Genomic DNA, 70,170 nt, shown 5'->3' on the forward strand with positions numbered 1-70,170 from the left:
TTTTCCTCCAAATATAAAGATGGTCATTATGGCCAAACAGTTCTACTTTTGTTTCATCAGACCAGAGGACATTTCTCCAAAAAGTACGATCTTTGTCCCCATGTGCAGTTGCAAACCGTAGTCTGGCTTTTTTATGGCGGTTTTGGAGCAGTGGCTTCTTCCTTGCTGAGCGGCCTTTCAGGTTATGTCGATATAGGACTCGTTTTACTGTGGATATAGATACTTTTGTACCTGTTTCCACCAGCATCTTCACAAGGTCCTTTGCTGTTGTTCTGGGATTGATTTGCACTTTTCGCACCAAAGTATGTTCATCTCTAGGAGACAGAACGCGTCTCCTTCCTGAGCGGTATGACAGCTGCGTGGTCCCATGGTGTTTATACTTGCGTACTATTGTTTGTACAGATGAACGTGGTACCTTCAGGCGTTTGGAAATTGCTCCCAATGATGAACCAGACTTGTGGAGGTCTACAAATTTTTTCTGAGGTCTTGGCTGATTTCTTTTGATTTTCCCATGATGTCAAGCAAAGAGGCACTGAGTTTGAAGGTAGGCCTTGAAATACATCCACAGGTACACCTCCAATTGACTCAAATTATGTCAATTAGCCTATTAGAAGCTTCTAAAGCCATGACATCATTTTCTGGAATTTTTCAAGCTGTTTAAAGGCACAGTTAACTTAGTGTATGTAAACTTCTGACCCACTGGAATTGTGATACAGTGAATTATAAGTGAAATAATCTGTCTGTAAACAATTGTTGGAAAAATTACTTGTGTCATGCACAAAGTAGATGTCCTAACCGACTTGCCAAAACTATAGTTTGTTAACAAGAAAATGGTGGAGTTGTTGAAAAACAAGTTTTAATGACTCCAACCTAAGTGTATGTAAACTTCCGACTTCAACTGTACTCTTTGCCAGAGTTCAGCCAGCGTTCACAAGACCATAAAATATGCAAATATGTCCCCTTTTGTGTTTTACACCTCCAGCATAAGAATAACATTTCTGAGTGCATGATATTCAGTTTCACTGGCATATAGTACGTCCTATGAGTGGTCTTAACCTGAGGTCATTTATGTCTGAGATTATATGAACATGACTGGGCATGCTAACATATCTGTATCCATTCATCATCATCAATAGCGTCTCCCAGGACTTCCTCACATTTTTGTTTTACAGGTTTGTTTAGAGGTTTGTCAGACTGCCTTAAAATAGTTAACATATTTGAAGCTTCTTGCTTGTCCAGTGTTTGCTGCACAGAGAGAATAAAGTGTTGTATCGGCAAAGTTCACCTCTGCGCTGTCACAGACTGGCTTCCCTGGCTGCCTGACCCTGATGAGACCCCTGTCACCATCTGATCCTGCTCAGATGAGGCATGACAAATAATTACCTTGGTGTACATTTATACATTATATTATCCATGGATAGAATCAATGGTTCAATAATTGAAATGACCATTATTCCCATATCCCAGACTGTAGCCTACCCATCAACTCAAGATGGAACTTTGTATCAATTCACTGATTGTTATAATATACTGCAAAATTCACCTGAGCTCCGTAGACTGGTCTTCCATGGCTGTCTGACCCTGCAGGGACACCTGTCACCATCTGATCCTGTTAAGACATGATGAGCATAGTGTTGTGTACTGACTGTGCACCATGACAGTAAAGCCAGTAGAGCTGTTTATATCAGTGTGAAAAGTAAGGAATTAGCTAGGGAAACTGACAGATCAATAATTTTACATTGCCATACTGACTAATAAAAACGTCAGAATATTGGTCTTCAATTGTTTGGCAGCTGGTTTCATCGTTTGATTCAGGTCTAGTGTGGTTGAGGCAAAAATAATATCTAAAGTTAGTGATCTAGCTAGCTAATGTTAGCCAACGTTTGGCTAGCTCTAGCTAATGGTGCAATGCAGTGGAACATCATCAAATTTACTTCTGTTGAAATAGGACAAAACATTTCCATACACACGAGCTGTTAGATACTGCTACCTGACAGATAGCTAAAGGCTAGCTAGAGCTGAACTGGCTGTGGCAGCTACTAGCTAGCTAACTAGCTGCTAGTAGCTAGTTCAATCACTTCAGTCGAGAGGGGATGAAACATTAGCTAACGTAACATGTTAGTTACACGACTAACTCACCACTGGGAAGAAAATATTTGTTTTTGTCAAACAGCAGTTACCTTGCCAGCTAGATCAGTCAACTAAAGAGTAGCCAGTTTCTGCTCTGCTTGCTTTTACAACTCAGAGAAAAAGTGCAACAAAGACAGCAACTGCCTATGTTCATCTCTCCCGTGCTGGTTCTATATGCCAGACTTTCAGAAGCTTTGCCATGACACAGCCTGTCCTCAGGCTCTGTGTGGTCCTAAATTCTGCCAGCTCAAACCGGAAAACAGCCTACCCACTCTCAGGCGTCCGCATGGTCCTAAAGCACCCTGGTGCTTTTGCAATGATAAAACTGGGAGGACAAATATGCAATTTAAGAATGTGGGGGTGTCATGCCCCCCCGTCCCCAGTGAAAGTTGCGCCCCTGGTAGAAGCAAAGATGAGGGGAATGACCCTTTTTTGTTGCAGCTCGGAAATTAAAACTTCATGTCCCAGAAATCTTAGCGCAACCATTAAAAACCTGCCTGGCTACACCGTGTTGTATAAGGAAGGACACACGTAAATCGGCATTCCCGTGCAAGAAGGCGTAACAGCTAGCTAGCTAAGTATGTTACATAAGGATTATTTGCACTAGTGTGTTGTTCAATATCTTCTCTACGGAATGTTTCATTGTGCTCTGCTCTTAAATAATTCAGTACGAGTGATCTTGACATACAGTATTACAAGCTCATATTTTTCTAATATATAGCTATGTATGTTATCTAGCTAACGTTAGCTGACAGGCTAACAAGCCTCCTTGACATGTTCGCTCATTTCCAAACCAGCGACCATTCATTCACTGGTTGATTAGATGGTTTTGGTTCTAGCAGATGGCTAATGTTAGTTAGCTAACTATGGTTTTACAAGTTGACTTTCAACGTGATATTAAGTTACCTATAATGTAGCACAAGCGAAGTGACATCAGCTATAGGAAAGTGTAATGTGTTTGTCTTGAGTTAAATAACTACCTACAATCACAATGTTGCCATCAATTTAGGAAACTAGCAAATATATTGAAAAATGTCACTTTGAAACACATGTAGCAGAGTATCTCCTCGTGTAAAGTTGACTCATATTTTTTGCCTTCATTTTCACTCTGCGTTCAATGATGGTCCGTTCTATTCGGGACCCTTGGGACGTCCCTACCCAATTTCAAGTTGACATTTAAAATGGTTAAGGTTAGATAAGGGTAGGGAAGTTCCAAGGATACCGGATAACATTGACCGTTTTGTGACGATGCCATGCAGCTAATCGCTTTCGCTTTATTTTACAGTCTGAAAAATGTCCTCCATGTCTGCTGCCAGCGTCGAGCCACTGAGGGCCATTGAGGGCACAGAGAAGAAACCACTGAAACCCTGTTGTGCGTGCCCTGAGACGAAGAAAGTCAGGGATGTTTGGTAGGCGTACATGTCTTTGAACTTGAATTGCATTATACTTATAAAGTGAACGTGTCTTGTGGACTGTCTTCTCTGGAGTATGTAGTTCAGTGGCGGTCAATGCCGTTTATGATGAGGGAGGACAGTTTTTTTCATGAGCATGGCCTTATTTCTATTACAGCATGTTGGATGACTCATTCATATTCCATTCACCCAGTTCAATGTAACATTGATAGGTTTAGGCTACTACATGATACTCTAATTTTCCCTATACCCATCATGAGGTTGCTACAACCTAGCCTATGAATGAAAGTTTACAACGTACGTGCACACAGGTCGAGATACATTTGAGATGACGGACAGTGACACATGGACAGACAGTGACACATTCAATACGGCCTTGCACACTCTTGCCTATAGCTTATCTAGGGTGTAATCATTAGTCCAACAGTTGCAAACAAGAGTTTCTATTGGACAAATTCAGGTATTTTTATCCCTGTTTTATTTGCTTCTGTTTAAGAAACGTTTTTCAACAGAATCGGTGGAAAGAATACACCCCTGATCACACATAAACACAGTTCACTTTCATAGCAGCCACGTTGTATTCATTCTAGCCTCTATGCACTCTACTCCTCTCACCTTTTCCCTTCGTTTGTGGACTTCAATGAACAACACATCAGCTGTATGTGACCAGGCGAGAACTTTTCCAAGCCAAACCATGTCATAACCGCTACACACAGCCTACATCGTTGTCCCCATATTAGCTAAAGTAACATCCTAGTCAACATAGATAATAGAACTAATGCATTAGTAAACCTGCTACAATCATGCAGTAATGTTGGTGTATAGTCAGTAAGCAATTACACTGGCGGGCCCCGATGGCAATACATTTATAAAAGCTTACCTTGACTTGGAAGAGTTCCAGTGTTGTGTTGGATAGTCATAGCCAGCTAGCTAACGGGTGTTTGAGTAACTAAACTAGCCAGCTGCATTTGCTAGCTAAGTAAGTGAAAAAAGTATCTCTCTCTCTTGCGTCTCCTTCATTTTTGAAGAAATTAATTTGTTGAAAACTGTTCAACTATTGTCTTTCTTTCTCTTTGAGTCAACTACATTTACATTTTAGTCATTTAGCAGACGCTCTTATCCAGAGCGACTTACAGTTAGTGCATACATTCTTTTTTTATTTTTCATACTGTCCCCCAGTGGGAGTCGAACCCACAACCCTGGCGTTGCAAACGCCATGCTCTACCAACTGAGCTACATCCCTGCCACCCCATGGGTCTCCCGGTCCCGGCCGGCAACGACAGAGCTACTCACCACATTTTATGGACTGCAGTGCTAGTTAGCTGTAGCTTATGCTTTCAGTACTAGATCCATTCTCTGATCCTTTGATTGGGTGAACAACATGTCAGTTCATAAAATGTAATGCTGCAAGAGCTCTGATAGGTTGGAGGACGTCCTCCAGAAGTTGTCATAATGACTGTGTAAGTCTATGGAAGGCAGTGAGAACCACGAGCCTCCTAGATTTTGTATTGAAGTCAATGTACCAAGAGGAGGACGGAAGCTAGCTGTCCTCCGGCTACACCATGGTGCTACCCTACAGAGTGCTGTTGAGGCTACTGTAGACCTTCATTGCAAAACAGTGTTTTAATCAATTATTTGGTGACGTGAATATATTTAGTATAGTTGTATCTAAAAAGGATAACTTTTTTAAATGTTTCACTATTTTTATGAAATTCACTCAGGAGGATGGTCCTCCCCTTCCTCCTCTGAGGAGCCTCCACTGATGTAGTTGCTGATGACAATTTCCTCTGTTTCAGCATCATTGAGAAGGGTGAAGAAAGTTGCACAGATCTCATCGAGTTACATAAGGATTGTATGAGGGCGCTTGGATTCAAGATTTAATGTAACTCTATATAATAAGTGGTTGGTGAGTGTGAATTATGTCTATATATCTTGCATGTCATGGAGCACAGCTCGAGTATTAATTCAGCCTTACTTGTAGTGTTGTGAAAATAACATTCTGTCCAAGATGTGGCTCAATGGGCGGGGCACTAGAAGAAGGCATGCATTGAATGTGCTTGTCGCATGCATTGAATGTGCTTGTCTTGCTTATCATGGATTGTGCTTGAGCCCATGTGGTCCTCCAGTGTTTTTTTGACCTGGGCCCGTATCCTCAAAATGTCTCAAATGTCCTAGAAATCCTGTTAAAGCCTGTTTTTAAGACAAGAAAAACTCTGAGTAGGTTTTAGGATGATGTTAAGACACTGCTCAGACAAACTCTGTGCCAGGAGTAAAATCAACTCCTAAAAGTTTCTCAGCTGATAATCACAAAAGTTTGAGTGAGGTACCACAAAGGAAAGATGGTGACGCTCATTAACCAAGTTGCAAATGATGGGGAATAACCAATGATGTACAGTGCCTTCGGAAAGTATTCAGACGCCTTTACTTTTTCAACATTTTGTTACGTTACGGCCTTATTCTAAAATGGATTCTAAAATAAAATCCTCAGCAATCTACACACAATACCACATAGTGACAAAGCGAAAACAGTTTTTGAGAGATTTTAGCAAAATTATTAAACATTAACAGATACCTTATTTACATAAGTATTCAGACCCTTTGCTATGAGACTGGAAATTTAGCTCAGGTGCATCCTGTTTCCATTGATCATCCTTGAGATGTTTCTACAACTTGATTGTTCAAGTATAATTTAAAATGAAGACTTCTCGAATTTGCCTACTTTCAGCACCATGAGCTGTCCATTTCCGATTGATTGTGCCACGGCTGCTGCTTAAAGTTTCAGCACCGCAATGTATGTTACTCGAATCTGGCTTATTGTGAGGTCAATAACTCTGATAAATACATAATGGGCAAGAAATATATTGTTTAAAATAAAATAAATGATCGCTTGCTACAACTATCAAAGTTGACCTCGGGTCCTCCTTCTCATCTTGGTGATCCCCTTCTCAAACGGAACTGAATAGGCTACTCCTCCCGCAAGATATTTCATTTTTTGGACTAGGCCTAATAATATACTTAGACTCTCCTCCTGAACTGCCACTGTAAGCCTGCACAGTATTGGTTAGGCAGCACACAGGTTTTGATCAGCCAGAGGAGGCCGGGCTCAGGGTTGGAATATCCGTTGCGGTGTGTAGCGCAGACTAGTTTTATTTACACCATCCCAGCAGCTATCTTAGAAATATAACTTTGTTCTGTGCTTCTCCGAGCATGCACTTCGTAGCCTATAGGCAATGTATCAGTTGATTTAGACCACACTAAATAGCCTATAGGCGCACTTGATATTGCGTGCCCAGTGGAGAATCAGAGATGAGGGGTGGCATTGGGCACACATCGATAGACAGTATATTTATCTAATCTTCTAATAAGCAACTCATTCTAAAACACTGAGAAATAGAAATTTCATCAATGACGAATTACACTTTGACAAAACAAGTGTGGAGAATCGTTGTACCATCTAAACCGCTTTGAAATATATTTTCAATAACCACAAATATTGTATTTTCAGCTGTTTTGAAGCTGGTGTACAAAACCGAAAGTAAAAGACTCAAACTTTACTACGAGAAACATAGAAATTGCGCTCATAGAACAGATGTACCGCTTCTTAGACCTGCTTTCAACGAGTATGATAGATCTATAACTAACACATTTTCTACTCTGAGATGCTTTGTGGATACGGCCCCTAACTTCTGCATGTTTTGCAGTGTCCTCTGTAAGGTCAAGTTACAATTTTCTGCCTTTTTTTTGCTCAAGTTGATCAAGCTGCTGATGTCAAGAACAGCTGTAGTGTAACCTTTGGTGGTGCAGGGCTTGTTTTTTCTATGGGATTGATTTAAAGGAGATCAATTGGATTGAATATTATTAATTAAATTATTCTTGCAGCAGTGATGGGGACAAGCTTGTATATTGGAGTATTCATAACCTTCTCTGTCACATTGTATGTACAACATTTCAGAAGGTCTGACTGCTATATGAAATGGTTTATATGTGCTAAAGTTGACACTCCTCTGTTCTCCTTTTGCAGTGTGTCGTTGGTGGCCGGCTGTCTGGAAGGGGACCTGGGATATTCCTCTTGTTTGTATTTATACCGCAACCTGAATGGAAGATGTGATCGCTGCAAGGATGATGATGATGATGTTCCACTGAGTGACGTGTTGGCTTAATGCTCTGATTTTCGGAATTATGTGAATCTTGTTCAGCTGATTGGAATTAAATACATTTCCTATGCAACATGACACAATTATTTGTTTTTATATAGCAGGATGAACCACAATTAAATTAATTGTATAGGGAGAGAGTGTTAAAGGGGCAATCTGCAGTGGTTACATCCATTTTTGTACTTATAAATGAATCATATGTACCCATTGATTCTTGAAGAGTATAACTTATAAATGCCCCATGAGCTTAGTTAAAATGTTGTACCCAATCAGAACCCAAAATATAATCTTGTTTTTATTCCAATGTTTGTAAACAACGTAAAGGTAAACCCTATATAGCTTCAAAATGGTTAAAACTAATTTTTATATTGTGGATGGTCAGTCCTTGCATCCATAGTTCTAACTATACATTTAAGAGTGATTACATTTTTCCAGCCCCATCCCTCTGCTTTTTACCAAAATGGGGGTGGGAGAAAAGCTTTATTGTTTCAACTGCAGATTGCCGTTTTAAGGATGCAATACTGTCTTAATTTCATGCTGAACCATACCGACACCATAACTATACACACATAGGCAGACTATACTTCCTGTCACACTGAAAAAAACGTCCTGGTTTGAACGTCCTTTGAGACTCTCCTTCCTGTTTGAGGCTGGCTTGTGACAGCTGCTCTCTCTGGTATGCACTTTGGCTTAAAATAACTTCTGCTCCAGTCAACACTTAGCATATCTGAATTCTTCTCACAACAAGGGCTGTGTTTACACAGAGCCCAATTGTGATATTTTGCCCAATTATAGGCAAAAGAGCTGATCTGATTGGTCAAAAGAACAGTTAGTGAACTAATATATATCAGAATTGGGCTCCCTGTGTAAATGCAGCCCCAGGTGCCACTGTTCTGTGAAGTGGCGAGTACCTTGCAGTTTAAAAGCCTGCTTGCTAGAAATGGACCTGAAGTTGTAAGACCTGATGCTTGCTAAGTATGCGAACAAAATGAGCAGTGAGATGGAGGTCATTCAATGGCCTATGCTCTGTAAAGGAGCCAAGTGCTTAATGGAAATGTAATGAGCATTGCCAGTGTCCCAAATTCTGCAAATAGATTGACGTAGGTATTTTTGGCAGTTAACACAACCAGGAATGTACCAACTGTAGAAATCTTCCCAGTGCAATTTGTTTCTTGGTCGTTTATTACAAGTATCTGTGATAAATCTTATTTGTGTGTCCTGCAGAAGAATGTCATTGTAATATACTAGTAGTGAGAACACCGAGGTGTCTCTGCATTGGCACCCTTTCCCTGGCCCAGTGCCTTGTATGGACGTCATACCATGCCAGGGAACCAGCCCTACACTGTGACCTTTCCCAATTATCTGCTGCTGCAGAGAGCGGGGACTGCCATGTGAACAGCCGTTGCGTGACTGATGTCTTTGATACACACAAGTGAAGGAGATAATATGTGTACGAGAAAGACGTGAGTGGGGGCATAGCCTACATGCCTTGTATAGAATCATTAGATAAGCCTATATGATTCAAAGCACTTGTGCTTTTGAAGCAAATGTAACTTTCAGTCCAAATTGTTTATGAATATGTTAGACAACACACACACACACACACACACCAGAATCATGTGTGGTTTTGAATCTCGATATCACTAGTGGCATGATATCAAAGCCACTCACTTCACCCTGACCCCTATTCCAGTGACACAGTCCTCTGAGAACAGTGTCTCTGACTGGTGGGGCATGGTATGTAATATATGGGGGAAGGGGGTTAATTTTTGAAACCCGACCTACACTGTAATTCTACTATTTCAGTATTTCTTAATACGCACCCAGCAGAGCCACTCTCTTGGCACCACATTGAACCAGAGGTCTAGGGGCCAAATAATGATTATGTTAAAACATGGTTTCCCTTTTGGCAGAAGGGAGAGATTTTATTGGTGTGATTTACCTGGATGCATGACCACAACATCTCTCTCAATTCAATTCAAGGGTCTCTCTCTCTCTCTTTCTCTTTTTCTCTCTCTCTCTGTCACTTGTTATCATCTCACACCTCCCTCTCTCTTTTATGTCTCTCTCCCCAGCAGTGTTATGATAAGTAGTTGGTCTGCTTTCTGTCTGTGGCTCTCTACTCCTTGGGTTTCAATTCCAAACATGGTTATCCTACTAGGGGTCTCTCTCTCCCCCTCTCCCTCCCTCTCTCTCCCTCTCGCTCTCTTTGCTGCCAACTGTGAGCTCTCCAGAGCAAGCAAATGGGTGAGGGAAATAGAGAGAAAATCAAGAGACACACACAGCAAACATAGAGGGGGAAAAGAAGGGACGAGAGGGCGGGAGAGTGAAAGACGCACAATGTGAGGAGAAATCCATTCCAATCGTGTTTATGGTATAATAACCAAAGCAGGACGAGGAAATCTGTAGTCTAGCCGTACGTAAGAGGGCAACAGAGCAACTTTTGACAATTAATACCATTTTTGCAACGTTTTCTCTGTTTTAACAATACCTTGATTGAACTTTTAAGAAATAGACCAACTCCAGTGACAACTTTTCAGTCTCACTGATAAAGCAACAACAACAACTTGAGGCTTGAGTGGAGGACAAACTTTTTCTACCAGCTTTGACCTCTGGTAGCGTAGTAAACTTTGGAATATTCTGAGTGTAACAGTTTTTTTGGAACTTATTGAACTAGATAGTTTGGTTTGGAAAAACAGCCTCCCTCCACCATGAGTGCAGACAACTCCACCCTGTTGGAGACAGTTCTCTACGGCCATCCACCATGCGATGGCTGGACCAAGAACACAGAGGGGGCCTTCTACCACCTGGGCAACACAGTCTTGTTCCTGGGGTACATGGGGGGCAGCAGCACCTACGGCTGCCTGTTCATCTTTGGTTTCATGACGCCTGCCTTCACCTGCCTGGCCCTGTGGGGCTGGATGACCATGTGTGGGGTGGATGTGTTCACCTGGAACCTGCTGCTGCTGGTGGCCTGCGTGCTCCAGATCTGCCACCTCATATACAGGCTGCAACAGGATGGCCTGGCCAACGAGGAGCTGTCGGCCCTCTACTCAGCCGTCTACCTGCCTCTGGACGTGCCCATACAGGTGTTCAAAGACATTGTGGGTGCCTGTGAGAACAAGGTGCTGGCCCTAAGGGTAGAGGAGACGTACGCAGTGGAGGGCAAGACGCCCATCAACCAGCTGTCCTTTCTGCTGTCTGGGAGGTGAGTGAGAGGAGGGTGTAAGTTCTAATGTCTGTAGCATACCATTTAGAATGCATGATCAATAGTACATTACTTAATTCATTCTTGGTAGTATGTTACTGGAGATATTGGAACAGACCCGAGTCTTGTTTTAGTTGAGTTGCTGGAGTAACATAGTCAATTGCAGTTTAGTTACATTGCTGTAGGCAGATTGCAATTGTCAAGTAGTAGAGTTATTGTTCCTAGTGAATGTTCTTCTCTTAGCATTTATCTCTTGATCTATCTGTCCAACAAAGACAATGGCTTAGACTAGGGCTCATGGAAACCTGAGCGACATATATCACTTACCAACAATATAATTAAACACAGAACACTTTCAAGAGGTCATGTGTCCTCATCAATGTTGGGGAAGCTACTCTGAAAATATAGTTTACCAAGCTACTAATTATTTTACATTTTAGTAATTTAGCAGATGCTCTTATCCAGAGCGACTTACAGTTAGTTAGTGCATACATTTTCATACTGGTCCCCCGTGGGAATCGAACCCACAACCCTGGTGTTGCAAGCGCCATGCTCTACCAACTGAGCTACACTGGAAGAAGTTAAGCTACATTACTTCACACTGGAAGAAGTTAAGCTACACTAAAGCTACCCTCAAGAAAAATATATCTTACTTAACTGAAGTTAGTTAGAAAAAGTAGTACACTACATCCAAACTACTTCGTGAAAAATTATCATATCTAAATCTGAAATGTCATAGACTACAAATTGCAAGAAAAGATCACTCTGGAGTCAGATGTTAACAGAATGTATAATTTAGCCTATTAAACACAAAAAGTGAGAATTAGGCACACAAAGTGTTTCAAGTGAGACTTAGTCAGGTCTGATGATAAAAAAGAAAGGACATTTTTGCCTACTTCACCCATATTTTATTTTATTTTAACAAAAAAAAGTAGTGTGCAGTTCCAGTAGTTAGCTACACCACTACATGGCAAAAAAGTAATTAACTACTGAAAACACTACCAAGATTTGAATTTAGTTCAATTACCACCAAGCTACTGCAAAATGTAATGCAATTAGTAGTTGAACTTAATGTAGTTCACTACTTCCCAACACTGGTCCTCAGCAGTGACTCCATCACTTCTCTGTTTTTTGGCTAAGATCATCATCTATATTTTTCATAGCTGTCTATTTACCACCACAAACCAATGCTGGCATTAAGATTGCACTCAATGAGCTGTATAAGGCCATAACTAAACAGGAAATCGCTCATCCAGAGGCAGCGCTCCTAGTGGCCGGGGACTTTAATGCAGGGAAACTTAAATCTGTTCTACCTAATTTCTACCAGCATGTTAAACGTGCAACCAGAGGAAAATAACCTCTAGACCACCTTTACTCCACACACAGAGACGCATACAAAGCTCTCCCTCGCCCTCCATTTGGCAAATCTGACTATAACTCTAGCCTCCTGATTCCTGCTTATAAGCACCAGTGACTCGGTTAATAAAAAAGTGGTCAGATGACGCAGATGCTAAGCTACAGGACTGTTTTGCTAGCACAGACTGGAACATGTTCCGGGATTCTTTGGAGAGCATTGAGGAGTACACCACATCAGTCACTGGCTTCATCAATAAGTGCATCTATGAAGTCGTCCCCACAGTGACCGTACGTACATACCCCAACCAGAAGCCATGGATTACAGGCAACATCCGCACTGAGCTAAAGGGTAGAGCTGCCGCTTTCATGGAGCGGGACTCTAACCCGGACGATTATAAGAAATCCCGCTATGCCCTCCGACGAACCATCAAACAGGCAAAGAGTCAATACAGGACTAAGATTGAATCGTACTACACCGGCTCTGACGCTCGTCGGATGTGGCAGGGCTTGAAAACTATTACAGACTACAAAGGGAAGCACAGCCACGAGCTGCCCAGTGACACAAGCCTACCAGACGAGCTAAACCACTTCTATGCTCGCTTCAAGGCAAGCAACACTGAAGCATGCATGAGAGCACCAGCTGTTCCGGATGACTATGTGATCACGCTCTCCGTAGCCGATGTGAGTAAGACTTTTAAGCAGGTCAACATTCACAAGGCCGCAGGGCCAGACGGATTACCAGGACGTGTACTCCGAGCATGTGCTGACCAACTGGCAAGTGTCTTCACCGACATTTTCAACATGTCCCTGACTGAGTCTGTAATACCAACATGTTTCAAGCAGACCACCATAGTCCCTGTGCCCAAGGACACTAAGATAACCTGCCTAAATGACTACTGACACGTAGCACTGATGTCTGTAGCCATGAAGTGCTTTGAAAGGCTGGTCATGGCTCACATCAGCACCATTATCCCAGAAACCCTAGACCCACTCCAATTTGCATACCGCCCCAACAGATCCACAGATGATGCAATCTCTATTGCACTCCACACTGCCCTTCCCCACCTGGACAAGAGGAACACCTACGTGAGAATGCTATTCATTGACTACAGCTCAGCGTTCAACACCATAGTGCCCTCAAAGCTCATCACTAAGCTAAGGATCCTGGGACTAAACACCTCCCTCTGCAACTGGATCCTGGACTTCTTGACGGGCCGCCCCCAGGTGGTAAGGGTAGGTAACAACACATCTGCCACGCTGATCCTCAACATGGGGGACCCTCAGGGGTGCGTGCTCAGTCCCCTCCTGTACTCCCTGTTCACCCATGACTGCATGGCCAGGCACGACTCCAACACCATCATTAAGTTTGCCGACGACACAACAGTGGTAGGCCTGATCACCGACAACGATGAGACAGCCTATAGGGAGGAGGTCAGAGACCTGGCCGTGTGGTGCCAGGATAACAACCTCTCCCTCAACGTGACCAAGACAAAGGAGATTATTGTGGACTACAGGAAAAAAAAGAGGACTGAGCACGCCCCCATTCTCATCGACAGGGCTGTATTGGAACAGGTTCAGAGCTTCAAGTTCCTTGGTGTCCACATCACCAACGAACTTTCATGGTCCAAACACACCAAGACAGTCGTGAAGAGGGCACGACAAAGCCTATTCCCCCTCAGGGGACTGAAAAGATTTGGCATGGGTCCTCAGATCCTCAAAAAGTTATACAGCTGCACCATCGAGAGCATCCTGACTGGTTGCATCACTGCCTGGTATGGCAACTGCTCGGCCTACGACCACAAGGCACTACAGAGGGTAGTGCGTACGGCCCAGTACATCACTGGGGCCAAGCTTCCTGCCATCCAGGACCTCTATACCAGGCGGTGTCAGAGGAAGGCCCACATAATTGTCAAAGATTCCAGCCACCCTAGTCATAGACTGTTCTCTCTGCTACCGCACGGCAAGCGGTACCGGAGCGCCAAGTCTAGGTCCAAAAGGCTTCTCAACAGCTTCTACCCCCAAGCCGTAAGACTCCTGAACAGCTAATCATGGCTACCCGGACTATTTGCACTGCCACCCCACCCCCACCCCATCTTTTTACGCTGCTGCTACTCTGTTAATTATTTATGCATAGTCACTTTAGCTCTACCCACATGTACATATTACCTCAACTACCTCAACTACCTCAACTAGCCAGTGCCCCCGCACATTGACTCTGCACCGATAACCCCCTGTATATAGCCTCCCTACTGTAATTTTATTTTACTTCTGCACTTTCTTTCTCAACACTTTTTTGTTATTGTTGTTTTTATTAAGAAATAAATGCATTTAGTTGGTTAAGGGCTGTAAGTAAGCATTTCACGGTAACGTCTACACCTGCTGTATTTGGCGCATGTGGCAAATAAAATATGATTTGATTTGTTGCTAAAGAGTTTTATATTTCTTTGCTCTCCTGAGGTTGTGTACCAACACAGTTAACTAACTCCTCCTATACGGCCTCTAAAATTAATGGTTCATTGAATATACTGACAGCTACGTGTCAAGTTTATAACTCCGGGAAAGCTAATTATTATCGTATGCAAATAACATCTGTTTATGACAACTAATTCATTTACATTTACATTTACGTCATTTAGCAGACGCTCTTATCCAGAGCGACTTACAAATTGGTGCATTCACCTTATAGCCAGTGGGATAACCACTTTCCAATATGTTTTTTTTTTAAATGTTTTTTTTGGGGGTGGGGTAAGGGGGGGTAGAAGGATTACTTTATCCTATCCCAGGTATTCCTTAAAGAGGTGGGGTTTCAAGTGTTTCCGGAAGGTGGTGAGTGACTCCGCCGTCCTGGCGTCGTGAGGGAGCTTGTTCCACCATTGGGGTGCCAGAGCAGCGAACAGTTTTGACTGGGCTTAGCGGGAACTGTGCTTCCGCAGAGGTAGGGGGGCCAGCAGGCCAGAGGTGGATGAACGCAATGCCCTCGTTTGGGTGTAGGGACTGATCAGAGCCTGAAGGTACGGAGGTGCCGTTCCCCTCACAGCTCCGTAGGCAAGCACCATGGTCTTGTAGCAGATGCGAGCTTCAACTGGAAGCCAGTGGAGTGTGCGGAGGAGCGGGGTGACGTGAGAGAACTTGGGAAGGTTGAACACCAGACGGGCTGCGGCATTCTGGGTGAGTTGTAGGGGTTTAATGGCACAGGCAGGGAGCCCAGCCAACAGCGAGTTGCAGTAATCCAGACGGGAGATGACAAGTGCCTGGATTAGGACCTGTGCCGCTTCCTGTGTAAGGCAGGGTCGTACTCTCCAAATGTTGTATAGCATGAACCTACAGGATCGGGTCACCGCCTTGATGTTAGTGGAGAACAACAGGGTGTTGTCCAGGGTCACGCCAAGGCGAGATCATGGAACGGGCAGTCCTTCCCCGGGAGGAAGAGCAGCTCCGTCTTGCCGAGGTTCAGCTTGAGGTGGTGATCCGTCATCCACACTGATATGTCTGCCAGACATGCAGAGATGCGATTCGCCACCTGGTTATCAGAAGGGGGAAAGGAGAAGATTAGTTTGTCGGAGGAGAAGGTGGCAAAAAGCTTCCTAGGGTTAGAGGCAGATGCTTGCAATTCCTAGTTTCACTTGATTCAAACGAATTCCATCAACATGAATCATAAATGAAAGAGCACTGTTGGACTGTCTATGATTTATAAACCAAGAATATATGTTTTCCTCTGTCTATGTTTAACTTGGATCACTTCCCTGAGTTTTGAGGTTAAGGAGATAGATATTCATGTTAACTTGTTTCAAGGTTTTGGATTAAGCCTAGTGATGTGTGTATTTTCTCTCATTATCACCTATCCATGCTTTTCCCCCTCTCCTTCTCTCTTACTAACCTTGTCCTTTCCTGCTCTCCCTGGTAGGATCCGTGTGTCTCTAGAAGGACAGTTCCTCCATTACATCTTCCCCCACCAGTTCCTGGACTCACCTGAGTGGGAGTCTCTCAGACCCAACGAAGAGGGGAACTTTCAGGTACTGGACGGATTCTCATCATTCATTCATTCATTCACGCATTAATTCATTGATTTCTGAACCTTTAGCCTTTTCCTTCACTCTTACCCCTGACTTTTGACATTCCTGACCCCCAGGTGACCCTGACGGCAGAGACGGACTGCCGCTACATCTCGTGGCACCGGCGCCGCCTTTACATGCTGCTGTCCAAGGAGCGCTACATCACCCGCCTCTTCTCTGTCATGCTGGGCAGCGACATTGCCAACAAGCTCTACTCACTCAATGATAAGCTCTTCGCCAAGAGCGGCGTGCGCCTCGACATCCGCCTGCCCAGTCTCTACCATGTCCTGGCCCCCCCACCCCCGGGCAGCGAGGGTGAGGTCTGTAGCGGCAGTGGTAGTGCCAGGGACCAGGTAGCCCCAGTGGAGCAGCAGGAGGCAGCAGTGGTGGATGTGGACCCGGTGCCAGCCTACCAGAAGTCAGAGCCTACAACACCCCCGACCCCACGGCTGCAGATCCAAGAGAAGTCCCCCACCCCATCAACGGCAACCCCCCACCAACCCCGGGGCCCACCCTCCCAGCGTCAGCCCTGGCCCTCAGACATGGAGATGCCCTCTGGTGAGGACTCCACCAGCCTGGTCCTGGAGGATTTTGCTGATATGACCGGGTCCTTAATGGATTATGGGAGTGAGAGGGATTATTTGAGGTAGAGGGCAGGTTGCTGGAGCTAACACACTGGGCCACTACTTAAGCTACATGTAAGTACACCTGTGTGCAGTGAGAGGGTGTGCTGGGCGGGGGGTTGCGTGTTTTGCTTGCTGTGTCCACACTCTCACTAATCCAGCTTTAAAATGGCAATGCCCTGTGGTAAAGAACATCATTTCAACTTTGCAATGATTTAAGTGATTTTCTGTTTGTTTGTTTTTGCACATATCTTATGCGGAGGCTATACACTGCTTGCTCTTTCACTTTTGAAAATGATATGAACGTTTAGAGAGTGAGTTAGTCAAATCAATAAATGTTTTGGTCAAAATCAATGAGCCTGAGAGAAAGAACATTAGATTGACCAAAGAGTTGGCTGAACTGGGACACCTCGCCTCTTGGGTACCCACCCAACCCCAAAGGTCTCTCTGTCTCTGAGGATTGTTGTTCTAAAGTTTACCTACACTCCATCTCAGGATCTCCACCCCAAAAACTCTTATTATACTGTATATGTACACTACCGGTCAAAAGTTTTAGAACACCTACTCATTCAAGAGTTTTTCTTTATTTTTACTATTTTCTGCATTGTAGAATAATAGTGAAGACATCAAAACAATGAAATAACACATATGGAATCATGTAGTAACCAAAAAAGTGTTAAACAAATCAAAATATATGTTATATTTGAGATTCTTCAAATAGGCACCCTTTGCTTTGATGACAGCTTTGCACACTCTTGGCATTCTCTCAACCAGCTTCATGAGGTAGTCACCTGGAATGCATTTCAATTAACAGGTGTGCCTTCTTAAAAGTTAATTTGTGGAATTTCTTTCCTTCTTAATGCGTTTGTGCCAATCAGTTGTGTTGTGACAAGGTGGGGTGTTTCTTAATGTGCAGTCGCAAAAACCATCCAGCTCTATGATGAAACTGGCTCTCATGAGGACCGCCACAGGAAAGGAAGACCCAGAGTTACCTCTGCTGCAGAGGATAAGTTCATTAGAGTTACCAGCCTCAGAAATTGCAGCCCAAATAAATGCTTCACAGAGTTCAAGTAACAGACACAACTCAACATCAATTGTTCAGAGGATCAAGCCTTCATGGTCGAATTGCTGCAAAGAAACCACTACTAAAGGACACCAATAAGAAGAAGAGACTTGCTTGGGCCAAGAAACACGAGCAATGGACATTAGACCGGTGGAAATGTGTCCTTTGGTCTGGAGTCCAAATTGGAGATTTTTGGTTCCAACCGCCGTGTCTTTGTGAGACGCGGTGTGGGTGAACAGATGATCTCTGCATGTGTATTTCCCAACGTAAAGCATGGAGGAGGAGGTGTTATGGTAAGGGGGTGCTTTGCTGGTGACACTGTCTGTGATTTATTTAAAATTCAAGGCACACTTAACCAGCATGGCTACCACAGCATTCTGCAGCAATACGCCATCCCATCTGGTTTGGGCTTAGTGGGACTATCATTTGTTTTTCAACAGGACAATGACCCAACACACCTCCAGGCCGTAAGGGCTATTTAACCAAGAAGGAGAGTGATGGAGTGCTGCATCAGATGACCTGGCCTCCACAATCCCCCGACCTCAACCAAATTGAGATGGTTTGGGATGAGTCAGACCGCAAAGTGAAGGAAAAGCAGCCAACAAGTGCTCAGCATATGTGGGAACTCCTTCAAGACTGTAGGAAAAGCATTCCAGGTGAAGCTGGTTGAGAGAATGCCAAGAGTGTGCAAAGCTGTCATCAAAGCAAAGGGTGGCTAATTGAAGAATCTCAAATATAAAATATATTTTGATTTGTTTAACACTTTTTTGGATACTACATGATTCCCCATGTGTCATTTCATAGTTTTGATGTCTTCACTATTATTCTACAATGTAGAAAATAGTAAAAAATAAAGAAAAACCCTTGAATGAGTAAGTGTTCTACAACCTTTGACCAGTAGTGTATGTACAGTATATTACAGCCTCTCCCCCACTCCTCTCCCGGTATGTGGCATGCCCTCTTGGTAGCTGGGTGTAGAGTGTATATGGAGAGTGTGTTTGTTTAGCTAGGTTAGTTAGACTGTCCTTTCTGGCTGGATTCCAAGGCTTGGCCAGATGAAAAACAGTGTTGAGCTACAGTTTATGAAAGTTTACAAAACAGTTTACCGCAGAGTGACCCTGGTAGCTCATGTTGGTTCAAACAGATGGGGGTACCATCTGTATGTATGTTGGAGGTTTGTAGTTTGGAACAGGATGGGGAGACAGCAGGGTTGTGGTGGGGGGCTGGCAGTCAACTGTGTGTTTTCTCTGACGGAGACAATGATTAGAGCCTGCTGGAAACTGGGGATATCCTGGCAGTCAGAGATCCAGTGCCATGCCATTAATCCACATGCCTACCCACTCCCCCTCCCTTTTCCCCGCTATCCCAAAATCCTCCCTGACCCAATTGGGGTCAGATCGTGTTTCGGGCGGCGGGGGAGAGGAGGGAGAGGGGAGCAAGAGGGGGGTTGGATTCCAGGACAGCTGCCGGGTGCTTGGTGGAGGGCTCTGGCTCTGCTGTCATTGTAATGGCTGCTGCTGACCTTCAGGTACAGGCTATGGTCAGTTAGACAGTGGCTACGGCAAGCTGGTGAATGACAGGGGTGAGGGATGAGAGAAGGGCGAGGGATGTGGGTCATGTGAAAGCAGAGACCAGCCAGGCTCAGAGAACAGCCCATCACTCCAATGTCATTGTGACATCACAGGTCAGTAGTTCCCCCATCTCTCACTGTTAACCAGTTCAGGTGTCAGGAATGTGAGGACTATGCTGGTGTAATTCGACCAATGTGAGCATTCGTTGTGAGATCATGTTGCAACCCTACACTATCCTGTATGTTAAGCTGTAAGGCATGGTACATAGCATTTAGGTGAAAATGAAATACTCTCTGTACTGCCTGCCTGCCATAAGGAAGGTTGTCGTAGGAACAGTTCTGCTTGTGTTTTTTGACAGATTTCTCTGTTGATTCCACAGGAGGGGAAACCACTGGGACTCTACCAATGCGATACCAAAGAGGGAGAGCTCCTCTGGCCCCCACGGACACCCCTAAACTGTGATAGTTTTACCCAAAGTGCAAACAGTTCCAGGTTGTCTTTATTACAGTCATGCTGTGCAGATTATAACACTATCACAAAATGTTTATACATAGCTATAGCATTTTCCTGAGATGACCAGTGGAACTGCAGGAAAGACAACCTGGGATATAACTATCACCACTGTCCTGGGTGGAATCAGGCCCACCCAACACCACATCCTAGTCTCTCACCTAACATTATCTCACTCCTGTGATGTCATCTGTGCGTGACAATAAAGGAGAGAGAGAGACTCTGGACACTGAACAGAATTATGTTATAAAACTGAATTTATTAGTTAATGTCACAGAAATGACGGTATACTCTTTTTATTATGTCACTCACATCTCCCATTCATCTGGATGGAAAGCCTTTTGACTTAGAGATTGTGTTAGATAGGATTATGATATTGTGATTCCACATTAAACTAATCATGTGTATTAGATTTTTTAACATCCGGGGTTGGGTTGGCTAGCTAGGGGCACGTTTAATCTTGTTTGTTTGTGCAGACATAATCTGAGAGAATAATGTTTGACTGAGAGCATGCTAAAATGGTTTTCTCTTCATACATACATATTTTCAAATCATGATTCCAAATTGAACAGGCAGACACACACTTCTGCATTGTGTGTATGTGCTTGAGAACGTGAGATGTCTCACACATTGTAAATTTAGTCTGAAAAACATAGAACAGGAGTATTTTGTTTGTGTTGTTTTCCCCCAAAAATGTGGGCCTACATATATACATAATGTGATAAAAATTTATTTTCATGGGGCCAATCTTTCTCCATAAAGCTCTTGGTGAAAATGCATTGACTGTCATTTTTTCATCTATGTCTCCTCTCTCCTCCATCCTCAGTCAGAATAAGATTGAGTCTTGAAGTTTATCATGATGAGTTATTCAAACTCATCACAGTTTCACATTGAACACATTGCTCACCCCTGCTTCTCAGAACTGTTTTGCTTCAACAGAATATCTTAATTAAGTAACATTTAGCTGCATTGGAATGATTATGTACAGCAATACTAATGATGTTAGAAAATACAAAAGAAATGTAACAATAAGAAAATTGTAGCATAGTCTGGCTGTAGGTGGTCCAACAGTAACATATGAATGTGTATGTGTGTGTGTTTGTATGTATATTTGCAATATACTTGGCTGCATGTGTGTGTTTCTGTGTGAGCTGGAAACAGGCTGCGTCCCAATAAAACTAATCATTTCCTTTCCCTCATGCCTAATGATAAGGACAGCATAGGCTTCCTCCTTACTGCTTAGACCTATCAAAGCCTTCCACATCATTGATGACAAAGGAAAGGAGATGAGGATAGGATTCTGTTTCAGAACTATCGGGATGTTGACAGAGAGAAAGAAACAGATGTTGGTTCATAGGCTGTGTGTGTGTTTAGTACATAAGGGTTCTCAATAACTCCCACACAGCTGCACAAAATCATGGTTCCACGGAGATCCTCGTCTTATGTCAATCTTCTTCACACACAATGACAACACTTCTCTGAAAGGGAAACAGATGAGAAACAGTGTCATATGCACACACATGTACACTCACACATACTGCATGCTGCTGTGTGGTGTATGTGTGTGAGAGAGTGTGAGAGAGCATGTGTTAAATAGATGAAAGGACATATACCCGACAGAGGGGAACTCTGATATGCAGACAGACATAAAGTGGATGTCTCCCTGTCTGTAGAAGCGTGCTCCAGTGTTCTTCAGCTGTATGGAGTCTATCTTACACAGTGGCACCGGGTGGGCTATCACCCTCCTGTAAACGGTACCGTCTGTCTCTCTGGAATACACACACGCACACAGCATGCCTGTTACTGAGAATATAATCCATGTTTACGTATCATAAAGTGAACAGCTGTGATTCATGCTGCTGTCTAAATCATTTTGTGTCTCTAACAGTGAGGTTAGAGGTTGTTATACCTACAGCCTGAGTCTATGCTCTGTTTCAGGAAGTCCCCTAGTTCTCAGGGTCACCTGCACTTCAGCAGACTTGTCCAGGGGGGACACCTCCAGCTGCACTAGGATGTGATGGGCTGAGGGGTGAGGGTGGCGGAGGGGGACGGAAAATAAGTTTATCATCATCACTTCAAATATTGCTTTATTTAACCATTCAACTGTGGGGTGAAAGTAGTGGGGATGTGTCATGAAATTTCAAAAAATTTCTGCTGGACAGTCAGTCTGAGATCACTAGAGGTAGGCTAGATATAGCTGCTCACCACAGAAAGGAGGTGCAGAGGTTGTCAGGAGGAAAAGCTTCTCTTGTTGAGGAAGAGGAGAGACTGTTATACCACTGTTCTCCAATAACCCTGAAACACACAAGGACACATGCACGTACAAAAGACAGAGAGTGAGATGTAAAGTAGCCCTTCCTATTGCATCTATGACAGATGAAAGAGCTCCAGAGTACATTAACTGGTTTATCTGTATAAGTCTGTCACTGTATCTGCAGTGCCAGTGTGCCACAGTGATACTGTAAATGGACGCCAGACCAGACGTGACACTAGCTAGGTCAGACAGAAGCCCTATCTCTCATTGAGTGAAACCTGATTAAGGTGAAAATGGAAAGTGTGCTGGGAACTTTGAATATGATTAGGCCTATTCAAAATATCCTCTCTAAACACATTTGAACATGATCAAAATCGTTTACATATAGTCTACTATACATGTATGAAGTGGCTATATATTATTTTTACATTTGCATGATCAAAGTACTCACAGACAGCAGGTTGGTATAATTTTCAGGAAAGTTTGTCATGTTGATAACCCTACCTATTTGTGGACATGTGCCATTGAAGGCACCTTGGCAGCCTAAACAGCGGCCCTTGAGGAAGTCCTCATAGCTGGAACAAGGGATGCCAGTCAGTGGGCAGGGCCCGTTCAGTGCGCTTATGTAGACGTGGAGCGCCCTCATGTGGTCACAGATCACGTACCCATACACTGGAAAGTAGACAAGAACTGACAACAAACGAAGAGGCTCAGGTAGCCATCAGCTTACCACCAAATATATCTTCTTGCTAGTAGTGAATGTTAGTACTTAGTTGACAATGATATGTCTGATGTTTATGTAGGCCTATAGTACTATCATACACAGGCCCAGGGGCATTATGGAAGTTGTAGAATATAACATTTTTCAAACACCTGAAACAGCTTTTTCCTGCAATTTAGAGCCATAATTATTATGATTGATTCTATATAAAAAATATATGTATATTGTTCTGCATATCTAAGCATACCTCTTGAGGTGTCTGTATCCATCTGACTGGTGGTTCTTATTTCTTAAGAAACTAAATATACTTCTCTGTAAAAATCTGGGTAAAAGATTGAAAGGAATGTGAGTCTTATTCAGTATATTTAGTAATTGCTTGCTTTTCTAAAGTCTACCAACCTTGCCAGCAGGCATGCCAGCTAAGATAGTTAGACAAGCTAGCTACTCAAACTTGACTGATAGCCTGAAATGGCTTCTTGATAGCTAGTTATCAGGTTGGGAGATTGGGAACCTATCTGGGCTAGCTAAAGCCAACTTCATAAAATTGCTATCTGGGCTAGTAGTATTACAGAGAAACAACAAAAAATGTAAAAAATTCAATTAAAATAAAGGACAAATCTGAGGGAACATGTGCCCCTGTGCCCCCTATGGGCATGACGCCTCTGCACAGGGGTCTATGCCAATTGTAGTAGGATGTCCTCCTCAATTTAGATAATATTACACCAATTAAACATTTTGGCGGAAAAAGCACACACTTACTTGACTCAAACCTTGAGCGTGCACAACCTGCCTGGTCCATCCCGCCATTAAGGAAGAAGTCAGCATGGCCAACAGGGATGGAGATGCCGAAGTCTGAGAGAAAATGTAGACAAATGGCTGATATCAGGAGATTGTCAGGTAAGCAGTGTTGCTGGGGTGCCGCCAACATGTGTGTAGTGAATAAGACAGAATTTCCAAGGAACTAGACCTACAACAAAACAGAACACACTAGCATCCAAACATTATTTGTGTGTATTCTCTTACAGTCAGAGTCTGTGTGGATGGCCTCCACAAACAATGCGTCTGAGGGGTCAAGACGGTCAAATGTGTCGGCTCCTTTAAACATGGGTCCAGCTGGGTCCAGACCTACAGGAGGAGATTCAGACAGACCAGTGAATGACTGAGGTGAGTGAGTGATAGGCTACAGCAGCAATGGGCAACTTTGATGGGGGTGTGGTTCACAAAAAATGCATCATGAGGGGCCGCAGTGGCCCGTGGGTCTGCGTACCAACATCCATATAGAGCAGTGCGGGTAAAACATTTAAGCGGCCCCTCAAAATCTGTTTTAGAGTTCATTTCCTGCAATTCTACACATTTTACCACGGGGCGTAGAGAAAATGTTGCAGTTTTAAAGCAAGTTTGCTGCAATTGTACAGATGTTGCCATGGGGCGGAGAGAAGATTTTGCCATTTTATAACTAATTTCATGCAATTCTACTCATTTTGCCATGGGGCAGTTTTACAGCAAAAAGAGGGGGCATATGGCACACACACACACACACACACACTCACACACACACACACACAAACACACACACACACACACACACACACACACACATACGGCTGTGAATTACTGCACCTAAACATTCAGACTACTTCACATCACAGGGCTGAATGCCTCTACTCAGACAAAAACACCAGAGATAGTGTGCAGACAGACAATTGTATGCATTGTGCCATTGTGTGTACTCAGAAGGGTAACGTCTCCCTCTTTCACAAATTCAGAGCGGCGCTTTTCAATGTCTGCCACTGTTGTTTTCTGGAGCGCGCTCTCTCTTTCACAAAGCCTCATTCAGTCCAATTGGCAGAGATGAAAGGGTGAGTGACTGCCCTGCTTTGTGGTGACCAGTCGTTGTCTGGCCCTGTAGAGCCTTGTTCTGCAGACAGGAAAGGCCCTGTGGAACTGTTAATGGGTCAGACACAGATGGAGCTCACCTGTGATTCTCCCTATCTCACCCTTGAACAGGGTCCCCACGAATGCAGAGACGTGTGCCCCGAGACTAACCCCAATGAAGTGAAATGACTCCAGTTTGCATCCATGGTTCTGTGAGACAGACATCAGTTCTACATTATTTTCATTTCTTTTAACTTAATTTGCTGTCTGTCAGTGAACATTGAGATTGCATTTATCAGTATGTAAACATAAACAAATGAGTAGGCCCTGACCTGGAGCTGGTTGATGAGGACAGAGATCTGGACGGCCACCTCCTTGTAGTTCTCCACCACCAGGTTGTAGGCGAAGGAAGCCCCGTAGACCCAGTCCACCACCACCACGTTGGCATCCTGCGCCCGCAGCAGAGCCTGGGCCAGGTCCTTTACCCAGGACGGCTTACTGCCCCAAGCCCTGGGAGGGAGGGAGGGAGATAGCTTGTACGTTTTATATGTAGATCCCCTCGCACTTCATATGTGCCCACCTCCTCAAAGAGAGTGTGAATATACTGTGTCAAGTGTTTGACCACCCTCCCTTTCTCCTCACCTGTATCCATGGACAATGATCTTGGTGGGTAAGGAGGAGTTGAAGTAGGAGGTGTTGTTGCTGAGGCACTCCTGACTGAAGAGGCTGGCACAGTCTGTATTCTTGCGTGTCAGGAGCAGGTATTGCACCTGTAGCTTGCTGCCCTGCTGACGGTACTCCAGCCAGGTCGTGTTGTTGAAGTCAGCACATTCTGATCTGGGCTCCTCATCCTCCCCTGCTGGTTCAGAGGAGAAATGTCCATAAAGAACCTTGAAGACAACAACAACACCACCAACAACAACGACAAAAAAATCATGTTTCACAACAGAGTTCTTTACATACAGTGAAGTGGCATATGCTATAATAAATACGCTTAGAGCAAGGATAGGGTTTATTCATTACATAAAAATGGATTAGGAAGATGCTTCTGCAATAGAGATGAGTGGTACTTACCTACTGTGGACGTGATGTAGAAAGCTAAAATACTGAGAAAAGTTTCCGCTGTTTTCAGTTTCCAGCCCATTCTCTTGAAAGAAGAATGTCACAAATGGTAACTTGGTCCGTAGCTTTACCGCTTAGGTTGGTGAACTGTGCCTCAGATCCTTAGCTTTGGAAAACCTATTTTCCCTCCCAACAGTGCTTGAAGTTACTATTTAATAATACTGTAGTTCACTTTGGCTCTGGAAATGCTATTTCAATCCTCTACTGGTCAACAGTAACCACAAACAGGGCAGGAATCTCCTTAAGAGAATTAAGTCACACAAAATACGTTATTTCACAATGCCTGGCATTGAAATACTAAGTTACGACATCTGATTACAGTACAGAGATGGGGGGCTGGGGGAATTTACTTCCCTGCTTTCTCGAAAGCTCAGCTGGCACAGTAAACTAGGCTTATGAAAACATACCCACATACCCATGTACCCCTCCTGCTCCAGTCGTAGGTCGGTGTTTTGTTTAGGACCCAGTGCTTGGTCTAGTGCTTAGTCTGTATGGGGAGGGGGGGGGGGGGGTACTGGCTGTGGATCCATGACCTCACTGGTGATCAATGCCTGTTTGTTTTCATGCTGGACTCTGGCCATCTGGGGGTGACACTCACTGTGTTACATGGTGATAAGCTACATTTCAGCAATGTATTACCAATTCTACCTTTATACTAGTACATGTCAATTTAGAGATGGACCTGCAACTGCAATCTGACTGTAGTAGTTTATATTGAGACAGGCAGCTATTACATATAACAGTCCTCCTCACTAGAGAATTAGGTCAAGGGCATGTATTGTTTCTGGGATTGAGAATACATTCTGTCTCCTCTTCTCTTGTTAATTAACAATGTTATCAACTGGATTAGGCAGAGTGGTTGTAAATGGGAACAGACCAGGAAAGGAAAACCCAGACATTTGATTTGTAATCACACAACTTTAATATACACGTTTATAGACCACTGTAATAATGATTATAAGCATCGACCAGGGGATGGTCAGCTATAGGAACAGTCTTACAGGCAGGGCCTGGGGCAATTATTTAGCCTTTATTCGCTTTCTTTCTTTGGGTAACTGGGAAGCCACCCAATCGATGGTCCGCTTACGTGCCTCCTCCCAGCTGTACCGGGGGGCGTACCCCATGTCCCTCTGAGCCCGCCGATTGGAGAAGCTAAAGGGCATGTTCAGCATGTTGAGGAGCTTCCGGTTTATGGGCGGGGACCTGAAGCCCAGTGGCGACAACACAACATGGTTGAAGTCAGAGTAGCTGACGGGTGGCGTGTCGTCTGAGATGAGAAGTTCCCTCCAATGGCGGCTCTCCACTGGGGGTATCACAGGGTGGGCGCGGGCGACCTGGAGGTGGGCCAGGGCTGCGTTTCCCACGTACACAGGGTTCACATGGGCCTCCGGGTGGGAGGTACGGTACAACACGTCCCCATTTCGAATCCCGTCGCTCATGTGGCCCAGCAGGAATCGTCAGCCCCCTCCGTAGATGTACATGGGTCTGAGGGTGCAGGTGGCCAGCCAGCCCCCGTTCTGGAACACCTCGCCCTGGGCTTGCAGGGTGACCCGCTCAGCTTCTTTCTTGGTCCTGCAGTAGGGGATCTTTATGGAGCACGTGTAGGGGGTGTTCTTGTCACCGTTGATGATGGGGTCTCGGTTGGTTTTGGGGCCGGCCACCTCAACCTGGTGTAGATGAAGGACACCACATTCTTCTGGACGTACGTCTCCAGAAGCCAGAAGGAGCTGGGTTCCTGAGGAAGAAATTAGATGAATGAGTATATTAGCAGGTTCAATTCAGTTTTCAAGCGCAGCTCAAGTATTTGAAAGTATTGGACATGCGTATTTCACTCAGGTCTGCTGCCAATCCCAACCCAAAGCTTCAGTGAAACCCAACCATACCTTTGACGTTGACTCCGTGGAGCTCGCTGTAGTCCAACTTCCCGGTGACGTCTATGAGGGACGCGGTGTGGAAGACTAGTGATGCTCCCTTACACGCTCTCCTCAGCAGCTCACTGTCCCTGATGTCCCCCTCAAACACACTCACCACAGTGTCACCTCTGACCTCTAACAACAAACAGAGAAGAGAAAAACAGATCAGAGAAGAAACAAACCAAAGAAAACAAGTTGTAAAACTTTACCCCAACCCTGGTATGGACAGAGAAAAAAAGGAGAGCTGGTACAGTATTTACCTTCCAGAGACTGTATGCGTTGTGGTCAGACATGTTTGTCCAGCAGATGGATCTCTGAGAGTTTCCCTTCCTCCAGCAGCAGCCGGACCAGCCTCTCCCCCAGGAACCCACAGGCTCCTGTCACCACACACATATTGCCTTGTAGCGCATGGCCCAGTCCACACGCTGAACGTACTACCCCTCTCAGAAAACTCCATTTTCTAGCCACTGGGAATGACCAATGCTTCGGACTTGGTCCCCACTCGAAACCTATCACCCCACTCTATTATCCCCCTCTGTGACAACCCCTTTCTCTGGCCTGAGGGAATGTGCTAGAAGTGATGGTAACTCTGCCACTCTGGGGCGAGAAGTGAGGCAAGTTCTAGAGGCGGACAGATGCAAGAGAGGGAGGGAGGTCAGGGACATTTTATTCCCCAGTATCTGCCAATGATGGCCACCAAGGCTACTGGCCCCAGACCAGCCAAGGAAAACAGTTTGCAATGACTTGGAAGTCAAACCGACGTCTGCCAGATGACTAACGATTCGCTTTGCTCTCCCATTGACACAGTGATGAACTGATTCTGGTCAGGGTAGAGTCAATACGCTGCATATTTAGTGTCCGGTTTACTTTGACAGGCTTGGCCACTGATTCTCAACATGGTTTGTAAAGCATCTACAGTATATTCACCCTAACAGTGTCATTTATTACATATCTGAAACCTAATCTTGGATCTGCATGTTGACATTAGGATCAGCTTCGTCATGAGTAGCATATGTTGAAGTGCTTTCATCCTCTCAGAAACTGCCAAATGTATGTGATTGCAGGTGGTTTGGAACATACTAAGATTCTAGGGTTACACACGTCTTTGTCACACCCTGATCTGTTTCACCTGTCTTGTGCTTGTCTCCACCCCCCACCAGGTGTCTCCCATGTTTCCCCATTATCTGTATTTATACCTGCGTTTTCTGTTTGTCTGTTGCCAGTTCGTCTTGTCTTCTCAGGTCGTACCAGCGTATTTTTTCCAGTTTTCTTGTTTCTCTAGTTTTTGTTTTTAGTCTTCCCAGTTCTGACCCTTTTGCCTGTCCTGACCTTGAGCCTGCCTGCCGTCCTGTACCTGCCTGACTCTACCTGCCCTTTGCCTGCCGTCTGTGTTAAAATAAATATATCTGAGATACAAACTATCCGCCTCCTGTGTCTGTCACCGCCTTGGTGTTAGCGGAGAACGACAGGGTGTTGTCCAGGGTCACGCCAAGGCTCTTTGCACTCTGGGAGGAGGACACAACGGAGTTGTCAACCGTGATGGCGAGATCATGGAACAGGCAGTCCTTCCCCGGGAGGAAGAGCAGCTCCGTCTTGCCGAGGTTCAGCTTGAGGCGGTGATCCGTCATCCACAATGATATGTCTGCCAGACATGCAGAGATGCGATTTGCCACCTGGTTATCAGAAGGGGGAAAGGAGAAGATTAGTTGTGTGTCGTCTGCGTAGCAATGATAGGAGAGGCCATGTGAGGATATGACAGAGCCAAGTGACTTGGTGTATAGTGAGAATAGGAGAGGGCCTAGAACTGAGCCCTGGGGGACACCAGTGGTGAGAGCACGTGGTGCGGAGACAGATTCTCGCCACCCCACTTGGTAGGAGCGACCTGTCAGGTAGGATGCAATCCAAGAGTTAGCCGCGCCGGAGATGCCCAACTCCAGGCTCTGTCGTAGCCGGCCGCGACCGGGAGACCCATGGGGCGGCGCACAATTTGTCCAGGGTAGGGGAGGGAATGGCCGGCAGCGATGCAGCTCAGTTGGTAGAGCATGGCGTTTGCAACGCCAGGGTTGTGGGTTTGATTCCCACGGGGGGCCAGTATAAAAAAAAAAAAAAAAATGTATATGTATGCACTCACTAACTGTTAGTCGCTCTGGATAAGAGCGTCTGCTAAATGACGTAAATGTAAATGTAAATGTAAATGTAACTCGGAGAGGGTGGAGAGGAGGATCTGATGGTTCACAGTATCAAAGGCAGCAGACAGGTCTAGAAGGACGAGAGCAGAGGAGAGAGAGTTAGCTTTAGCAGTGTGGAGAGCCTCCGTGACACAGAGAAGAGCAGTCTCAATTAATGACCAGTCTTGAAACCTGACTGGTTTGGATCAAGAAGGTCATTCTGATAGAGATAGCAAGAGAGTTGGCTAAAGACGGCACGCTCAAGAGTTTTGGAGAGAAAAGAAAGAAGGGATACGGGTCTGTAGTTGTTGACATCGGAGGGATCGAGTGTAGATTTTTTGAGAAGGGGTGCAACTCTCGTTCTCTTGAAGACGGAAGGGACATAGCCAGCGGTCAAGGATGAGTTGATGAGCGAGGTGAGGTAAGGGAAAAGGTCTCCGGAAATGGTCTGGAGAAGAGAGGAGGGGATAGGGTCAAGCGGGCAGGTTGTTGGGCGGCCAGCCGTCACAAGTCGCAAGATTTCATCTGGAGAGAGAGGGGAGAAAGAAGTCAAAGTATAGGGTAGGGCAGTGTGAGAAGGACCAGCGGTGTCATTTGACTTAACAAACGAGGATCGGATGTCGTCAACCTTCTTTTCAAAATGGTTGACGAAGTCATCCACAGAGAGGGATGGGGGGATTCAGCAGGGAGGAGAAGGTGGCAAAGAGCTTCCTAGGGTTAGAGGCATATGCTTGGAATTTAGAGTGGTAGAAAGTGGCTTTAGCAGCAGAAACAGAGGAAGAAAATGTAGAGAGGAGGGAGTGAAAAGATGCCAGGTCTCCATTTCCATTTCAAACGTTGCTAACACCAGCTAGCTAGCCATTTAATATAACTTAAAGGGCTGCAGTCCAAACTCAAGGTAGACAGCCCTCGGCCCTAAACCCTCAGCCCTTGAATTACATTTTACATCGTCACATCCGAGTGTACCTTATCAAATGTCCCTTGCATAAGCGATGATCGAAGAGGCAACATCCTTGGTGGAAATCTTGAAGTTGAGTTAAAAAACAACCAACCATAAGCTATTAATGTACCTAGCAAGCTAACGTAGCTAGCTACAGTTACCCATAGCTGGCTAGCTAGTTTTATAGTTTGGTCATTTATTCCAATAAATGTCATAATTCCCCAAAATATGTTTATGAAGTTATGTTTTATAGGATCCTCACTATGAGACTAAGTCAATTTGCCAACTCTAAAAATCTATGTAATCTATATCTTTTAGCAAGCTAGCATCATAATTTTAACTGACATGCCGAAAATGCAGCCCTGTTGATTAAATTGGACACTTCGCGGCCATCGGAGTTTGACACATTACTACAGTTTGCATTGAATTGTGGGTAATATCAACCACACAAGTGATCAAAGGCTGCAGTCCAAACATGTTATTTTTACCCCCTCAGCCCTTGCGCTAGCCACTTTCCCTTGGGGGAATCCCTGTTGAAACCGGCTGCAGTTTGATTGCCATTTTAAGTGGAGATCCAATTCCCATATGTTGCCCCCTCGGCCCTCGATTTAGCTTGAGGGAGCGAATGAAGAACTTGGGTCACTTGTGTGGTTGATATGACCCACAATTCAATGCAAACTGTAGTCACATGTCAAACTCTGGTGGCCGCGAAGTGTCAAATTTAATCAACAGGGCTACATTTTTGGTATGTCCGAAAAAATTATGAAGCTGGCTTGCTAAAAAAATATATATAGACGACACTGATTTTAGCGTTGGCAAATTGGCTTAGTCTCGTAGTAAGGAGCTTATAAAATGTAGCTAGATTGATAAACATATTTTTTGGAATTCTGAAATGTATTGGAATAAAATACCAAACTATAAAACTAGCTAGCCAGCTATGGGTAACTGTAGCTAGCTACCTGACAGGAGTGCTAGCTATCTACGTTACCTTACTAGGTACATTAATAGCTTTAGGTTGGTTGTTTTTAAGCTCAACCCAGAACGTTGTCTCCGATCATCACTCTCCCTCTCTTGGGCAAGGGACATTTAAGGTACACTCGGATGTGACGATGTAAAACGTCATTCAAGGGCTGAGGGTTTAGGGCCGAGGTCTGTCTACTTTGAGTTTGAAACGCAGCCAAAGTTCTTCACTCGCTCCCTCGAGCTAAATCGAGGGGACAACGTTTGTGAATTGGACCTCCACTTAAGATGGTAATCAAACTGCATCCGGTATCGATGGGGATTCCCCTGAGGGAAAGTAGCTAGCGCGAGGGCTGAGGGGGTAGAAAATAATGTGTCTGGACTGCAGCCCTTGTTTTCTCAAAATGTGTTAGCTAGCTAAGTTAGCAATGTTATGAATACCTCTCCCATCTGCTGTAGACATCAGGATGCGATTTGAGAGCACTAGTTAGCTCCAAAAGTGGTTATAGCTTTGACTGCCTGCTGACAGTGAATTCAGAGCCATTCAGTGTAAGATCTTAATTTGAGCCAGTTTGCTACAGCAGGAAAATTATCCTGTTGCAACAGGAAATGTGAATTATTATGTGAATTATAATTAATGGACATTTTTTGTTGGGGTTGATTCATTTTTTGTTAGGGCAAATCAAGTCTGACATTTTAAAGTGGAAATTACAAACTTTAAAAGCCTTTTTAAACCTTGAATACACTACAAGTTTGCATTTGCTGCTGTACAGTAAAATGATCAGCAATAAAAGAGTGATCAAATTAAGATCCAACACCGGTTGCTATATTCCAAACAAAATTTGACCAGGTTCCTGTAAAGCATTTGTAATGACAGTCCACCACAACATACCCAAGAGTTTCCTAATTAGCAAGGGGTAGTCTGTGTTTAATTCCATTGTGTATTAGAAACACAGTGTGAGATCGTTGTAAGGGAATTTTGCCAATGGTTGAATGGGGAATTGGGCTTCTCGGGAAAAGGTTGTCTGAGGTTGCAACAGTAACCAAGGAGGGCGGGGCTTAGCGAATGGTCAATTAAGCCCCTAGACTAGTTAGTGGGCTGACTTGTTAGATTGTGTGGTGTCTGGTTTGCTTTGAAAAGTATGATGATTAATAGTATGCATTTTATTTTCATTTAAGTACACTAGTCATTCATATACAATACAAAATATTGTTTTATCAATAAAACATAATTTAAGTCATCACTTATAGTTAGAAAAACATATTCTCCATGAAAACGAGCTTTTTGAGAAATGTTTCACATTAAAGAGCAAAGCAGAAGTCATTCAGATACTAAAATAATTCCAACACAAAAGACTGAATGATTAGAAACGATCAGTCAACGAAATGTACGGACCTATTACAGAAATGCTCATGTTCGACGTTCCACTTCTCCCACAGTTAAAACTTGCAAAAAGGTCACATTTTTCAGCATCACAAACACAGAGAGGCTAAAGCCATATGTCCTTGCTCTCAGCTCTTAGTTCTTGGCGGTGTCTAGCGGGCACTCATGCATCTGTCCGTCGTCCACGGCACCCTCAGGCAGGTGCACAGTCATGGTGCAGGCCCGGATCCCGCCCAGGGGTTCCAGCACGTTGAACACCCGGTCCCACTCGTCCTTCTCTGGGTCGTAGCGCTGCACAATGTCCACCATGCAGCGGGTGTTCCAGGAATAGCCCCCTACTACGTAGATCTGGCCCTGGAACACGGCCACCCCCACGTCACTCTGGCCCCATGGCATGGCTGCCACCACCGTCCACTGGTCCACCTGGGGGAAGATATAAAACACAGGTCTTTTGTTTTGGGACAACAACATGATAAGGTCTGAGCTCTGATTGGCTAGCTGCCTCACAGAATTCTGCTTTTCTCCTAATTTAATTGGTTCCTTGTTTGGTTGCCATTTTTGCCCAACCCAGAAAGTTCATAAAACTTCCAGACATGTGACCATCAAAGTCAAGACTTAGTTAAGTAACAGTTAGGATAAGGGTAAGGTATCGGCAAAGTGGTCAAATTGCTTATCATATTGTTGGACAAAAACTAAGGCCTGTGCCATGCCTTACCTCGGGGCTGTAGAACTCACAGTCCAGTACGTCATCGTAGTCGCTGCTGCCCCGGAAGTGGTTCCCTCCCATCACGTAGAGCCGGTCGCCCACCGTGCACATGCAGTGGAGGCCACGCAGTTCCATCATGTCGGCACGATGACTCCATGTGTCAGTCTCAGGGTTATAACACGACAGCTCCTTCTGGAATGTGTCCCGTGTGATGCCACCTGTTGAATCAGTGGGTTCACATTGGTTTTATTAGATAGATACCATGAAAACATGTTTACTAAAATACAGTTTTATGTCTACAAACTAATATACTATGGCTTTAATAAGACAAACATTTAAATCCATCCGTGCGATTTTCATCTGACTTGGAATATACCATAGTCAGAGAGAGTTCAAGGGGAGGGCAGTGTAACTTTGGAAGCATATGTAAAGGATGGACATTGAGAAGAAAAGAGTGATGGTGTAGGGGGCTGAACGGTGAGGCAGTGGTCAGGTGCTCTTCTACCCACATCGTCAACCACCAGCGTAGAGTGGGACAGGAGCAGTAGGGCCCTACTTTGAAAAACAGACATGTTTGAGTCAGGAAGGATGTGGTCTGATGCTGTGAGCTGCAGAGAGCTGTGCCCATTACTCCATTACACCATCCTCTACATGTCCCCATGCCTCCGATGACATTTTCTGCATAGACTTTTTAACTTCTGTTCTCAACACGAGAAACTGGTTTCTACTCCAAGGTTGCTAGGAGACCATCATAGAAATCGACCAAGATGAGAATGATAACGGTCCAGAACTACTATGTTATGTTAAAGTCTATCAAAACTGTTAAGCGGCGAGAGTGGATTAAAACAGGTCAACAACACAGCCTTTGTTTGCCTGAATTCATTAACTGAAAACCTCTCTGGTCTGACTGAGCTGATTGCATCAGGACAACAATCACAGTCAATTCAAGCCTTCACATTGTAGGTTTTAACTGTTTGGTAAGTTTGTATTCTAACTGTCAGTGGTTTGAGAAACTCACCTGAGACATACATCAGGTCACCATGGACTGTCCCAGCATGCCCGTAGTGGGGGTCGATCATGGGTGACACGAACGTCCACTCGTTCTTTCTGAGGTTGTAGCACTCCACGGTGTCTGAAAGAGTAAAACAAACGTAAATTCACTCGATATGCACCTTAAAGATCACTATTTCTGTGTAACAGATTGCAGTAAAAATATCTCCAGTACACTAGTGCCTCACCGATCTCTCCTGAGGTGTTCCTGCCCCCAACAGCATACAGCTTCCCCTTCAGCGCGCTCAGGTGGAAGAAGGTTCTCTTCTCGTTGAGCGAGGCCACCTGCAGCCACCGGTCGAAGCGTGGGTCATAGCGGTAGACGCTGTCCACCGCCGTCTTGCCCTTTGTGTCGTAGGTGCTCTGGCCGCCCACGATGTAGAGGAAGCCCCCGAGCACAGCCACACCGTGCTGGTAGCGGGGAACCTCCATGGGCCTCAGCGCCCTCCAGTGGCTGCTCTCCTCATCGTACAGCCTCAGCTCCCTGCTCACCACCAGCTGTTGCCGCATCACCCCGCCCAGCGCCAGCAGGTGTGTGGCGTCGGACCGGATGCGCGTGCGATCTGTCTGTAAGCAAGGCTGGAGGAAGGGCATCATCTGGTAGTTGCTGGCCTCTAGCAGGAGGTTTACGCAGGCCGTGTCCGAGCGCATCATGGCCGCCCTGCCGTCGTCGTACCCCTCGTCCTCCTGGGAGATCTCGAGCAGCTCCATGGGGGTCATGAGGGGGAAGCGGACGTGCCGCATCAGGGAATAGACGGCGGTGCAGCGGGTGGGGGGGTCGTGGTCCAGCCAGGAGCGGGCGATGCGGTACAGCTCCATCTCAGAGAAGCCCTTGAGGCTGTCGCTGGCCAGGGCGTTGGCCAGGCTGGGCTCAGAAAGCTGCAGGTAGCGGCCAGACTGCAGCAGCGCTGACAGATTCTGACACACAAACTTCCCAATGTGGGCCTGCACTTCCTCCAGGAGCAAGTCCCCAGCGATGCGCTCCACCTCCACACAGTTATCAATGGTGATCTACCACAAACACAGGAAACCAGACAAGACTGGATGAACATGTGACAGGTCGCCTGTCTTTACATTGGCCATGCTTTTCACTGACTCTTCAATCCACCCATCCCGCCCATCCACCTGTTAATTGTTTCAGTACCAGTAAGTAACCTGATCCACTCACCTCAGTGCTGAGAAGCTCGTTGCAGAAGCCAAGGACGGGGAGGACCTGTAAGAAGTTGGCAGCCTCTAGAGTGTCCTGCAAGTTGGCCATGTTCAGACTCAGCCGGGATGTGTAGATGAACTCTATGATGTTCTTCAGACCTGTCTTGCTCACACCATGGAGCTTAATCGCCCTCATCTCCTGCTCTCTCATACCCCCTAGAGAGAGGGAAAGAGGGAAAGGGAGAGATATAGAGGGTGAATGCTGTTACAGTTAATGGTGCAAGAGTGCAAGTATTTTCAAACATAGTTTGAAAATGGTCTGAGTGGACGTGATGAGAGCAAATACAGTAAGAGAGAGCCTTTTCATAGGTTCAGCCCTAAAAATATTACTTACTTACTTACTTAGGCCCATCGCTCCTTTGGGAGCATAGGCCATTGATGACTGCTCTCCATCACACATTGTGAAACAATCACCAGTTAAATATATTGACATATTGAAATATATTAACATATTGCACATAATTGAAAAACCTAATTGAATGTTATTTATCACAGACTAACCAGTGAACATGGCTTTGAAGTAGTCGCAGGCGGAGGCCATAATGACTCTGTGTACTGGGAAGGTGTCACTGCTGTCCCCAGGCACCAGGATGACATCACACATAGTCTCATCACCTCTGAACAACTGAAACCCCTGAAAGGAAGAACAACATTAATCTTCCATGAATGGTCTGGATCCCCTCCAATGTCTAATGGTGAAAGCCACCATACATATTTTTCATTCATAATATATATATATATTTTTCACTCCAGATACAAAATTATACATAAGTACAACAACATACAGACACATACAAACAATGACTACATCTTATCTGCCCAGACGCGCATACTCACACCCCCATCCCCATCCCTAGTTATTGTTTGCCACTTGGCCTAAAATTGTACCAATTTGTTTTTCTCAGTCGCCCATGCTACTTCAATAATTCAGTAATAAATCACTAGATTTTTCCATTGTGTTAATGATGCCGGATTGATTTCCAAGTTTTTAGTATATGTTTTTTCAAGATGAGTGATGAGAAGAGAATCGTCCAGCCCATTGGGTATCTCACTACACCCCCATATGCCATGTCTTGAAATATGCAGACAGAGAGTTTCAAAGTACGTTTACATTGTAATACTTCTGACAGCCAACTTTCTAGCTCTGCCCACAACTTCTGGACTTTATAACATTCCCAGAAAGCATGGATTATTGAGTCATTATTAGTTTTACACTTATGACATGACTGCTGTTGTGCTGTAGAATTTGTGAATTTAGTTTCTTGTATAATAAATTCTACACATTAGTTTATACTGGATTAAGCATACATTTTAGTTAATTGTAATTTCGTTACTTATGCTCCAACTTTCCCTCCATCTTGTGCCAACATCCATTCTTCTTAAATCTTGGTTCCAATAGATTGTATTTTTTTCTACGAGATTGTAGTTGGATGTGCTCCCTGCAAGGTTTTGTATATCTTCCCTATCATATAAACATCCTTTTCTGATTCAACTAAGATTCCCTCCAGGTTGCTCTGATGTCCAAAAGATTTCAAATCTGATATGTAACTTTTAAGTTCCATGTATTTGAAACTATCTACATTGGTCAGTCCAAAATTACTTTTTAATTCTGTCATGAAAATAAATGTGTTTCCTATTACCAAGTCATTTACGGTTTCAATGCCTTTAGTTTTCCATGTGGACCAATTTATCGGCGAATTCTGAAAAGCTATCCAAGGATTGTTCCATAAGGTTGTGTTTTTAGGGAGTGGCATTGGTTCTTGTAGAATAGGTTTCATTTTCTTCCATATTGTTATAGTGTTCTTAACTATGAAGTTGTTAATGTTCTTAGCTTTATCCTTTGAAAATAGATACGTAAAAAGATTCTGGGGATGAACATGCGCATCTTCAATATGTACCACTTGTTCCTCTTTAGTGCATTTTACTATATGTCGCAAGTAGCAAGTTGGGTAGCAAGTTGATACAATTCCAAGTCTGGAAGGTTAAAACCACCCTCAGACTTTATTCTATTCATTTTACTTGCCCATATAAAGTCTGTTATGACTGAGTGTACTTTTTTAAAGAATGTCTTCGGTGGGGTAATTGGTATTACCGAAAATAAAAACAAAGACTTTGGCAGCCATGCCATTCTAAAGAGGTTTATTCTACCTGTAAGATTTCTGGGAAGTTTATTCAATTAAATTAGATCTGCTTTCATATTGTTGAGTAATGGGATAAAGTTATCTTTATGCATGTTGTTTGTTGTCACTTATTAAGCATTCTAAATACAAAAAAAAAAAATGTGTGGTCCACTTAAAGAATAGCTGTAGATCTTAAGTTATTATTTTTCCTATGACCATTATTTAGTTTTTTTCCACGTATATTTTAAATCCTGAGATTTCTGAGTAGTCTGAAAATATTTTTAGCAAAGGGGGCATTGAGTTTTCAATATTGGTCAGGTATATCAGGAGATCATATGCAAATAAGTTTAGTTTATATTAATTTATATCTACCAATACTGATACCTGTTACATTTGGGTACTGTCTTTCTGCAAGCGGTTCAAATGCCAGTGCAAACAGGAAGGGGACATTTCATAGTTTTGATGTCTTCACTATTATTCTACAATGTAGAAAATAGTAAAAATAAAGAAAAAACCTTGAATGAGTAGGTGTGTCCAAACATTTGACTGGTACTGTACATTTGAAGAAAGACTGCCACTTAAGTACTGTGGTTGGTTTGTATTACGTTATAAATTCAATATAAGTATAGTGGTTGGTGGGGGTCCACTTGGGGTGAGTGGGTCCTCCGAGAGACTGAAATGGGATGCGTGGAGGCCCTACGCACACCTCAGAGAAGTGTCTGAGCGTGTCCCAGTCACCCCATCCCAATGCTCTGGATATGGCCCCTCCATTCTCACCAATAACCACCATTAAATCTTAGTTGTAATTACAAACAAGGAATAATAATGATTCGACATCCTTTCCTAATCTGTCCAGAACACTTATTCATTTTACAATGGGTTACAAGTCATAAAACCCCCAAATACAATGACATTGTAGTATAATTAAGTCCTTTCTTCTCTTTCTCCCAAACCAGATCCATCCCTCTCTACCACCCCCTCCCTGTTCTCCCACCTTTACCCCACCCAAGCCAAACGTATCTCCACCGCTCATATTTACTCCCCCTTGCCCCCCCAAGCCAAGCTTGTACCACCCTCCCATCCTTACCCATCCTTGCCCCCTCCACCCAACCACCTCCCCTCCTTGCCCTCCCTTACCCACCCAGGCTAAGTTTATCCCAACCGCCGTCTTTTCCCCCCTCCCTTCTTCTCAAACACGTTTACACCCCTCTATTTATCTGCTTACTCATCCATTCTCATTCATTCACACACAACATATACCCGATGCCGCCGCACACCCATCCTTCCTACACATATTCATATTCACCCTCCATCACTCTCCCATTCATATTCACAGACACCAGTGGAGGCTGCTGAGGGGAGGACGGCTCATAATAATGTCTGGAATGGAGTATAATGGATGGAATGGAGTGAATGGAATGGAATGGTATCAAACACATGAAAAACATGTTTTGATACATTTCGAGCAAATCTACTTTTTTTGGGGGGGGGGTGAGCATTGAGAGCATTTTAGCTATGTTTTCCTGGATATCCGTCAGCTGTTCGTTGCGCTCATTTGCATCTCCAAGTTGTTCTTTGTCTTTTCCTCTAAGGGAAGCCATGGCTTGTTGGGTTTGAGTCTCAGCGTCACTTTACTCACAGATTGGTTCGCTGTTGTGTATTACTAACCGCTCACTTTCTCCCGTTTGCTTGGGATATATTGATCTATCATTTTAAAGGCTTAATTTAAACTATGTTGTCTGGCTTCTACATATAATCACAGTTTTTACGGTACAAAACGGAATGACTATCTCCCAATGTGTCCTATTGATATGTGCATGTGTTGGCCACCATTCAGATAGATAACGAAAATAATCGTCCTAGGATCCTAATACAGTGGCTTGCGAAAGTATTCACCCCCTTGGCATTTTTCCTATTTTGTTGCCTTACAACCTGGAATTAAAATAGATTTTTGGGGGGGTTTGTATCATTTGATTTACACAACATGCCTACCACTTTGAAGATGCAAAATACTTTTTTTGAGAAACAAACAAGAAATAAGACAAAAAAACTGAAAACTTGAGCGTGCATGACTATTTACAATACTTTGTAGATCCACCTTTTGCAGCAATTACAGCTGCAAGTCTCTTGGGGTATGTCTCTATAAGCTTGGCACATCTAGCCACTGGGATTTTGCCCATTCTTCAAGGCAAAACTGCTCCAGCTCCTTCAAGTTGGATGGGTTCCGCTGATGTACAGCAATCTTTAAGTCAAACCACAGATTCTCAATTGGATTGAGGTCTGGGCTTTGACAAGGTCATTCCAATACATTTAAATGCTGGAAGGTGAACCTCCGTCCCAGTCTCAAATCTCTGGAAGACTGAAACAGGTTTCCCTCAAGAATTTCCCTGTATTTAGCGCCATCTATCATTCCTTCAATTCTGACCAGTTTCCCAGTCACTGCCGATGAAAAACATCCCCACAGCATGATGCTGCCACCACCATGCTTCACTGTGGGGATGGTGTTCTCGGGGTGATGAGAGGTGTTGGGTTTGCGCCAGACATAGCGTTTTCCTTGATGGCCAAAAAGCTCAATTTTAGTCTCATCTGACCAGAGTACCTTCTTCCATATGTTTGGGGAGTCTCCCACATGCCTTTTGGCGAACACCAAAGGTGTTTGCTTATTTGTTTCTTTAAGCAATGGCTTTTTTCTGGCCACTGTTCCGTAAAGCCCAGCTCTGTGGAGTGTACGGCTTAAAGTGGTCCTATGGACAGATACTCCAATCTCCGCTGTGGAGCTTTGCAGCTCCTTCAGGGTTATCTTTGGTCTCTTTGTTGCCTCTCTGATTAATGCCCTCCTTGCCTGGTCCGTGAGTTTTGGTGGGCAGCCCTCTCTTGGCAGGTTTGTTGTGGTGCCATATTCTTTCCATTTTTTAATAATAGATTTAATAGCGTTCCGTGGGATGTTCAAAGTTTCAGATATTTTTTTATAACCCAACCCTGATCTGTACTTCTCCACAACTTTGTCCCTGACCTGTTTGGAGAGCTCCTTGGTCTTCATGGTGCCACTTGCTTGGTGGTGCCCCTTGCTTAGTGGTGTTGCAGACTCTGGGGCCTTTCAGAACAGGTGTATATATACTGAGATCATGTGACACTTAGATTGCACACAGGTGGACTTTATTTAACTAATTATGTGACTTCTGAAGGTAATTGGTTGCACCAGATCTTATTTAGGGGCTTCATAGCAAAGGGGGTGAATACATATGCACGCACCACTTTTCAGTTATTTATGTTTTTGAATTTTTTGAAACAAGTTATTTTTTTCATTTCACTTCACCAATTTGGAATATTTTGTGTATGTCCATTACATGAAATCCAAATAAAAGTCTATTTAAATTACAGGTTGTAAAGCAACAAAATAGGAAAAACGCCAAGGGGGATGAATGCTTTTGCAAGGCACTGTACATCTTGACAACATTCACAGCTAAGTAATAACCCCGATAACCTTTAAATAACTCTGTCTGGTGTATGAGGGGTGAGGCTGGGTTGTACCTGTAGGACTGCAGTGCCGTGCTCATTGCTGCTGAACACCCTGGTTAGAGGCCTTGGAGGGAGGCTTGGCTTCAGGTTGATATCAGGGGGTTTCGGGGGAAGCTCCAATGGTTTAGGTGCTGGGGCTGGAGGGGTTGGAGGGTTCGGTGCTGGGGGAGTGGGAGTGGGTCTGTCAACTGGGGCCGGAGCTGGGGCTGGGGCCGGAGATGGTGCTGGGGGTTGGACAGGTTGGGGTGGAGGTCTGGGGGCCTCTCTAAGAGAGCCTCTGCTCCCCAGACGAGATAGTCTCCTGTGAAGCTTCCCCTGCCCTCTCTCCTTCTCCTCACCACTGCCCCTGGAACACAAAACAACTGGGGTCCTTGTGCTGCTGTAACATCTTCAGCTACTGTATTAGTTTAGTCCACTGCTGGCAGTTCACATTGCAGATTACAGAAGCAAGTACATTCTAATATTGATCGTTATGGAATGTACAGTATTTAGTCACTATAATCTACAATTAAATTACCTAAAGATGACCCATAAAATTGGATTAGCCTACCCCATATCAGTTGATGTGTTGCTGGATTTCCTGTTGCACAATAATTTGCTGTTTTCTTTTTCAGAGCCTCTTCACTCTGAACAAGCTACAAAATGGGAAATGAAACTGTTGAGTATGTCTTTGTTTTATGTGTAATTTGTTTGGTAGGCAGTATGACTCCCTTAATCAACAGGCCCAGGGCACATATGCAGATGTGGGGCTTTCCTGATAACATTGTTACTATACTATGTGTATTCGCTGTAAATGTTAATACATTGAACTCCTGTAACTTCATTCATTAACTTCTCTATTTTAATATTGTTGTCCTCAACTTGATTATGTTGCAGTATCTCATATTTCTTAATTTCTTAATTTAATTTTGTATTGTTAAGTATACTGCACTGTTGGAGCTAGAAACATAAGCATTTTTCTGCACCTGTGATAACATTTGCAAAAGATGTGTACGAGACCAATAAAATGTTATTTGATTTATCGTGCTGTGGTGTTGTTTCAATACTTCCACATTGGTTGATGTTTCATGTGGATAACAGTAGTGTTTATTAGATCTAACTCAGTAGCCTCTGAACTCTGAGCTTTCGCCTCACTACGTATTCATTATTTGTATTTATATTCTTTATTTTGGGTCATGGCAGTTAGTTTCTGTGCAAGACTTTGTACTCTTTATCAAGTGTACAAACTTTACACCTGCATTAACAGAAATGATAGGAAAGGAAGGAACCTACCTTGAAGCTATTCTTTCAACAGGCTCTCCTTAACCAAAAGGCCTTCTTCTGACATATAACCAACGTACAGCAATCTATTAAATGCTTTACAGATCACTAAATGTCTCCCTGCAGCAGCTGGATGCAGAGTGAAACCGTTATGTAGAGTGGGGTAAGCAGCAACACAGTCATTCTCTCACAGCTAACCAAGACCTTAGCCACTTCCTGTGTCAGTTCTCTTTCTCTCTCTTTTTGTCCTAGCCTTCCCCACTCTTATTTTTACACATTAGTTGTTGTAAAGACAGATGCATACAATGACTTCCCACTGGGCACATACGTCAATTCAATGTCTATTCCACGTTGGTCCAACGTAATTTCATTGAAATGACATGGAAACAACTTTGATTCAACCAGTGTGTGCCTAGTGGGTTGTTGCTCATCCTTTCAGTCCCTAGAGACTCCTATACTTCTCCAGTGTCAAATGTGGCACTACAGTTTCTTACAATCATTTTTTTGAATCCCATTATTATCTCATGTTTTAAAGATGTCATATCTAAAGAAATGTGAATTAAATTGTAAGAGGAGACAAATAACAAACACCATCAAATATTGTAGCATCAAACAAAACTAAATGAAAGACAGGAGGCAGAAAGTATTTTAAAATATATTTTATTCTCAAAGTGGTTTTACAGTAGTTCTCATCTCATTGTGTCTCCAGGGTTCTGAATCAAATCACGCTGTTGTTCTCAGAGGATTAGGAACTGGAATGCCAAACAGCCCCGTTACATCACTCTTTCAACCAACCAACCACACTCCTCTCGCTGCTGTATTCACAACCTTATTCCACCTCACCAGCCAGAACAGTTATTACAATCAAACCAGAAGGGATCAATCATTTCACCCTCTAAATTGTTTTGACTGATGGATCCCTGATCTAAAAGCAAATTCACCTTCACAATTCACTTACAGTGCCTTCAGAAAGTATTCACACCCCTTGACATTTTCCACATTTTGTTGCGTTACAGCCGGAATTTAAAATGGATTAATTTCAGATGTTTTTGTAATTGGCCTACACACAATACCCCATAATATCAAAGTGGAATCATATTTTTAGATTTTTTAAAACAAATTAAGCATGGTGAAGTTATTAATTACACTTTGGATGTTCTTTCAATACACTCAGTCACGACAAAGATACAGGCGTCCTTCCGAGGAAGGATACTGCTCAGGGATTTCACCATGAGGCCAATGGTGACTTTAAAACAGTTTAATGGCTGTGATGGGAGAAAACTGAGGATGGATCAACAACACTGTAGTTACTCCACAATTGACAGAGTGAAAAGAAGGAAGGCTGTACAGAATAAAATATTCTAAAACATGCATCCTGTTTGCAACAAGGTACTGAAGTAATACTGCAAAACATGTGGCAAAGCAATTAACTTTTTGTCATGAATACTATGTGTTATGTTTGGGGAAAATCCAATACAACACATTGAGTACCACTCTCCATATTTTCAAGCACAGTGGTGGCAGCATCATGTTATGGGTATGCTTCTAATCATTAAGGACTTGGGAGTTTTTCAGGATAAAACATTCACGGAATGGAGCTAAGCAAAGGCAAAATCCTAGAGGAAAACCTGGTTCAGTCTGCTTTCCACCACACTGGAATATTAATTCATCTTTCAGCAGGACAATAACCTAAAACACAAGGCCAAATCTACACTGGAGTTGCTTAACAAGAAGACAGTGAATGTTCCTGAGTGGCCAAGTTACAGTTCTGACTTAAATCTGCATGAAAATCTATGGCAAGACTTGAAAATGGTTGTCTAGCAACAACCAATTTGACAGAGCTTGAGGAATTTTGAAAATAATAATGGGTAAATAATGGGTGTGCAAAACTCTTACAGAATTACCCAGAAAGACTCACAGCTGTAATCGCTGCCAAAGGTGATTCAGGGGTGTGAATACTTACTGTATGTAAATTAGATATTTCTTTGTTTCATCTTCAATACATTTGCAGAAAAAAATCGAAAAACATGTTTTCACTTTGTCTTTATTGTGTAGATGGGTGGGATAAAAAATATATAACACAACAAAATGTGGAATAAGTCAAGGGGTATGAATATTTTCCGAAGGCACTGTTCTTTAGTCACCATATTCTCTGCCAACCCTGTTCATCAGAGACACAATATCAGGCCTCTCTCATTCATAGATGGGTTGACAGGGGGCCGGCAGCCATTGAGAGTTAGGAACAGCTGAGTGAAAAACATATTTTGTTGGTTATATCATATGGAAGCTGCTTATTGAAATATGTCTGGTTATTTTTCCACAAGAACTAAGGCAGCCACATTGGATGAAACTATTCAAATCTAGGATTTATTAGATTGATGTCAGATTCAGTTTCAGTTCATTATGATTCATATGAGAGGTTTCATTTTGTTGTCCCAAATTCTGGTTTAATTGGAAGTTCTACTGATTGAATGGATAGCGCTGTATTGCTGCCGTCTTTATTCGTCAGGCTGGTTCTGGCGACCCCTGCTGTTAAGTCACAGTTTGGAGAACTGGATGAGGTTCCTGTTGATCTCAGCCACGTTCCTGCACCCTAAGGGAGGAAAGATAAACAAAACATTGGTGTTGCATTGTTATGAGGTTGAGGTAATAATAGCTAAGCAAGGGGTTTTAATCTCAGACTGGAAAAAATATGATTATGTAAGAAGTTTGGTTCCTCACTCACCAGACAGAGCCATTGACAGACGGAACTCATCGTTGAGGATATGTAGTACCTCCCTCAACCCCTCTTCACCCTGAGGGAACAAACATAAGCAGCAAGACAGTTTGTTATTCTCAGTATCTCAAGTTAGTAGGTTGATCACACACAACGTTAATAGTTACCTTATAGGCGAGGCCCCACACAGCCGGCCTGCCGATGAACACACACTTGGCTCCCAGAGCTACAGCCTTCAGCACGTCACTACCGGTGCGGATGCCCCCGTCCAGATATACCTCGATCCGCCCCTGCACTGTGTCCACAATCTCAGACAGGGCATCTATCTATGTGGTAGAGAAGAGAGCAGAGGAAACTTCCTATGGAATATTAACAGTATAATTTAAAACAACTGATATTCCCATTCAAATCAACGCTGTCTGATGTGTGGACCTCCAACCGTCTTTGTGGTACCATTTGAAAGTGGACATTTATATTGTATTCCCTTTTAGTACATTTATCAGCCAAAACATGACACCCACCCTGTATTCAAGAGCATGCTGTGTCTAAACCGATGGCTGGCACAACACAAACACTTCAGATTATGTAAAATAGGGTCTAAGTTTGGACACATGCGAAAATAAAAGAAATGGGAGTTTAGACATTTTTTGATAATTGACATTACATTTAGAAAATATCTAAAATAGTTTCACAACCCTGTTTCTAAGCTTTTAAATGATATCAAACTCAACTGTTTATCTTTTCCAGTGATGAGGACATGGATGTCTCATGGTATGGTGTGTTTTGCAAAATGGGTCAACTTTGACCACTTCTATCTCTTGAATGTGTTGGCATTCAGGTCCAAAATTTCACTTTCTGACCACTTCTAACATGGGCAAATATGTATGAAAAGGTGTGCGGTCAAAAAGTGATTGAAATCAAATGGAAAATTTTACATTTACATTTTAGCAGATGCTCTTATCCAGAGCGACTTACAGTTAGTGAGTGCATAAATGTTTTCATACTGGTCCCCCGTGGGAATTGAACCCACAACCCTGGCGTTGCAAGCGCCATGCTCTACCAACTGAGCTACACGGGACTACAACCCGGTTCTTTAATATCAACATTTCATAAACAAAATGGCTTGCTGACTGTAGGGTCAAATAGAGTTGAAATGAGGATGAAGTTATATACTCTGTGCCCCTTCTTACTGTGGCGGGCCCTCCGTCCAGCTGGCGTCCTCCATGGTTGGACACGATGATGCCCTGGACGCCGTGCTCCACAGCCAGCTCAGCGTCCTCCTTCGTCAGGATGCCTTTGATGATGATGGGCAGGCGGGTGAGAGACTGAAGCCAGTACACGTCCTTCCAGCTGATGGAGGGGTCCAGGGTGTTGGCAGGGACCCCATACTCCTCACCCGCAGGACCCGCAGCCTCCTACAGAAGGAGTCAGAGGGACACCCACCCAGACACGACAGACGCATACAATAGAGAACACAGTAAAGCACAGAACACAGTACAGTACATAACAGAACACATACACACAGAAGGAGGCCTCATGGGAAATGCATTAGTTGGATTATACTTAAATAATTCTAGAGCAGCTACTGTCTCTCTATTATGGCACTATGGGCCGGTTTCCCAGACACAGATTAAGATTCTCCATTGAAAGTGTTTCTTAGTCCAAGACTAGACGTAATCTTTGTCCAGGAAACCGTCCCTATATGATTTTATGGCAAAATCATTACTGTTAAAAATATTTACCTGGAAGACCCCGTCAAAGTTCTTGACCTTGAGGTGCGGCGGGAGCTTGAACTGGTTCCGTATATCGTTGCGGCGCTTCCCGGTGTAGGGCACGTCGACGGTGAGGACCAAGGCCTTGTAGCCCAGGGCCTCCACACGGTGAATGATGGATTCAGACAGCTTTCTGTCCCGGTACACATAGAGCTGGAACCAGCGGTAGCCGTTAGGCGCTGCAGCCGCGATCTCCTCCACAGAGCAGGTGGAGTAGGTACTGGTGATGTAACAGGTGTTCACTGCCTCCGTAGCTGAGGAAAGAGAAAGAGAGTTTAAAGTTTTATTAGTCATATGTACAGGATACACATGGTATACACCGTCCAATGAAATGCTTACTTGCAGGTTCCTTCTGGAAAATGCAACAACAATAAGAAATAATACAAGATAAGAATACAAAACATAAAGTAAATGGCTCAGTAGATTTGTTTTTTTTACATAAGTATAATACAGGAAGGCACAATTGGGGGGCAAGTGTTTAAATTGTGCAGTATTAGCAATAGTAAACAAGAGCAATAGTAAACAAGAGAAAGAGATTTTGAGTGAACCACCCCTAGGATACTCAGTGACAACAAAGCTACTGGCCTACAGAGCTCAACCTCTACAGCTGTTAAACCCCTCCTAGTCCTCACCCCTGGCGGTGGCCATCTCTCCCTCATGCCAGGCCAGGCAGTGGAAGGCAGTGGGGGCGATGCCCACAGGGAAGCTGATCTCTGTGCCCTGCACCGTGGTCCTGGTGTCACTCATCGACACGTCCCGTAGAATCCGTGGTCGCAGACGGATCCTGGGACCGAGACAAAGTGATTATTTTGGATCTTCCAAGCACTAAAGTTTGAGGTGTCGTGTTATTGAGTGATGTTAGTGACTGACATTGAATTGTGGCTACTGTAGTTTAAAGGATGGGAGAGGTACCTACCGTTTGTAGGCCAGCAGATTATCATCCCTTGTGCAGCACTCGTCTGCTCCGGCTGCGTAGTAGTCCCAGGTGGCCTTGGAGAGGTGCTCCTTGGCATACTCCTCAAAGTCTGTGAGACATACCATAGCCATCTCAGCACAGCAGGTTCCCTCTCTGTAGGATATATAATCACTGTCAGGGACAGCAGGTGTAAAGAAATGCTATCAATATGTCAATTACACTATCAGGAACCCTGTATTAAAAGTAGAATGGAGAAATAGTTATGGCATTGGTGGAGATTTAACACAGTAAAAACACTGTTCTTTGTTGTGAGCTGAATGGAGTTGTAAATTGTGCAGTTTAAACGCATACAATAACTGCAAACAGCTTCTGGTGCATATTTCACACGAATACACAAATACATTCAGTGGCGTCACCAGAACCTGGGGGCTAATGCTGCGTTCGTAACCAAGAAGGAAGTGGAAATTTAACACATACGACTGGAAAAAATCCACTTGAATGGCCCTCCAAGTACATTTAGCAGACTCTCTTATCCAGAGCGACTTACTGGAGCAATTAGGGTTAAGTGCCTTGCTCAAGGGCACATCGACAGATTTTTCACCTAGTCGGCTCGGGGATTAGAACCAGCGACCTTTCGGTTACTGGCACAACGCTCTTAACCACTAAGATACCTGCCGCCCCGTAGACCACTATCATCCTGAGCTCCCACTTCTCCCACATGCTAACCTCTGATGTCACCTACTAAGGAAATTACCTCGATAACAGCATTTTTAAATGCAACAACAAAACAAACTGCATTGGAAATACAGCTGGGCTTGGATCTGTGTGCACAGGGATGACCTCAAATTACCCAAAGATAACTAAGGACAAAATGCTAAACTAGCCTACTTGTCAACACCAGTTTTTTTTTTCATTTGTAAAAATGCCTACTGGACTAGCACAATACTAAACAATTACCACGGCAGAGCAAGAAATCTACACAATAAACCATTTACAATTTGTTATCCAGAAAACATAACAGTGCAGTCACATTCATTCTTTTTCCTTTTCAAACAAAATTTGAAAAAAAAAAAAAATGTATGCACTCACTAACTGTAGTCGCTCTGGATAAGAGCTTCTGCTAAATGACTAAAATGTAAAAATTAAATTACAGTAGCATATTAATCTCATTTCCTTCAGTTGAGTAGCGTAACTAGTTTGCCACGTTAACAGGCTATTTATTCACCTAGTCGTTGTCATTTCACGAAATGTCAATCTGTGTCGGGAAAAAACGTATTTCGATGGAAACTTAAGTCAATAGAGGCGCACACGTGAGTGAAACAGCAAAAAATGCAACACACACGGCGCCGACTGAACACAGACAGACAGAGGGCGGGGTGTAAAACACGCAAAAATAAACAATTTATCTATGCAACACATTTATTAGGGGAAGATACAGGCCTACCTTCTCACACATAGGCTATGGTGAATAATAACACAAATAGCAACCCTAGCAAGCCTTAAAAACCAGGCAACTGCTTATTCTGAAAAGAGCTCTGTAAAAGTGTCAACAAATGGTTAACAGTGCATCTCTCATCTTGGCGGTGTTGTACTATGAACTCCATTAAATATTAACAATTTTCAATAGACTGAGGCCATCTTAGTCATTTGAAAACACCAATGCACCCAAACAAAATTTGATAAACCTTAGAATGAACCTCATAACATCGTAACAGATTGTAATTTTAGTCGATCTCAGCAACATTTCATCAATCCCACTTGCTTCAAAATACATTTTGGTATTGATTTTGAAGGATCTACTAATATCATTCTGTACTCTAGTCCTTATGACACCAACTCCATTCTGAAATGTCTGGTGTCTGACGATGCAGCTCATAGTTAGTTCTCTTCCTATTGTGTGTTTGTATGCTTTTGTGTGAGTTCAATAAAACTATCACAGAGATTAACACTGACAGTGAGTGTGACCCCGCTGTGACCTTTGGGGTTATTGTGTTTACAGAGGCTGGAAATGTGCTGATGCCACAGTGAGCCATAGAGAGGGGAGGGGGGTCGCACATTACATACTACAGCACAGATGGGGACATACATACTAGGCCTACATATAAAACACACAGAATGTGGTAAACAGCAGCATGGTCAGTAACACAAAGCACTACAGTAACAGTACTGTAACAGTAGGGTGGTCAATGACTTTTATAGACCTACTGTACGGGCTCCAGAGTGCCGCAGCGGTCTAAGGCACTGCATCTCAGTGCTTGAGGCGTCACTACAGACCCCCTGGTTCGATTCCAGGCTGTATCACAACCGGCCGTGATTGGGCGGCGCACAATTGGCCCAGTGTCGTCCGGGTTTGGCCGGTGTAGGCTGTCATTGTAAATAATAATTTGTTCTTAACTCACTTGCCTAGTTAAATAAAGGTAAATTAAAAAAACTTGTAGCGCTACTGTGGCCTACATACCAAATGATCACAGGGTTGTCAGTGACACCTCAGATATAAAACTGCCATAGGTTTATCTTTGAGTTTGCCTGACTGAGATTATTATCCTACAGTTTTATCTGAGTATACTGTATGTGACTGTATCTGACCCGCTGACCTGAGCAGCCATCCATGGAGAACCACTCACCGATTACAGCTGGTGCTCATAGTCTCTGAATGGACTTCAACACTCCTGGCAGCGTCATAACCTGGAAGAAAATCAAGATAAAAATGATCCCCCCGATTCAATAGCTCCAAAATAAAGTCAACCTCAAATATAACAATGCCAAAAAATGCTAATCATAAAAACTCATGTTTGTTTGTTGTGCAGAGTGTGTATCTTTTGGCCTGTCCGTCTCCCATGCTATGGTTGATAACAATGTGATCTATGAACACTTGAGGGCAGTGTAATACTGAATAAAGGTATTGTACACAGAGCTGTTCAATCTCAACCTGTATTATATCCCAGGCCATCACACATTCAGTGAGAGAACATGACATGTACAGTACAAACTGCCATTCAAATGAAAATGGCCATTGACATAATACTGTATCTCAAATGCATAGGGGCCTACTGTAAAATGCATTGTGTTGAATTGTGAGGCCTTCATTAAAAACCTTTAGATTAGTTGTTCAAACAATGATCATACTGTTTCTGATTAATTCTGTCTTCTTTAGAATGTGCAAGATAGACTTGCAGGTAATGTTCAGATCCGACCAGGCCTATGTTAACGTTTCTCCACAAATAACAGTCGAAGTAAGTAATTTTAGCCTTTGTCCTATAGATGATGAATGTTAAGCTACCTACCTCTCTACACTTGTCAATATCGGTCATTTAGGCGCTCTCAACATTGTTATGATACATTTCAAGAAGAGCAGCTGTGTGTATTATAAGTAAATAAACTCAATGGAAAAGTGCAAATAACATAAAATAAAATTACATTTTGACTATTTATTTCAAGATTTGGTTTACTGAAGATCACACCATGTAAATGATTATGATTTCAGATGTTTTGATATTAATCAAAGAAAGCGCAGCTACATATCAGTTTCCAAAAATAAATAGGCAGTAATGGTGTTATTGAGCAACGTACATCGGAATTTTGTCTACAGTCTCTCTCGCTCTCTCCCTCTCCCTCTCTCTCCCTAGCTCTGCTATGTTATTATAGGCCTAGCTGATGTAAAAAGGCCCTGGGGGCAACCACACAGGAGGAAAAGATGTGAGGTGTCTTACCTTGTCCTTTACCCTGACCTGGTTTGCTCTCGTAGCCTGTCACCTCTCATGTGACACCTGTGCAGGGCAGGACAGTGTCAGGGGCAGGGCAACTCTAGCTCCACACCCTCCCATTGGGAGAATCCCTTTGATACCATCCCCCACCACCCACTCACACACACTGGCTCAACACTAACCTCCCCTGTCAGCAGTATGTGGCCCCTGTTCTCTCTCTGTACATGCCTGATAAAGAGGGGGCAGATAGGATAGCATAGCAACCCTTCTCATCAATTGTATGTATGGGTGGTTGGGTGGCTGTGAGTTAGATAGCCTAGCATTTAAGAGCATTGGGCCAGTAACAGAAAGGTTGCTGGTTCAAATCCCCGAACTGACCAGGGGAAAAATCTGTCCATGTTCCCTTGAGCAAGGCACTTAACCCTAATTGCTCCTGTAAGTTGCTCTGGATAAGAGCATCTGCTAAATAATGTAAAAATGTAAGAGTGAGTAAGGCGACAGTCATATTGCTCACTGAACAGTGTGTGTGCATGTGAATGATTACTGCTTTTTAGATTAATTATAGTCTTCATCTTGTCATATCTACAATACCCCATTGACTCTAAATCTTTACTGTCAAAGTCCTCTGGAAATGTCCAACATGTTCTCCAAAGGACTTTGTACACCCACACATAAATATTTTCACTACATAGAAAGGATGAAGTAGAGAGAGAGAGAGAGAGAGAGAGAGAGAGAGAGAGAGAGAGAGAGAGAGAGAGAGAGAGAGAGAGAGAGAGAAACAAATATTGATTGACAGAGCGCAAGAGAGAGAGTGAGAGAGAGAGAGATAGAGAGTGAATTCAATAAATGTCACAGCGTCTGAACTTGCCACGAACGTAACAAAACGCCATGAAACGTTGTTCAAGCATTCTAAAACAGCAGTGGGTGCAGTGGTGCTAAATTAGATTTTGTCTCTCTATTTCATTACTACTTTGGAATTTGATTTATTCCTAGTCAATTTAATTGCTGCAGTAACAGAGCCAGGCCTCTTAAAACAGCTCTTTGTAGTGTTTTATTTTGTTTAAACTCAAAGACTGTGAAGGTGCAGGCCAGGGGCTGGGGTTGAGAATGGGGCTGAGGCTGGGACTGAGGCTGGGGTTGAAGCTGAGTCTGGAGGCCCGTCTAAGGGCCATGGGGAGGTGGCTCTGTTACCTACTCTAAGTGAAGTGTAAATTGTGTTAATCCACAGCTGGCTCTGATGCCTATCACTGCGTCTATCTTGCTCCCACTCCTCAGACGTGTTAGGAGTGGACGGGAGAAAACCTCTACCACATGTTGCTTCTCCCTCAGGCTATGGCTCAGCTAGCCCACGACATGTGTGTTGGATTGTTAGGGCGTTATCCTGCCCTGGCTAGCATCCTCTACTCTTTCTATACCTAAGTTGCTCTCTTTTTCTCATTCTGAGAACAAATAAATTACATAGGTCTGTAGTCTCAGGTGTTTGGGTCTCACTGTTATGTTCCACCTTGCATTGAGGCCATAACGCTGGCTGCTGATCCCAGTTCTTAGAACAGAGAGGAGCAACCCATATGTGACCAGGGGTCAAACGCGTGGCAGAATTGCCACCCAACAGATTGTGAACTGTACTTGTCGCTTACTACACTGAACAAAAATATAAACGCAACAAGTAAAGTGTTGGTCCCATGTTTCATGAGCTGAAATAAAAGATCCCAGAAATGTTCCTTACGCACAAAAAAGCTTATTTCTCTCAAATGTTGTGCACATGTTTGTTTACATCCCATGTTTGTTTACAAAGGAGCATTTCTCCTTTGCCAAAATAATCCATCCACCTGAAAGGTGTGGCATATCAAGAAGCTGATTAAACAGCATGATCATTACACAGGTGCACCTTTACACAGGTGCTGGGGACAATAAAAGGCCACTCTAAAATGTACACACAACACAATGCCACAGACGTCTCAAGTTTTAAGGGAGCGGGCAATTTGTATTTGTACTTGTATTTATTAGGGATCCCCATTAGCTGCTACCAAGGCAGCAGCTACTCTTCCTGGGGTCCAAACACATTAAGGCACTTACATTACATATAAAACAAAATATTAAACAGTACATCATATAACATTATTACACTACTACTGTACATATCTACAATACAAAATGTATAATACCACCATACAACAATATTACAATGTAAGTGTTTGTAGAGTGCGTGTGCTAGCGCTTGTGTGCATATGCGTGTGTCTGTACCTTTTGTGTGTGTCTCTTCACAGTCCCCGCTGTTCCATAAGGTGTATTTTTACCAGTTTTTAAAAATCTGATTCTACTGCTTGCATCAGTTAACTGATGTGGAATAGAGTTCCAGGTAGTCATGGCTCTATGTAGTACTGTGCACCTCCCATAGTCTGTTTTGGACTTGGGGATTGTGAAGAGACCTCTGGTGGCATGTCTTGTGGGGTATGCATGGGTGTCCGAGCTGTGTGCTAGTAGATTAAACAGACAGCTCGGTACATTCAGCTTGTCAACACTTCTTATAAAAACAAGTAGTGATGAAGTCAATCTCTCTCTCACTTTGAGCCATGAGAGATTCACATGCATATCATTGACGTTAGCTCCCCGTGTACTTTTAAGGGCCAGCCGTGCTGCCTTGTTCTGAGACAATTGTAATTTTCCCATGTCCTTCTTTGTGGCACCTGACCACACTACTGAACAGTAGTCCAGATGCAACAAAACTAGGGCCTGTAGGACCTGCCTTGTTGATAGTGTTGTTAAGAAGGCAGAGCAGCGCTTTATTATGGACAGACTTCTCCCCATCTTAGCTGCTGTTGTATCAATCCTTCTTCTTCACAAAGAAAAACCCAGCACCCACCGGGGAGGAAGATGGCTTGATAAGTCCTGCAGCCAGAGAATCCTGGATGTACCTCTCCATAGCCTCTTGCTCGGGAAGAGAGAGGTTAAACAACCGGCTACTGGGGAGAAGAGCTCCAGGCTGGAGGTCAATGGCACAGTCGTATGACCGATGAGGCGGCAGCGACAGGGCGTGGTGCTTGCTGAACACAGGAGCTAGATCGTGATACTCGGGAGGAACTGATGACAGGTCCGGAGGTTCTGGAATGAACTGGGACACAGACAAGGCAGGGGGAAGGGCAGAATGTAAACAATTAGAGTGACAAAATGAACTCCAAGTGGTTACCTTTCCGGCGGTCCAGTCAATCTGTGGGTTGTGTAGCTTTAACCATGGATGGCCAAGAACCAGGGGAGAGTAAGGACAGTCGATTATGTGGAAACTGATCTTTTCTTGGTGATTTACAGAGAGATGCAGGATGACAGAGACGGTGAGAAGCTGTCCATTGAGAGCATTAGCATCGAGGGGTGAATCGAGTGGGACAGTGTCCAGGCCCAACTGGGTAACGACACCTCGGTCCAGGAAGCTCTCGTCGGCACCCGAATCGATGTAAGCAGAGAGAGGAAAAGCCTGGCTCTGCCACACAAGTCTGCCTTCAAGCAGGGGTCTTGGGGAAGATGGGCAGGTGATTTGGCTCAACAGTATATCCCACACTACTGCCGAGCCCCCTCTTTTGCTGGACGCAGGGAACAAGTGGAGACAACGTGACCAACCTGGCCACAGTATAGGCAGCTCCTAGCGCCGATTCGTCGTTGCCTCTCTTCTGGAGAGAGACGGGCCCGGCCGAGCTGCATGGGGATGGGACGCAGTCGGAGAAGGAGGACAAGGCACTGAAGCAGATGTTATGGGACATGCAACCCTACCTACCCTCTCCCTCCGATGCTCACGGAGACGGTTGTCGATGCGGATAGCGAGAGAGATGAGTTCATCAAGTCCATCAGGCTCATCCCTGGACACCAACTCGTCCTTGAGGGTCTCAGTGAGCACGTTCCGGAATGCTCCCTGAAGGGCCTCCTCCTTCCAGCCGCTCTCAGCGGCGAGGGTGCGGAATTCACATGCCATCTCAGCAACACTATGGGGGCCTTGACGGAGGGACAGGAGTCGTTTAGCAGCATCCTTACCGCAGACCGGGTGGTCAAAGACTTTCTTCATCTCCTCCGTGAATCTCTCCCACACCGCCGTGGCCCAGGAAAGTGCTGCTCCACGGAGGCAGCCAATCAGAAAGGAACATTGTACCAAAAAGGCTCTGCAAGCTCCTAGGTTGCCATCGTAATGCTCGGGAGTCGGAACAATGGTCTCCCGGAGCGGAGGAGAAGGACATGGAACTGGTTGTGAGCTCTTAGCGAAGGGTCGGCCCTGTAGGTCAGACAGGCTCTGTGAAAATTCCTTGATGTGCTCCAGAAGGATCTTCAGGGCTTGGTCATGTTGCTCGAGCAGGGCGCCTTGGCCGACGAGGGTTTGGTGGAGAGTAGCAGAGTCTGCTGGGTTCATCTCTTTGGCCAGATTGTACTGTTACGCAGAGTGGAACAGGGGAACCCAAGAGCAGACTCAGATGAGGAGACTGGGATGAAGTAACCAAGGTATTTATTGAAACACAGGGGGAAGATGGAGTGCAGGTCAGGGGAAACTGCTAGAAACCAGGTGCGGAGGCTGAGGCTGGAGAAAGGGGGGTTGAGACAGGGTGAGCAGGTCCGGAGGGGAATCCAAGAGTGGGGAATCGAGGACGGAGTAGCAGGATGACGAGACGTGGGACTGGAGACAGGGACCAGAGTCAGAGCAGGCAGAACTGTAGCGGAGAGGAAAACAGCGTCAGGCAAGGAAAACAGGCACAACAGGATAACAGGATCTGAATAGTAACAAACGGCTAGGACCGTAGACTGACTGAGCAGAGATTACGATCTGGCAGTGTGGAAGTGGCAGGACTGAGTATTTGTAGAGGTCTTGATTATGGAACCGGTTGCAGCTGGTGGTGATCTGCTCTGACTCCAGCACACCTGTCTCCTCCCACACAATCACACACACACACAGAAAGAGAGAGAGGGAGAGGGAGAGAGTACTGGGGGAGTAGAGGCAGGTCAAGGAGATACACAGGATGAGCAGTAGAGGGCGTTGAAGGAGCAGATGTGACAAACACATGAGTGGCTGTAAATGTAATGTAGTGGATGAGTGATGGATGTCTCCAGTGTTTGATATCTGGGAGCGACTGGGAGTGAAACTCAAAGTTTAACTGGCAATGAGCCCTCATGATTAAATTCATTCTCTACTGTATTATCAGGCCTCTCATCTACAGTAGGCCTTACTGCAGGGGAGACTTTATACTGCTCCCCAAGCTGTCACCATTTTTTAAGGTTGGTTCAGGTTGGTTTCAGGGTTCTTTTGATGTTCTTGTGCTGAGAAAGGTTGATCAGTGGTGTTCAGCACTATGGACATCTCTCATGTGGCACAAGGCAAAAAAAAAATAATTGCTCTGGCCAAAGGTAGTACAGTATTTTCCGTAGTGTGTGTATGTGTGTTTGTGTGTGTGTGTGTGTGTGTGTGTGTGTGTGTGTGTGTTTTCTCAGGACTGTCTGTCTGGCCTGTTTGTGTCCTTTGTGTTAATGCCGTCTGTGGAGACTTCCCTGTCACGTCGGGCAGTTTTACACGAGAGGAAGAAGACCAGAGCCAGGGCCAGAATCTCTCTACCTCACCACTCCAGTCTCTATACTGGATATACAGCGCCTTCGGAAAGTATTCAGACCCCTTGACTTTTTCCACATTTTGTTACGTTACAGCCTTATTCTACAATTGATTCAATTCTTTTTTTTCTTATCACTCTAACAAAATACCCCATAGTGACGAAGCAAAAACAGGTTTTTATAAATGTTTGCTAATTTATTACAAATAAAGAACTGAAATATCACATTTACATAAGTATTCAGACCCTTTCCTCAGTACTTTTTTGAAGTACCTTTGGCAGCCATTACAGCATTGAGTCTTCTTGGGTATGACGCTACAAGCTTGTCACCTGTATTTGGGGAGTTTCTCCCATTCTTCTCTGCAGATCCTCTCAAGCTCTGTCAGGTTGGATGGGGAGCATTGCTGCACAGCTATTATCAGGTCTCTCTAGAGATGTTAGATCGGGTTCAAGTCCGGGTTCTGGCTGGGCCACTCAAGGACATTCAGAGACTTGTCCCACTCCTGCATTGTCTTGGTTGTGTGCTTAGGGTCGTTGTCCTGTTGGAAGGTGAACCTTCGCCCCAGTCTGAGGTCCTGAGCACTCTGGAGCAGGTTTTCATTAAGGATCGCTCTGTACTTTGCTCCGTTCATCTTTCCCTCGATCCTGACTAGTCTCCCATTCCCTGCCGCTGATAAACATCCCCACAGCATGATGCTGCCACCACAATGCTTCACCGTAGGTTTCCTCCAGACGTGACGCTTGGCATTCAGGCCAAAGAGTTCAATCTTGGTTTCATCAGACCAGAGAATCTTGTTTCTCATGGTCTGAGAGTCTTTAGGTGCCTTTTGGCAAACTCCAAGCGGGCTGTCATGTGCCTTTAACTGAGGAGTGGCTTCCGTCTGGCCACTCTACCACAAAGGCCTGATTGGTGGAGTGCTACAGAGATGTTTGTCCTTCTGGAAGGTTCTCCCATCTCCACAGAGGAACTCTAGAGCTCTGTCAGAGTAACCATCAGGTTATTGGTCACCTCCCTGACTAAGGCCCTTCTCCCCCGATTGCTCAGTTTGGCCGGGCGGCCAGCTCTAGGAAGAGTCTTGGTGGTTCCAAACATCTTCCACTTAATGATGGAGGCCACTGTGTTCTTGGGGACCTTCAATGCTGCAGACATTTTGGGGTACCCTTCCCCAGATCTGTGCCTTGACGCAATCCTGTCTCAGAGCTCTACGGACAATTCCTTCGACCTCATGGCTTGGTTTTTGCTCTGACATGCACTGTCAACTGTGGGACCTTATATAGACCGGTGTGTGCCTTTCCAAATCATGTCCAATCAATTTAATTTACCACAGGTGGACTCCAATCAAGTTGTAGAAACATGTCAAGGATGATCAATACTTATGTAAATAAGGTATTTATGTTTTTTATGTTTAATACATTTGCAAAATTTTCTAAAACCAGTTTTCGCTTTCTCATTATGGGGTATTGTGTGTAGATTGCTGAGGATTTTATTTTATTTTATCCATTTTAGAATAAGGCTGTAATGTAACAAAATGTGGAAAAGGTCAAGGGGTCTGAATACTTTCCGAAGGCACTATTTAATGAAGATTTTTTTTTCTGTCTTTTCCTATCCAAAGTGAAAGTCTAAAGCCAACCATAAACCTTATATGACCTCTTATCTTAGTCCACTTTTTTACTGGGGTGAATATTTTTGCTTGCTTCTAGAGACAGACAAAATCAAAGCAGACATGAAAGACATGGAAAAGACATGACGACGTGAGACTCATTATAACTTTGTCATTTGTTGTAAATGTCCTGCAATGAATCTGTCAGATCATCCAAAATCAAGCAAATTTCAATATCATTTTATTTTATTTAGTATGCCTATGAAATAAGAGCAGGATAACAATGCTCCAACTCTCTCTCTCTCTCTCTCTCTCTCTCTCTCTCTCTCTCTCTCTCTCTCTCTCTCTCTCTCTCTCTCTCTCTCTCTCGACAACTTTCCAATACTTTTCATGTCGTTCAGGCTAATTTAGGAGCTTCAAGGTCAATCAGTTGCTGCTGAAATCTGAATCTACTGTGACATCTCCTCTAATCAACTCTCTGTGTACCTCTCCACTCTGCTCAAATATTATGCTAATTACTATACAATATACTGGCCAATTAGAATCAAACCCAACCACTGATTCAAATTACTCATTGGCCCTCGACTTCCTCGTCTGGGTGTATGCAAATGACATCATCACAAGTCAGGGACTTCTACACTGTACATGTGATGTGCTCTGTTTGTCTGAATCTGTCTTGGTCTTTTTTGGTATGGACCAAAAAGTCAAGTCAAGTTCTGACTGCATCAACTTTAGTTTATTTGGCTCAGTATGTTGGCTAGTCTTGGATCTTTAGTGCTTAAGCTGGAGCTGCCAATATTTTCTGAACTCTGACTACATCTGAGAGATCACAGTCATCTGGGATATAACAATCTGACCTTGATTTAGTTTTTAGTCCATTTCTAAGCACAGAGCACATTGTCCTTTCATTCTGTCATAGTCAAAACCGTTTGACATAGAAACACCAGATTTTCAGCATTTAAAAAATATATATAATTATGAAATCATGAAAAATATTAATAATATTCCACCCATAAGGCCATTAGAGGGAGGTTTGGTTATTTGACTGCAGGAAAGTGGTGGAGGTGCGAACGCATCAATCTCCAGCACAGTTCACGTGTTGCGATGTGATGTTGTGTGACAGTAATTTATCGCAGGGCTGAGCGAAAACACAAATGATGAAAATCCGCCAGTCAATTTGTTACAACTGCATACAGAGACAGAGGAACACCATTTTTCAGAGCCCAATCACGGCCACGTCTCCAAAAGTATATTTAGCTCAAAGAGGCAAAGGGAAGTAAATATTTTTACTGGGTTTCTCCGTTTAATGATACACAGCAGATGTGGAGGGGGAGGGGAGGCGGGATGCATGGGAAACCCGGCTTTCCTGATGGCTTTGTTAGTGACAAACTAATGAGAATGAACCAACTAGACCTGTGACCTTTTCTGACGGGTCAGGGGTCATAGAGGCCATGAGCCCACTCTCCGAGGGTGTCTCAGTGGCGGGGGGGGGGATGCAAAAAACTAATTTACATTTCACACCACACACTTGTTCAGATTACACACTTGTACATGTGTGAAACAGGACAAATATAGTCAATCCCTATTTTACCTTTGATCTTTGAGAAGCATTGTTTCGGCCATTCTGAAGATGATATGAGTTTGGGACCTTGGTTTTGTCCCCTCTAACTTTCAAAATAAATTAGTCAACAACTGTTTTGTTATGAAGACAAATCTGTTGTGCTGCTTTGGGTTCAGCGGGGGAGTCGATGTTTTTGTGTGTGTGTGTTTCAGTGTGTATTTCGAACCAAAATGGGTCCAAATCCCCACCGTCCGGCTTCCACTGAAAGCTGTCAATCACCTTTAATGCTAAAAAGATGAGCGCTCACAAGCTGCACGCTACTCACTCACACGCAACAGGCCTCGGCACAGCCTCGGAAGCCCAACGATCTCTCCCCTCCGGAAAATAGAACCAGGGTGACAGAGACAAAAGCATATCTGCCAAATAAAAAGTGGCGCCGGATTAGCTTTACACAATTTTCTGTTTTATTCAACAAAGCATGAAATCCCCCAAATCAGCAATATCAGATGGCAAATCGAAAACATGAGCGGTAAAGAGTGTTGGAGGATGGACCTGTGGAAGGATGTTGTGGTATGGTTTACCGTACCCAGATAGAGAAGGGGTGTTTCATTTAACCACTGGGTTAGGAACGGGCCTCCCAACGCCATCACACAGCCAGGAAGGAAGGCTCACCGTAAAACAGGCAGCCAGCAGCAGCCTGCATCAGGACCACTGGGGGTGCAAATGAGAGTGGGAGAGAGTTAGCAAGGCTATGCCACGTTGCTTTGTTGAGACACATCAGCTCTCTTAGAATGAATATGCAGTTGAGCTTGTTTTGAGTTTCACGCTCTAAACATGGTCTTGATGAGTACATGAACCCACATGTGCATTAGCAGAGTGAGAATTACACCGTGATATTCGGGGGGGTCTCAAAATTCATTTTATGGGCCTAACAATAAAGACAGAATTTTACGGAGAATTACCTTTTAATGTGATGTGAACACTACCAGGGTGTTTTTTTCATTTATTTTTATTGCCATAATTACTTCAACAAATAAACTACAAAAAAGATGAGCATGCTTTCTAATATTTTTAAAACAAGAAATGTATTACTAGTAAGAAGTAAATGGGGCATATTGCTTAATTTCATTACATTTCTGTGACCTGCGTCTTTTTACCAATGTACAGTATGTTAAAATAAATGATTTAGATACAATAGTAAAAACAGATCAACAGTTCTACAACTGAACATCAATAATCAACAAAGTGCCTGGCCTGCCACAAAATGCTGAGTGTTAAGGCTTATTTCTTATTATAGTTCAGGACTCTAAGCTGACAATTTTTACAAGGAGTAGGCTACATGATGTGACCCATGCTCAATCAAGCACAATCATTGGGTGAGACAAACATTTTCATCTGCCCCTTTAAGGGACGTGCCGTTACCGTGGTAACTTGGGCTGTCTGTGATAAAAAAGATTGCAGACTGCCATGTCAAATATTTGCCAAAGATAGATAGACCAGAGGATAGATAGACCAGAGCCTGTCATTTCCAATGGGAGCAAATTAATCATAGTGGGCAGAACAATCAAGGAGGTGGGCAGAGCCAAGCATGAGCTAGTGAGATCGTATTGGCACGTTCTAGCATATATTTGCATATTTCCATTAGGGAACGACTATTCTGTGAAGTGCGCATGTGCAATAACTCAATTCGCCCTTGCAGTCCTTCTAAACAACGCAAGTTTTAGAAACTTTGGCAAAGGGTAAGGTCTACAAAACGCAGTCCACTCTGTTTGTTACAGATTCTAGTTTTGGAAGCAGAAAACTGTATGGAGATCAAATGTTTCATCAATGGGTAAATTAGCAAAATCCATCTCGCTCCATGTTCTCCCACTGCCGGTCACTGGGCTTCCTCTCCTTACCATATTTGGTAGTGAGTGGAAACGCCAACCGGATGCTTCACATTTATACATCCGGTGAAATATCTGGCTCATTGTTCTATCTGTGGCGATGTCTTCCTAGCAGCAGCCAGTTGCAGCAAACTCAAACTAACAAAAAAACTGGCCAAGAAACACAAGGACAAAGTCGCATTTTATTCGCCATTCTTGTCAATTCGACCAACTTCTACATATGAGCTTTGGATGAAAAAAAAAACTGTTTACAAATGCTCTGTGTGACCACCCGCCAACGTGGCTGGTGAAATACACATTCTTACCGCCAATGACAAAATCTACCTGCATTTGGCGGTTGGCGGGTGTTAATTCCCAGCCCTGAACACAACCAGTCATGATGCTTTCGTCAGATTATCAAACAAATCATTTAAAAAAGTAGGTTACCTGTGCATGTTCATCCACTCCAAAATAATCCAAACAGTGCAATGCATGTATGCTCGCACCATTTGATGAATGGAAATAGACATCTGCTTTGTTAACAAAACACCAAAAAGTGTGGCTAATGACATTCTGTGATTGCCATTGATTAGGCCTGCATTAATTGATGCGTCTTGCTGACAAATTGACCTTTTTGTAGCCTGAAAAGTCAGGACACCTGTAATGGGGCTGAAACTGTCCCTGGAAAAACGGAATGGTCACTCTAACACACATGGTCAATTTACTAGACTAGGCTACAATATGTAGGCCTATAAACTTGAACTTCAAATAGGCCTACCGGTAGCCAGTGATGTAGTGGTAAAAAAAATATGTGGGTAAACTCTGATTGCTGGTCGCGGTGAAAAAAGTTACGCTCCCTATAATTTTAATGATTTTGTTCTGAAAAAGGTGGGTGAACTGCGTTTGCTTGCGTTTACCCTCCACTAGGCCTATACCACCGCTGGTAGCCTACCCTCTCAGCCGAGACAATTTTACACACATGATCACACACAGAACAGGTAGCCTACATTCAATATAATACATGAGTTGAATCAAAATATGTTTACACCCTAGTTTATGAGTTGTCCTTAATTCATGAGTTGAATGCTTGGAGTCGTCACAGATCGTGTGAAATAAAACACTACCTTTCTTTCCTTACATTAATTACATTTATGACAGTGTTATTTGTCATTATTAAGCATTTGACATTTGAATTAGAACATTGAACTTAAAACCTGTATGTTACATAAACGCAGGGAGTCAGGAAGCAGGTGCAGAAGGAGAGTTGAATAATAAAGATGCAAGGCAAATGAAAAAAAAACTGGAGATGCATACTGAACATGAAAACAAACTAATACTGCCTGATGACTGAGGCTATTGAGGGCTAAATAAAGGGAAGGTAATCAAGGTGATGAAGAAGTCCAGGTGTGCGTAATGATGGGGTGCAGGTGTGCGTAATGATGGTTGCCAGGGCCGGTGGTTAGTACACCGGCGACGTAGAGCGCTGGAGAGAGGGAGCGGGGGTAGGTGTGACACTGTACGATTCCTGAATCTCGGAAAGTGCTCTGTAAGTGTAACTATGCCTACATAACTTTTAATTATATTTAGCTGTGAAAACAGTTCTCACGGGCACACAATTCCAAAATAATGTAGGCCTATGCCATTGCAAAATCTAATGCTTCTAACCGAAAGAGTCAACTATAGGACTACTGTCATTCATGTTGGATGGATTGGATACACATTGGTGTCTGGCTGTAGGCTAGTTGTCTTGTGATATTGGCGACCATCATCAGCTGATCCAGGAAAGAAAACGTATGACACAGAGAACACCAATACCCGCACGCACCTGAAAACAAAGCAATGAGCGCTCTAAACAGCTGACTGACAAAAGCAAACAATGATAAATCAACTGATAAATCTAATGCATTGGAATAAAGGCAATTTTTTATCAAGGGCGCATGGCAAACAACTGGCGAAAATGATCAAGTATAAAGGAACATTTATGCGTTTAAAGGAGCTCAGCTGAGGCCGAAATACAGCACTACTGAGTGGACAGCGCTGTGGTTTGTGCAGCCACATAGAATACAGTGAGGGAAAAAGGTATTTGATCCCCTGCTGATTTTGTACGTTTGCACACAGACAAAGAAATGATCAGTCTATCATTTTAATGGTCGGTTTATTTGAACAGTGAGGGACAGAATAACAACAAATAAATCCAGAAAAACGCATGGCAAAAATGTTATAAATTGATTTTTCATTTTAATGAGGGAAATAAGTATTTGACCCCTCTGCAAAACATGACTTAGTACTTGGTGGCAAAAGCCTTGTTGGCAATCACAGAGGTCAGACGTTTATTGTAGTTGGCCACCAGGTTTGCACACATCTCAGGAGGGATTTTGTCCCACTCCTCTTTGCAGATCTTCTCCAAGTCATTAAGGTTTCGAGCCTGACGTTTGGCAACTCGAACCTTCAGCTCCCTCCACAGATTTTCTATGGGATTAAGGTCTGGAGACTGGCTAGGCCACTCCAGGACCTTAATGTGCTTCTTCTTGAGCCACTCCTTTGTTGCCTTGGCCGTGTGTTTTGGGTCATTGTCATGCTGGAATACCCATCCATGACCCATTTTCAATGCCCTGGCTGAGGGAAGGAGGTTCTCACCCAAGATTTGACGGTACATGGCCCCGTCCATCGTCCCTTTGATGCGGTGAAGTTGTCCTGTCCCCTTAGCAGAAAAAACACCCCCAAAGCATAATGTTTCCACCTCCATGTTTGATGGTGGGGATGGTGTTCTTGGGGTCATAGGCAGCATTCCTCCTCCTCCAAACACGGCGAGTTGAGTTGATGCCAAAGAGCTCGATTTTGGTCTCATCTGACCACAACACTTTCACCCAGTTCTCCTCTGAATCATTCAGATGTTCATTGGCAAACTTCAGACGGGCCTGTATATGTGCTTTCTTGAGCAGGGGGACCTTGCGGGCGCTGCAGGATTTCAGTCTTTCACGGCGTAGTGTGTTACCAATTGTTTTCTTGGTGACTATGGTCCCAGCTGCCTTGAGATCATTGACAAGATCCTCCCGTGTAGTTCTGGGCTGATTCCTCACCATTCTCATGATCATTGCAACTCCACGAGGTGAGATCTTGCATGGAGCCCCAGGCCGAGGGAGATTGACAGTTCTTTTGTGTTTCTTCCATTTGCGAATAATCGCACCAACTGTTGTCACCTTCTCACCAAGCTGCTTGGCGATGGTCTTGTAGCCCATCCCAGCCTTGTGTAGGTCTACAATCTTGTCCCTGACATCCTTGGAGAGCTCTTTGGTCTTGGCCATGGTGGAGAGTTTGGAATCTGATTGATTGATTGCTTCTGTGGACAGGTGTCTTTTAAACAGGTAACAAACTGAGATTAGGAGCACTCCCTTTAAGAGTGTGCTCCTAATCTCAGCTCGTTACCTGTATAAAAGACACCTGGGAGCCAGAAATCTTTCTGATTGAGAGGGGGTCAAATACTTATTTCCCTCATTAAAATGCAAATCAATTTATAAAATTTTTGACATGTGTTTTTCTGGATTATTTTGTTGTTATTCTGTCTCTCACTGTTCAAATAAACCTACCATTAAAATTATAGACTGATCATTTCTTTGTCAGTGGGCAAACGTACAAAATCAGCAGGGGATCAAATACTCTTTTCCCTCACGGTCCTAATGGTCAAAAGCATGGCAGAAAGGTGGGAGTGTTCGTTTCATTTGGAAGTTTTATTTTCCTATTTACCACTGTAAAAATATATTTACCACTGCATTTAAACAAATAGAAGATCGGTTAAATTAGCATTATTTAGAGACCATCCCAAAGATAGACTTTTGTTGCATTTAGGGGAGCTAATGTCTCATTCAGGGGAGCTGAGCCCCCTGTGGCTCCCTGTAATTCATGCCCTGTGCTTTAATGCAGTGTAAAAAAAAATGTATTCTTGACTTATCCCAGAAACATTGGTATCCGAATTTGATTGAATATCAGTCCCCTGTCAGTGGTCTGGTGTGTAACAGGTGGAGAGCGAAAGATGGCGCTGACAGATTAACACACTCAGTAGGGATATTCTCTCTCTCTCTCGCTCACTCTCTCTGGGGTTTCCTTCTCCTCTCCCTCTGTGCTGCAGCAGATCTACCTGGTCAGAACTCCCCTGGGTCTCATACAGTACAGTACAGTCAATGTCCCCCACCCCTACACCTCACTACCCCACGTCTCACTGACAGGTGAGGACATAGTTCCTGCAGAGAGAAAGAGTGTGCACAGGGCATCAGGTTTAACAAGCTGTCACTAGGCCTTAGAAGATGGAGAAATGATGATGATGGTGTGTGTGGGTGTGGGTGTGGGTGTGTGTGTGCGGGACACACAGGAGAGCGGAGGGAGACCTGTTTCCAGTTAAAATCAGAAGCTCCCACAACAAAGGAATTGGCCGGGGGAGTCGTAACGAGAGAAATATCATTTTTCTTGGCCTCTGTGATCTGCCACTCTAGTGTTTCACTTTCAAAGCGCTGTTCGCTGGCAAATGTCCTCAGCACTGCATCTTTGGTGGAAGGACGGAAAGCTCCCTTCCACTCCTCCCTGTTTTTCCAAAGAAGAGAAGAGGGGAGACATTAAGAAAAAAATCCTATGTACTCCTTGTATTCAACCTGGCTCCGTGATGAATACAGGATAAAGAATAAAGGAAGCACCAGGGTTGTTTAAGGCCCACATTTCCCCTCCGCGGTCTTGGCTCAGCCAGAGAGGATACTGGGTTAATCCTCAGATGAAGTGTTTAAGGCCACTGGGCTCTTTGTCAGGTTAAGACATCTTAGAAGATTAACCCAGTATCAAGGTTATGTCATTATCATAGAAATAGAGCCGCTAGATGAGTCACTGACTTCCACTGTTGCTCTTCGACAGACTCATACTTACTGTGCATTTAGTTCTTGATAATCAGCACCAATCTAGCTAGTCCATTTTTATACTGTGGGTAAATGTTGAATGTCTTCATGCTCAATCAAATAACTGGACTTCAGTCTCTGCAGGAGGGAGTGGGGTGAGGAGTGGTGAGTGGGGAGCCCATGTGTTGACCAGATCTGAGGTTTTTCATTGACTTGGTATTTATGAGGAGAAGGAAAGCGTCTTTGATAGAGAGCCTCTCCACTGCTCCTCTAGAGCAGATATACTCATGTCCTGAACCTCCTGGCTCTTCCTCTCTTCATCTTTATCTTTATCTCCATTAAATGCTTGGTTACCCAGCTAACAATTGTAGGGAGAGAGAACGTTTTTGTTGTTACCCGTAGTGCTGAGCAATTAACCAAAATGTTGGTTCAATTATTTTAATTCCATTTAGTTTTTTCTGTGCGCTCAACGCAACGTTTGTGCCGTTTCTCTGGAGAGATTTCTCTCTGGGACATGTTTTCCAACTCATCATAGTTAAGCGCAGATGACCATAGATAACTACATTGATCAGAATCCATTGGGCCTATAGCTGCCTGTTCTTATTGGTTCTTGCCGGTCAAGCCTGTGGGGCCAGCAGACAGACAGACACGGAGAGGAAGAGCGATAGATACACGAGAGGGATAGAGAGCGGTTGTTTAGGTATCTCTACCCAACAATACATCTAATCAGTGACGACCCGTCATTCAGGGCAGGTGGGGCAAAGCAATGCCTGTTTTGCATATTATTTTGACATTAATACGTGTCACATATCAGTTTGCAAACAATGTAAAAACAAAAATCAGTGAGTTAATAAAGCCGCATACAAACAGTAAGGCAGCTCCAAACTGCAGGTGTTTCAGCCTAGCTCAGTGCTTTCTGTGGTGGTGGGGCAGCCAGCGGAAAATACGGAGTGTAGGGGTTGGTAATGTTCTCTAGTTGCACTGTGATTGGCTCAGTGTTCTGTCAGTCATGGGGAGACTACGTCACCGCAAAATCTACGGGGAGAGCTCGAAAATTCAAGCCCCTTGGGTGCTGCCATAGAGTTATATTAGAAGTGCCCATCCAACAAGGCTCAAGGTCATTGGCCACAGATAAAATGACGTCAAATCACATTATATCTACCGTAGCTTTGATTGGACTGATCATGTCAACATCATACTTTCAAAATCTTAGCTAGAAAGCAGTCATCCTCATGAATCACGTCGACAATCTACTGGCAAATCCTTTTCAATCCTTGTCATATGAAGAGAAATTATAGATAAAATGTATCGGTGCTCATCGGCCATTGGACATAAACATTAAACAACAAGTTGGAAATCTCAAATTCAACAATGAGTGGTTTGGAAGGAATCAGTGGCTAACTGCAAGCATTGCCTGTGGAGTGGGTTATTACATTTTATTTAACCAGGGAAAAACATGTGCCCACAAGAAGGACCCACAAGGAGGACCGCCGCGCCACAAGAAGGACCCACAAGAAGGACCGCCGCGCCACAAGAAGGACCGCCGCGCCACAAGGAGGACCGCCGCGCCACAAGAAGGACCGCCGTGCCACAAGAAGGACCCACAAGAAGGACCGCCGCGCCACAAGAAGGACCCACAAGAAGGACCGCCGTGCCACAAGAAGGACCGCCGCGCCACAAGAAGGACCCACAAGAAGGACCGCCGTGCCACAAGAAGGACCCACAAGAAGGACCGCCGTGCCACAAGAAGGACCGCCGTGCCACAAGAAGGACCCACAAGAAGGACCGCCGTGCCACAAGAAGACCCGCCGTGCCACAAGAGGGACCGCCGTGCCACAAGAAGGACCGCCGTGCCACAAGAGGGACCGCCGCGCCACAAGAGGGACCGCCGTGCCACAAGAAGGACCCGCAAGAAGGGCCGCTGCGCCACAAGAAGGACCACCGTGCCACAAGAAGGACCGCCGTGCCACAAGAAGCCCCGCCTCGCCACCTTCATGTTCAAGTGAGCACAGCACAACAAGGTGAGTCCAAAAATGTATTGCATGCTTCTGCATAAATGATGTAATATGCCAGGTAGATATGTATACTGTAGCTAAGAAAGTAATACTAAGTGTATGTTGTGTAGTAAACTGTTAGTAGCCCATGTGCCTCACCCTAATAATTTGGTCCCTTTCCCCCTCACAACTTAGCCTACTGTTCTGACTTGGTGGTGCACATGTAACCTATAGCCTGTTTTAGAGAAATGTAATCATTGAATATTGTAAGAGCTTTCATTGTCTGCTTATACGCCCCCTTTATTTATCCT

The 70,170-nt window shown here is 44.1% G+C and overlaps 5 protein-coding genes and 1 pseudogene across 13 annotated transcripts; 2 read left to right on the forward strand and 4 right to left on the reverse strand.

The window, feature by feature from the left end:
• The first annotated feature begins 2,602 nt into the window (after positions 1 to 2,602).
• LOC121571688 (cytochrome c oxidase copper chaperone) lies at positions 2,603 to 7,769 on the forward strand. Its single transcript, XM_041883306.1, has 4 exons — positions 2,603 to 2,708; positions 3,416 to 3,539; positions 5,339 to 5,448; positions 7,564 to 7,769. The coding sequence occupies exons 2-3, from the start codon at positions 3,424 to 3,426 to the stop codon at positions 5,421 to 5,423; spliced, it is 201 nt and encodes a 66-aa protein (XP_041739240.1). The 5' UTR covers positions 2,603 to 2,708; positions 3,416 to 3,423; the 3' UTR covers positions 5,424 to 5,448; positions 7,564 to 7,769.
• A 2,066-nt stretch (positions 7,770 to 9,835) lies between these two features.
• LOC121571686 (popeye domain-containing 2) lies at positions 9,836 to 20,858 on the forward strand. Of its 2 annotated transcripts, none has more exons than XM_041883304.2 (4): positions 9,836 to 10,904; positions 16,165 to 16,273; positions 16,390 to 17,010; positions 19,949 to 20,033. In XM_041883304.2, exons 1-3 carry the CDS (start codon positions 10,408 to 10,410, stop codon positions 16,960 to 16,962), a joined length of 1,179 nt encoding a protein of 392 aa, XP_041739238.2. In that variant the 5' UTR covers positions 9,836 to 10,407; the 3' UTR covers positions 16,963 to 17,010; positions 19,949 to 20,033. The 2 variants fall into 2 exon arrangements, with proteins under 2 accessions (XP_041739238.2, XP_041739239.2); XM_041883305.2 differs by having other exon boundaries at positions 9,840 to 10,904; positions 16,390 to 16,870; positions 19,949 to 20,858.
• On the reverse strand, positions 20,319 to 26,524 carry LOC121571685 (phospholipase A1 member A). Of its 6 annotated transcripts, none has more exons than XM_041883298.2 (12): positions 26,459 to 26,524; positions 26,004 to 26,076; positions 25,572 to 25,785; positions 25,262 to 25,439; positions 25,031 to 25,139; positions 24,078 to 24,179; positions 23,814 to 23,906; positions 22,838 to 23,023; positions 22,285 to 22,374; positions 21,993 to 22,101; positions 21,693 to 21,848; positions 20,319 to 21,557 (listed from the first exon to the last, which is right to left on the reverse strand). In XM_041883298.2, the coding sequence occupies exons 1-12, from the start codon at positions 26,468 to 26,470 to the stop codon at positions 21,467 to 21,469; spliced, it is 1,413 nt and encodes a 470-aa protein (XP_041739232.1). In that variant the 5' UTR covers positions 26,471 to 26,524; the 3' UTR covers positions 20,319 to 21,466. The 6 variants fall into 6 exon arrangements, with proteins under 6 accessions (XP_041739232.1, XP_041739235.1, XP_041739231.1 ...); XM_041883301.2 differs by having other exon boundaries at positions 22,838 to 23,005; positions 25,572 to 25,788; XM_041883297.2 differs by having other exon boundaries at positions 25,572 to 25,788.
• A 612-nt stretch (positions 26,525 to 27,136) lies between these two features.
• On the reverse strand, positions 27,137 to 28,357 carry LOC121571687 (annotated as a pseudogene).
• A 4,843-nt stretch (positions 28,358 to 33,200) lies between these two features.
• LOC121571684 (kelch-like protein 9) lies at positions 33,201 to 43,449 on the reverse strand. The gene is made up of 9 exons (XM_041883296.2): positions 43,293 to 43,449; positions 42,571 to 42,655; positions 42,033 to 42,366; positions 36,883 to 37,015; positions 36,341 to 36,537; positions 35,361 to 36,183; positions 35,141 to 35,254; positions 34,132 to 34,340; positions 33,201 to 33,839 (listed from the first exon to the last, which is right to left on the reverse strand). Exons 2-9 carry the CDS (start codon positions 42,573 to 42,575, stop codon positions 33,552 to 33,554), a joined length of 2,103 nt encoding a protein of 700 aa, XP_041739230.1. The 5' UTR covers positions 42,576 to 42,655; positions 43,293 to 43,449; the 3' UTR covers positions 33,201 to 33,551.
• A 2,184-nt stretch (positions 43,450 to 45,633) lies between these two features.
• LOC121571683 (hydroxyacid oxidase 2) lies at positions 45,634 to 52,496 on the reverse strand. Of its 3 annotated transcripts, XM_041883293.1 has the most exons (9): positions 52,395 to 52,496; positions 51,309 to 51,369; positions 48,685 to 48,837; positions 48,401 to 48,552; positions 47,739 to 48,022; positions 47,187 to 47,411; positions 46,164 to 46,322; positions 46,006 to 46,075; positions 45,634 to 45,873 (listed from the first exon to the last, which is right to left on the reverse strand). In XM_041883293.1, the coding sequence occupies exons 2-9, from the start codon at positions 51,326 to 51,328 to the stop codon at positions 45,818 to 45,820; spliced, it is 1,119 nt and encodes a 372-aa protein (XP_041739227.1). In that variant the 5' UTR covers positions 51,329 to 51,369; positions 52,395 to 52,496; the 3' UTR covers positions 45,634 to 45,817. The 3 variants fall into 3 exon arrangements, with proteins under 3 accessions (XP_041739227.1, XP_041739229.1, XP_041739228.1); XM_041883295.2 differs by lacking the exons at positions 51,309 to 51,369; positions 52,395 to 52,496 and adding an exon at positions 50,129 to 50,218; XM_041883294.1 differs by lacking the exons at positions 51,309 to 51,369; positions 52,395 to 52,496 and adding an exon at positions 49,910 to 50,016.
• Between the last annotated feature and the right edge of the window lie 17,674 nt (positions 52,497 to 70,170).

The sequence above is a fragment of the Coregonus clupeaformis genome, chromosome 29, assembly GCF_020615455.1.
Source record: "Coregonus clupeaformis isolate EN_2021a chromosome 29, ASM2061545v1, whole genome shotgun sequence".
Lineage (NCBI taxonomy): Eukaryota > Metazoa > Chordata > Actinopteri > Salmoniformes > Salmonidae > Coregonus > Coregonus clupeaformis.

Coding starts and splice junctions, on each gene's coding strand:
- LOC121571685 (XM_041883297.2), bottom strand. Junction 25,789..26,003: donor CTACATCACGTCCACAGTAG/GTAAGTACCACT, acceptor CCTCTGAACCAG/CAGGGGAGGATGAGGAGCCC. Junction 21,849..21,992: donor ACAGAGCATAGACTCAGGCT/GTAGGTATAACA, acceptor TGTGTATTCCAG/AGAGACAGACGGTACCGTTT.
- LOC121571688 (XM_041883306.1), top strand. CDS start 3,424: ATGTCCTCCATGTCTGCTGCCAGCGTCGAGCCACTGAGGGCCATTGAG. Junction 3,540..5,338: donor AAGAAAGTCAGGGATGTTTG/GTAGGCGTACAT, acceptor CCTCTGTTTCAG/CATCATTGAGAAGGGTGAAG.
- LOC121571684 (XM_041883296.2), bottom strand. Junction 36,184..36,340: donor ACGAGCTTCTCAGCACTGAG/GTGAGTGGATCA, acceptor TGTTTGTGGTAG/ATCACCATTGATAACTGTGT. Junction 33,840..34,131: donor GTGAGTTCTACAGCCCCGAG/GTAAGGCATGGC, acceptor ATCTTCCCCCAG/GTGGACCAGTGGACGGTGGT.
- LOC121571683 (XM_041883293.1), bottom strand. CDS start 51,328: ATGAGCACCAGCTGTAATCG. Junction 48,838..51,308: donor ATGAGCACCAGCTGTAATCG/GTGAGTGGTTCT, acceptor TATATCCTACAG/AGAGGGAACCTGCTGTGCTG. Junction 46,323..47,186: donor TGGACGGAGGGCCCGCCACA/GTAAGAAGGGGC, acceptor TCTACCACATAG/ATAGATGCCCTGTCTGAGAT.
- LOC121571686 (XM_041883304.2), top strand. CDS start 10,408: ATGAGTGCAGACAACTCCACCCTGTTGGAGACAGTTCTCTACGGCCAT. Junction 10,905..16,164: donor TCCTTTCTGCTGTCTGGGAG/GTGAGTGAGAGG, acceptor TCTCCCTGGTAG/GATCCGTGTGTCTCTAGAAG. Junction 16,274..16,389: donor ACGAAGAGGGGAACTTTCAG/GTACTGGACGGA, acceptor CCTGACCCCCAG/GTGACCCTGACGGCAGAGAC.